Source organism: Asterias rubens, chromosome 1 (genome assembly GCF_902459465.1).
Source record: "Asterias rubens chromosome 1, eAstRub1.3, whole genome shotgun sequence".
NCBI classification, from domain to species: domain Eukaryota; kingdom Metazoa; phylum Echinodermata; class Asteroidea; order Forcipulatida; family Asteriidae; genus Asterias; species Asterias rubens.
The window spans coordinates 8339463-8395099 of record NC_047062.1 but is presented as its reverse complement, the minus strand read 5'-3'; the positions used below and the strand labels follow the sequence as shown (position 1 = coordinate 8395099).

Sequence of the window (55637 nt, the reverse complement as noted above, 5' to 3'; positions counted from 1 at the left end):
GGTCTTTAACAATATATTACCAATAGTGTACAGTGTCTTTAAAATGTAATCTTCGTTTTCGTTATAATAATTAATAATAACCAGCTTGAAAGAGAAAACACATTCACTCTCTTCCTTGTTCCACTTTAAATCAAGTTAAACGAGTTTCCATATGAATGAGTTACGAAATGTATTTGTTAAAAATAATGCTGCAGTCGTGAGAAATAAAATTTTGCAAAATCTACAAGAACGGAGGGGGGGGGGGGGGACACATAATCCTATCTTTAAAATGGATGTTAAACTTGCATCGGGGATAAAACATTCATTTTGGTTTTACCCATTATTTTTATATGTGTTATTCAATACTTTCAATATACTCTAAACATGGTAAACACCAGGAAAGCTTTAATGTTATCCTGGAAAAAAAATCATCTAAAAATGTTAATTCATAACTATTAAAAACGCACAAAATATTGGGAAAGGGGCAAATTTAATACCCGGTAAATATCGACGGTGTCAGATGCAATTGTGTCCGCCATGCAATATTGTCCGCTCCGGACACTTTCGCATATGCAATCGTGTCCGGGGTTATGCAAAAACCGTCCGGCGGACAGGATTACTGTACACATTGTATGTGCGCGCTAAGCGAGCGTGCATGCACTGAATCTACATATAATGCAGCATGAATATTCACGTATTTTATTATTGCAGCAAATACCCAACGGCCGAACATTTCCCATGTACATCATGACATGCACTTAGCTTGTCAAATATGGCGAAAGTGTTCCGTCGCCCAAGGGCGTTTAATTTACTGCAAGGACGGTTTTGCACGGGGCGGACACAATTGCATATGCAATTGTGTCCGGGCGGACACAATTGCATTATGCAGCAGTGACACGATTGCATATGAAAAACCGTCCGGCGGGCATTATTGCATATATGCAATAATGTCCTCCGGATAGTATTGCTTAAAGGACATAACTACTACGGCGTACTATTGACACTTCTATTCCTAAGTTAAGGAGACTCAAACAAGAATTTACAAACAATTTCCCGGATGGTTAAAAAATCCATCGCCAACGCTTTCTAAAAACTGTATTGACACCTGTGACGTAATCATATAGTTAATCTTGTTTGCGCCATTTTGGACTTTCGGATTTTAGGCACGTGCAGACGTGTGTCCACAAAGTGTTGCATTTTTTACTCCCAAAATGGAGGACCATGCAAACAGGGCCCAATTTCAAGGCTCTGCTTACCGCCGAATTCTGCGCTTACGATCACGATTCACCGCTTACTTGCAAGTGCCGAATTTCGCCGCCACCCGTGAAATAGGCTTGCCGTAAGCAAAGAATTCCCTGCTTCTGTAAGCGCCAATTCTGTGCTTACGGCAAGCAGAGCCATTAAATTGGGCCCAGTACACTGCAAACAATTGTGGTAAAAACACCATGTTGTTATATAAAACATGTAGGCCTAGGCCTAAACACAATAATTGACATCAGGGTGTTAAAAACAGTTGTTTTTGCTGAAGTTAGTGCTATTTCAACACCATCATGGTGTAATTTTTTTTTTTTTTTGCATCATCATAATGTCGGTGTCTTTTATAATACCCCAGTTTTTCCAGTGTAACAGGCTCCCTATGACAGTGCCAGCGGTCAGTTATTTCCCTCGGTCATCTCAATCAGTTTTGCATCTCTATTCTCTAACTCAGTAGCTCTACCACCAAACACGCACAATTTTATCGTTATTATCACCGCAATTGTGGTAACCATCTCTCTCCCATCTCATCCACAGACACACCAGTTAGAGTACTTGAGTCTTTCTTCAAGGCTTTCGTGACTTTAAGGCAGCTAGCTGCGGAGCCGCGACGCGACTGGAACTGGAGACCACACGCACGAGTGACGAAGCAACAAGGGCCTTTTCCATGCAGAGCATCTCATGGGAGTGTTTTCTGCTTTGACTCTTAATTTTGATGGAGTTATTGGAAAGAACAACCACGGCCATGCTCCGCTAAAAGACCACTGCTGACCAATTGTTTTAAAATGTCACTAAATTCGGTTTGACACAGAGGCCGTTAAAATAAACTTGACAAAATTATTAAAACACAGTTTCAATATTATAATATTGCCATAGGGTCTAGGTCTATTAAATATACACGAGTCAGTCTTCATATAAACTCTAAGACACTGGACACTATTGGTAATTGTCAAAGACAAGTCTTCTCAATTGGTGTATCTCGACATATACATAACATAACAAACCTTTGAAAATTTGAGCTCAACTGGTCATCGATGTTGCGAGATAATAAAGCAAGAAAAAAACACCCTGGTCACACGAAGTTGTGTGCTTTCAGATGCTTGATTTCAAGACCTCAAATTCTAAACTTGAGGTCTCGAAATCAAATTCGTGGAAAATTACTTCTTTCTCGAAAACTACGTCACTTTAGAGGGAGCCGTTTCTCACAATGTTTTCTACTATCAACCTCTCCCCATTGCTCATTACCAAGTAAGGTTTTATGATTATAATTATTTTGAGTAATTACCAATAGTGTCCACTGCCTTTAAGACTCCCGACCCATTTCAAGAAATGACGGTCAAAATGACCCATCCAGAAATCAAACAGCCCCTGTACAACTTGTAACTGTTGTGTATGTCTAAAGGGAAAAAAAGAAGAAAAAAACTATTGCAATGTCCTGATCAAAATTCGATTTTGTTTAAATAGTTTCATCAGAACTGTACAAACAGATACCGTATCTCAGTCAGTGTTGGAGTGAATTCATTAGTTTAAACCCACGGTTCCTGGAGCGTGCTTTACCAGGCCATGGACTGTTTGTTTAGAAGCGCATCATTAAAGTTCGTTTGGTAAACAGTGCAGTTAAACTTGGCCCCGTATAAATTAATTAATATGCAATTTTGAAATAAATATTTCAACAAAACATTATCGTCATGTGAATATTACACACGAATCTACTTGGTACACAATGATCACAGCGTAAAAACCAACACTTTTCTTAAATACACCGTGGACACTATTGGTATTTACTCAAACTATCGTAGCATAGAAACTTAGTTGTTAACGATCAATGGAGAGCTGTTGATAGTATAAAATATTGTGAGAAACGGCTCCCACTGAGGTAAATGTAGTTTTCGAGTAACTTTCTTTGAATTTGATTTCGAGACCTTAGAATTATAGATTTTGAGGTCACGAAATCAAGCATTAGCCTTGCTCAAGGCAGTCGAATTATTCACTCCGAAAAAAGACCGCCGCTGTATAAAAACCCACCCGTATTCACTGTGCGTAACATCGCACGACACGATGCCCCCTTACACTATCCGCGTGCGGAGGCCGTCAGGCCGACAGCCTTGTAGGGTCTGTGTTGAAGCCACTGACCTCATTACTATAATGCCCGCGAAAGACGAGACATGTTTACATCACACACCACCACCACGGCCTGACGCATGATATGGTCCAAAGGTCGTGATAAGGGAAGTGCGTGATTGGACGTCAAAATGAATAATTCATTTGCCTCACATCCTGTGTTGTCTGATAGGTCTGACGAAAGATATACATATTCATGGCTGCATACTAGCATATCCGAGAGCCCTCCCATTTTTTTCCACTTGTGGAAATTTTTCAATACAACACATTAAACCCGGAAGTTACAGACCCGACAAGGCTGTCGGCCTGACGGCCTCCGCATGCGGTTAGTGGTACGAGTGCGGATGACTTGTGTGCACATAAAACAGTAGTCGTACGATGTGACAGTGTGTATACGGGTGGGTCATGCGGTGTGATCGCACGCACCACGCACAGGGTATACGGGTGGGTTTACAGCAGCGTATTTTCGGAGCGAATAATGCGACTGCCTTGAGCAAGGCTAATCAAGCATCTGAAAGCACACAACTTCGTGTGACAAGGGTGTTCTTTCTTCCATTATTTTCTCGCAACCTTCGACGACCAATGACTTCAACTTTTCATAGGTCTGTTATTTTGTGTATATGTTGAAATCCAATTAAGAAGACTGGTCTTTGACAATTACCAAAGGTGTCCAGTGTCTTTTAATTCTAAAGCGAATCTATTGGTCCTAACGGTCGTTTTGATTGGTTTAACTATAGTTAACGTTAACGTTCAAAGAAATGGCCTATCAATAGGTGTAGTGGGTGTTCTAGCTTCTTTGACTTGAAACCGCACCCCTTCTGTGTCATCAGCTCTCTTAGAATGACCACCCTTTCCCGCTTTCCGCCTCTCTATTACAACAACGTACAGCCGGTACACCTGCAGCAGGAAAAGGATGCCATTTTTGGCGGTAAAGAAGATCATCGTCTGCCCGAAATTGTTGACTGTGAACATGATGTATAGCCTCATGGTGAGGTAGGGCCCGTCCTGCATGATAACGCTGATCATTAGAGCCCACATTTCCGTCTCACAACACGCTGCAATGCTCGTGATCGGGTTGTAACTATTCGCTGAGCTGACCACTCGGGTTTTTTTCTGCTTCGTGGCCGTCAACCCGAGGGTGAATTGGAGCAAACTCCACGCCCAGATACCCATAATGATGTACACTAGAAGCTGGTTACACGCAGTTTCTTCTAGCTTGACCGTCTCGGTGACGAACTCCAACATGTCTGCCGCCATGCCGGTCAGTGCCAGAAGAAGTTGAGACAGTTGATCTCGAGAGAGGGCTCCCTTTGGTCCCAGCCAGCGTCCTCCGATAAGAACGAGCATCATCGTCTGTTGGAAGATGAGGCTATAATGGCGGGCTTCGTCGTATGTCTTCTGTAATAGATACAGCAAACCGAACAAAATATTTAACATTCTGCTAATTTCCCCTGTCGCCTTACTTTGCTGAGGCATTTTTGGCTGACGCCATGCCAATAAGACTAACATTGTTACGCATTCGTGTAAACACATTCTGAGATGGCGCGACCTTCTGATAGCTGCCGTCTGGTGTTGAGGCTTGGGACTACTCTATTCAACATTTTCAATGAGAACTTACCAAGAAAACACTGACACAGTTTCACTGAACTGCAGTAATTCAGCTCATGATGCCTAGACTATTGAAGACCTTCGATCTTCTGTTGCAGTATTTATGTGGGTCCAATTTTATTAGGCTGCTTATGCAGAAAATATAGCTTAATTTGTTTCCTGCTCACTTTCAACAAAAGTTAGCAGGGTGACCGGTTACAGAAAGATGATAAAATGGCATTATTTATCGGTCAGTAATCTTTTGAAAGTAAAATTAAAAACATGTTGACCGTTAATACCTGGGTTAGTACTCCATTCGACGTTTCGTCATTGGTGACGTTTTGCTGGCTCGCACATCTGTCATTAAAGTCAACGTAACAGGTTTTGCTGTCGGACATGTCGAGCCTGTACTGGCGATAGTCCAGGGCGTAGTATTCCAACAGGACGATGGGCGGAACGATCCACAGGAGGTATAGGAACACGCTCGGCAAAAACCTGCAAACCAAAATAAGTACACGACATGAGTTTAGACATGTGTTTACGATCGAGGAGATGCCATTACCATTTTACACTTTATAGGGACAAGATCATTAAAAATGTGAAGCTGTTTATTTGGTTGGCAATGAGAAGTGCAGTCGGTCTCCAAGCCGCCCCCCCCCCCCCTAAAAAAAAAAAAAAAAAAGATAGAGGGAGAAAGACCCAACAAAATAAAACTAATGGGGAGGCAACCCACTTTCACCTCTTGGTCAGGTTTAGAAAAGCTTTTTTTTCTCTAAAATCCACATCTTTTGAAATGCACTGAAAGGCAGTGGACACTATTGGTATTTACTCAAACAAATTATTAGCATAAAACATTACTTGGTAACGAGTAATGGGGAGAGGTTGATAGTATAAAACATTGTGAGAAACGGCTTTCTCTGAAGTGGCGTAGTTTTCTAGGAAGAAGTAATTTTCCACGAATTTTATTTCGAGACCTCAAGTTTAGAATTTGAAGTCTCGAAATCAAGCATCAGAAAGCACACAACTTCGTGTGACAAGGGTGTTTTTTTCTTCTTTCATAGTTATCTCGCAACTTCGACGACCGATTGAGCTGAAATTTTGACAGGTTTGTTATTTTATGCATATATGTTGAGATACACCAAGTGAGAAGACTGATTTTTGACAATTACCAATAGTGTCCACTGTCTTTAATATTTTCAGAATGCGAATCTAACATTTTCTCAAAACCTTACATTCAAGACTTTGAGTCTTTCACAAAGTGTAATTTTGTTAATTTGTATACAAAACAATTGACACTTTGAATCAAAGTACGTCAGCCCGACCACAATCGTTGCATCTCTTCGTGGTGTTTGTAAAATTAAAAATTAACCTTCAGTCATCCTTTAAAGACGATTAGCCTACAAAATTACTTCACGCAGTCCGATGAAGAATCGACCAATAATCATCTCAACGCTTCATCGTTAAATCCCATCAAGCCAACCAATCATTAATTTAATTTCCATTTCAAGTGAAGAATCACTCGAGATTGATTGTAAATAATAATCTCCAGACATAAAACCATAAGAAGTGAAGATGTGTGACTCAAGACTAAGACGGCCCTGACTATAGTGGTTCGTTAATTAATGTTTAATTCCGAGCATTAGATAGTCAACCATTTTAACGACTTTTTGTCTCACTAATTCGAGGGCCTCGTCACACAAGGCAACTTTTACAGGCATCTTGGACTCTGGAGTCATTCAACCGAAATGCTGGACCACTTAAAGGGTCTGGGTACTTTTTCTAACACAAAACACAACGTCCACAGATTTACATTAAACTTACACAGTTTTAAGATAAGGACAATACAAAGCTTCCTCCCTTAAAATATTAGTTGCTGAGGTGCTGTAGTTTTTAAGAAATAAGTAAAACAATGTCATGAAAATACGTTTTTAAAAGCTTAAATAGTTTTTGTCTCCTGATCAGTGAGACGAAAATTATTTTCAAGACATTGTTTTACTCATTTCTTAAAACTACAGCTCCTCAGCAACTAATATTTCCAAGGAAGCTTTATACTATAATTATCTTCAAACTGTGTGAGTTTAGTGTAAATCTGTAGACATTGTGTTTTTCGTTCTACAAAGAGTAAATAGAGTTATATTTGGAACGATGTCATATAATACGATATTCGTTGTGAATTGACTCTCCTTTTATGAGTTGCCTGGAACTGGTCGCATGTAAATTGCTTCGTGATGACATGGCCCGAATGGTGCGTGTTTTTTTTTTTTTTTTCATTTGCAAAAATATTTCAAATATCTCATATCTTATCTTTATTCAGCAGGGTCATAAAAATTAAATTGGTTTTGTAAAAGTTGCATGATTAGAGGCAAGTTTTGACAAAATACCTGAACATTCACGTCTAAAGTTTCAGCTGGATACAGTCAGTATTTTGCTCAGAAAACAGCAAAAAATGGCATCCTTTATAATGCGAATTAAGTATCTTCCTCAACGATTTACACAGGTTTTTTTTGACAGGAGAGCAAAACCACAACGACGTAGGAGAACACTGATCATAATATTATTATTTTAGTGAGAAATTATACTTCTTTCTCAAAAACTACATTACTTAACATGGGGATTAGTTCTCGCAATGTTTCATACTATCAGCAGCTCTCCGTATACTAAGGTAGGTTTTTATTTGAGTAAATACTCATTAGCGTCCAGTGCCAATAGCAGTCTTTAGTCATTAACCGTCACACACCAACAACAATTAACGAAACAATATGTACATGTGACGGGCAGAAAAACGTGTGTAAACGTATTTTTTATGCTTCTTTGTTGACTCAATATATAGTCATTTATTCACACTTCAAAACCCCGGTTCAAGCGCCCCCAGCGGTGGCTTTATTTTCAAATTTATCAATTCGGATCATTCTATACTTTGATGTCGGGAGAATAACAACTGTCAACTTCTTGTTCTTCTCCGACAGGTAATGATCTTTTTTCTTTATTTATTTCACATTTCCCCTTTATCATAAATTGCATTTACCTTCATACAATCCCTTGCATTTATACTTGTTTTATACATTTTGCTTAGATTTATAGCCACTTTTTAATGTTGTTTTGGCAAGATTCCGAATTGAGATTCGGCAATCAGGAGTTCCGCCCTTTTTCAGAACTTAGTTTCATTAACCTTTCTTTATTTATTATACATGACTTTGAGTTATTAGAAAGAGATAGTTGAGCTCTTGATGAGTAATATTTCTTTAGGTATATTTTGCACAGTTTGCAAGGTTTATTTAATTGAATATTTGGGCGTTTCCAAGATGGCGGACGCCATAAAGGTTTTGGCGGGAACCTGCCAGAGGAAATACTGTTTTATATTATTTCTTTCTTTAATGTTGCCATCCAACTACAATCGTTATTTGATGGCCTTAGTTAGTAATCGCTTAGACATTAATGTACATTTTCTAGCGATGTGTATTTTTCTAATTGCTTAATTCCGGGGCTGAGAGAAACCCGCCCCGTTTGTGGATTTATTAGTTGCCTTATTATTTGAATAACTCGTAGGCATAAGCACTGTATATATTAAGTTACGTTGATTTTATTGCAATGTTATTGTTTCTCATAAGTATTATTGATTCTATACTTTGATGTCGGGATAATAACAACTGTCAACTTCTTGTTCTTCTCCGACAGACTGTGTGAATAAAGCCCTGAGGCCAGAGAACTAAGATATGTTTCCACATTAAAATCTTTCATTTAAACCGGCCACATACATATATCTTTCAGTGTAAAAGCGACACAGAATTCCCAGGATGGAAGGTTGATTAAACAGTGAGGACAGTGCGAGTATCTTTGGTGATGCTTTCTTGTGGTCGGTAAAGGCAAAATTTAAGACATTGACGGTCTCCGCATTGATCATTATAAGATGTTGACATTCTACTTGAAAGATTTCGGATCTTTCACCGAATGTATCTTACATTGAGTCAGACAAGCAGAAATATTTCCGTCTGAAAAACTGTGAGGGTTGAGGAAATATAGCTATACGAAGACCCTCAAATTTGGTGACATAATTTTTAACATTTCTGGCTCTCTCTGGAGTTGGGTCAAAGATTTGTTAGTTGATCGTCAACAAAGACTCATGAATGAGTTATGTATGAACTCCCCGTGGTCTGATTAGCTCTGGTGTTCCTCAATATATAGTGTTCCTCAAGGTAGTGTCACTGGGCCGCTGTCATTTAATGTTTTCACCAACGATGTCATTCACAAAGTTCAGAAAGGGGATAATATTTTTTCCAGCGAATCTCAGGGATGCTCTTTGACGAACTTGAGTTTTTCACTGTGATGATCATCTTAATCTATAACCTATTTTGTCAATAACAGGTCATGTATGAGAGTCTATTATCGAATCAAATATCAGTCATGCGCAAGAAAATCAGATTTCAAAGTACATCCGTGGAGACTCTGGATAACGGTTTTTTAAGAAGAAGGAATTAGTTGGGGAAGAGTATTACACGGTATAGCTTAATTACCATGGACTAATTATTACCCCCGTGGGTGAATTACGCACAAGTGTGAACTCCTTGTACTTTCAATGGAATTTCTTTTGACCAGAAATTGTTGTACAGACACTATTCTTTCTCTATTCTATCCTTAAAGACGAGTATGCTCTGTATCCCAACATATGCATATGAAATAACAGATCTGTGAAAGTTTTGAACAAGAATTACGGAATCTCTAAAGTGAAATCGTGATGAAACATTTGTGCTTGCCAATACATAATTTGAGTCTTTATTTCGTGCTCATAAAGTTATTTCGTGTAGGCGACCAGATTATTTCGAGCAAAAGAAATAATATATTATTTCGTGCGCTCGAGATCAAAGCGTGTGCCCAAAATATTTTTTTGTCGTTTACTATAAGCACAAAATAGTTAATTACTAGTTCGAGTGCACTAAGACGAAATAAAGAACTCCTATTCTTTTTTGATACATGTGATTTTTTATTATTATCACATCTCCATTTAGGAACAGAGAAGTGAATGTGTATATAATGAAATTCATATAATATCTCGTATTACATAACGCCGCCCCATTTCTAATCATGCATTTAATGACACATGACGTAATAGACCGGTGTTAATGTGCTTATAGTTCTCATCGTCGTTCCCAAAACAATCGTGCCGATCGGTTGCCACACGGGGACGGGTTTCCAAAAACGCTTTTCGAGCGTTGGGTGTCGCGGCTCTGTTTGTGTTTGTTGTGAATAATGTTCATGTGTGAGTCATAAAAAATGTAGGCCTAAATTGAAAGCATTTCGTTCCTTTGTGCCTAATCTGGCTTTTCTAGTTCACTCGGCTTCGCTTCATGCAATGATAGTTCTGATTTTTACCTCTGGTAGTGATTATTTCTGCGACAATGCACTCATCACGCGCATTCTACATAGACCCCCTTGCATTTGCGCAATGCGTGAAGAGCTATCATTGGCTGAGAGTCATGCATAGCGCCGTGTGCACTTTCCCAATTGTTTGTCATAAAAAATGGCGGTCAATGACGTCATGTGATATCCATCTATACTTGTTATAATTATACACTTTTTAATAAAAAAAGCATTTGGCAATTGAGATGTTTTCTAAAATGCTAAATTCACATTTCATGATAGAATCCCGGTCGTGACACTACTTGTGTCCTTGAGCAAGATACTTTACTATTATTGCTTCTCTTCACCCAGGGGTATAAATGGGTACCTGCGATGGTAGAGGTTGATATTGTGTATGAAAAAGCCACAAGCGCCTTACAGACAGCTCAGGGCTGTATACTCCCAAGGGAGTTGAGAAACATTACAGGGATGTTATTGGCCCCATGACCAGGGCACTAATGTAAGGAGCATTGATACGGTTATTGTGAAATGCGCTATATAAGAATTTGTTATTATTGCTATTGTTATTAACTTTGTTTAGTGTATTTTTATGTGCCCTATTCTCGGTGCTTTCCAATTCAAAATACAACGGACACCCCATTCGCGCCTTATGGTGACGAAGGGACAGGTTGAAAGGGCAACCTCTGCATTGATCTTTCTCGGTGGTGGTTATGTCATTCTGTTAATAATGAGTGCTGTTTACATAGTAGGGGTCGAATCCCTTCAAAGGCCCAGAAAGCATTGGATTTAGGCTTACATCGCTTGTCACATTGGTGTTAGGATAAAACACCAAATTAATTGTTCTTTGTCCAGTCTCATTACGTCATTTAATTTTTGTTAAATTAGTGTTTGTTGAGAATATCGCTGGACACGGTTTTATAAATATTAAATGGTATACCATTTCCCTAGAACTTGTTTCCCTCTTCGAAATGTCAACATTTTTGACGACATACCTTCACAGCGTGTTTGGCTCCATGGCTCCTTTACAGTCTTGATGATAATTCATGGCTTATTAATTCTAACTCAATAATATCTAAACGTTTTAAAATCCCCCTTAAGCTTTCATCGGGCGTCTCCTCTCTCACAGGGCACGGAGACGCAGCTGCACCCGATGTTTCCTCCCAGTTGACGGGGACTATTCTCTCTCATACCCCGCTGCGTGTAAGTTTGGCTGAGTATTCCCGTTACAATTAACAGAGCATGGGAAACCACTTTTATAGCATGGTGATGACAAAATGGAAAATAACATTGTAGAGGGAGAGTTGCGTGAACTTAACCTAGAAATTCAAAATGGCCGCCAATTAGAAATCAAAACTAACACAGGATAAACCTAGACGTGGTGGAAAGAGGGGAGGGGGTAAGGAATTTAACACACACTGTAAACACCTGCCTTCTTCGGGGACCTCGTTTGTCCTTCTTTCATGTTTAATTCTTGAGCAACAGCCCCTATTGGTTTTGTCCACGCTCTCCAACCGGGGAACTATTGTCCTCTTTTCTCATAGGTCACATGCACGTTTGCTAATCCAGGAAATAGAAGAGATCTCTTTGTTTTCCCAATGTTTTGGCAGTTTTTTAAGGAGACGTTCCCATTTGGTACACGAAAGTGAAGCAAGGACGTCCTCACTCTGTATGGGACACAATCCTTTTTGTGAAAGTCCTCGATTTGAATAACACCACCGCCAAAATAGACGATCACCAAGTGTGCATCATTTGGTAATTTTGTCAAAGACCATGGATTCTCACTTGGAGATTTCCTTCCTCTATGGTGTATCAAACATATTTAAAAAAAAACACAAATCTGTGAAAATTTTGACTCAATTGGTTATTGAGGTTGCAAGAGAACGATGAAAAGAAAAAACACTTTTGTTGCATTAAATTGTGTGCTTTCAGATGCATAAAAAGGCTTCCTGCCTGAAAGTTTTTGAGTGAGCAATTACCTCTTTCAGAGTAGAGGGAGCCGTTTCTCACAATGTTTTATAATTATCAACAGCTCCATTGCTCGTTGCCAAGTAAATTGTTATGCTATAATTTTGGAGTAATTACCAGTGTGCATCATTTAAAACATAAGGCATGCAGCTCGCGTGGGGTTGAAACTCACATCTAACAGATGGTTGATTTCGATTAAGCATAAACCCGAACTCATAAAATCCGAATTAAGGTAGCTTAGGTCTATAAATCGAAAAAATATAAATTAATAACAAACCTAGACTATTAAGAAATAAAAGTGTCAACCGCAGCAACACCAAGTTTTTATGGTGATGGATATTGCACATCGGTACTTGGAAATAATATGGACTGAACGGTTACACACAAGTTCCGACACACCATGTTTCGACGCCCCTATGTTTCGACGCCCCTATGTTCCAACACCCATTAGTGTGTTTTCCTAAAGCCCTATGCATGTAGGGTCTTTCGGCACATGTGTCGGAATATAGAGCAGTTGCCGACTGAAACAACTGTAAGTGCTCATTTCTGAAGCTCATTAAATCGTTTATGATTAATAAGTCAGTGTTCCACATGGCTTGTATATAGGCATATAGCGTTATCACAATCTTAATTGCCTTGCAAAGCAAAAGGCTAAACATTACCATGTTCAAACATAAAAGTGTAACCCCAATCGTAATTGCCCAACAAAGCAAGGTTGTTTCAAGACACACTCCAATCGTCCTCCAACCACATAAACTATTTGTATTGTAAGTGTGAAACTTTTCAGAAACTTGGTCGACGACATGCACCCCTCAGACCCACAAAAGGATCAGACTCATGCACAGTGTTTTTGAAACAGTGATTATGCAACTTCCAGAAATGTTATAAAACGGGCCGGTTTCCTTTACGATGAGGGCCCAGGAGAATTTAGCAACAGAGTTGATTCCTCCATGATTGATGCTGTTCAACTCATTGTTGTGTTAATTCAGTGCTTATGATGACGCCATCGCGTTTTATAAACATGTTTGCCAAAAGTAATGCTGGTACCATCATACACTTATATAAGTTGCAATGTAATAGATGGGATAAACACTAATTGTAGGTTATTTTAACCAGCTGTTCTGAGCTATTAGTATTTAGCCATTACAAATTTTGTTGAGCGCAACTAATAATAAATGGTCCTTTTTTGAAACTACGCCTGTGCTTCAGCCCATAGGCTATGTCCACCTCTGCCTCTGTTTTAAGATCCGTATTAATGACTTTGATTGTTTAAATCCTTATATACAAATGTAGATGCAAACAATAAAACTTAACATCTGAAAATTTGGTCGCGTTTTTTTTAGACATCGCCGAAATTCCGGATAGAATCACATAGGACGAATGTTTGGGCATAAAAAAGCAGGTACCTTTTTACATATCCGCATTACTTCAAAGTGAAATGTTTCTCAAAATGCTTTGTACATAGCCTATCAAATTTTTTTGCCATTACTTTAAAGAGTGATAACTAAACGTATACCTTCACTTTAATGTCAAAGATTACTTCAAGATTGTTGTCTGAAAGCAAGATTAGTATGCGAAATGAGAGGTTTCGAGAGAACAAAACGCCAATTGTTTCGCATGGTATCCGATGACTGGTATATGCATAATCATACAAAAATGGAATGCGACACATGTAAACAGTTGATCACTTTTATGAGACATCGAAGATTGCGGCCAGATGTTAATGCACATATATAGGAATGCTGTCAAGTTTAAGACCGCCTGGACACAATTCAAATCTAATTTGAATGGTAAAAGGGGAAATTTATACCAAAAAAAAATATTTTGGAACAGGAGAGAGGTGCACAAAGGCAGAATCCCATTGACAATAACAAGTTTTAGACAAAATAATTGTGGAAAGGTTAAACAAAAAAGCAGATCATTACTTTTGCTGTCGTCGAATCAACATTATAGAAACAGGCCAGGTGCTATGACAAAATGAAATCGAGATGATACAGCAAAGGCAATTTTGTTCATGGTAATGAAATCACAACTTATTTGGTTGATGGGATTCGCTAGACCTTAAATCAAAATAAGAAACAACACATACATCTACACGATTTTCAGCCGAAGTGCTTATTACAAAACATAGTGACACTTGCTCTTTGGAGGAACGGTGAGAGAAGGATGACTTCATTTGCTAAATTTATACAGAAAACAACCCCACCCCCCCAAAAAAAAAGATACATCCCATCGATTAAAAAAAAGAAAGAAACATGATTACAATCTGTGAAGAGTTTGATGACTTGAAACAGCTTGATTTTGATGCTCAGTGTCAATACTCAGTGAGTTTAACAGTCGTCTAATTAGTTCTCCCTTTTTGTCTGTCGGATCGTTATCAAAATAATTTGCACCTGCCTATAGAGGTTTCATGGAAACAAACGAGTTCAAAAGCGCAAAATGCTTTGGGAACGGTGTTGCGTTTCAAGGTGATTTATGGGCCTGCTTCGGCTACAAAGTATCATACTTTCTCCCCCTCCAGTGACAGAAAAAATAATTAATTGAAGAAAATGCGAACCCATCGGGAATGAGATGCTGATTGATACCACCCCTATTTGTTATTGTAGATACCACATAACTTAAATTTACCGTCAACATATTAATGCATACTCGAATAATCACAAATCCATTACAAATTTCTCACATTTTTAATTCAAACTGACTCATTATACGAGGCCATTCTTAAAAACTAATATTCCATCGCCAAAGACATAAACACGAACAACGTGGATATAACTTCTCGCCAAAAATATTGATCCCTCAAGCACTATACACTGGACACCTTCGGTAATTGTCAAAGACCAGTTCTTCTCAACAAACTTACAAAATAACAAACCTGAACATTTGAACTCAATTGGTCGTCAAAGTTATGAGACCGGGAAGTCAAATTCTGAGGTCTCGAAATCAAATTTGAATATTTCATTAGAAAAATTACTTCTTTCTCGAATACTACGTTATACTTCAGAGGGAGCCATTTCTTACACTGTTTTACTACCAACAGCTCCCTATTGCTGTACCAAGTAAGTTTTTATGCGAAAAATGATGACCATTAGTGACCATACATCCCAGCTTTCTGCAGAAGACGAGCAGAGTTCGAAATTCGAGACATAAATCGGCTATTTCCACAGCAAACACTCCACCAAAAGAGAATTATTACTTGATTGTCCCGCAAGTTTACCTTCATTTATTGATTAATTCTTATCCTTCAAACCATGCAAAGCTTCAAACATCACTTACAAACATTACATTTCCGAATAGTTTTATATAAGCAAGTACGGAGCACTAGAGAAATGTAAACAAACCACTCGACGATGGTTTAAAACTCAAATCGAAATGTTTCCAATGACGATTTGTACCTTGTTGTTGCCTTTAGTTAAAACTCTTTGATTCAGTTTGACATTAAAATATATATAATATTAACATATCAATAATGTGAAGAATAGTTTCTTACCATTTCCATTCAGCGTGTTTGTTGACTTTCAATGTCACAAATGTCTCCAATAAGGATACCAGAATTAAGCATTCGGCAAACCAGAACCATTTCACCTCAGTGAGCGTCGCTAAAACAATAACAGCTAACGTCCCGTGGGCACCAAAGAGCAGCCGAACAAAGATCGCTTTCGATTTAGATATGATAGTCATCTTTTCTTAATGACAGGTCCCTATTCAGCACAGAGATTATCAACTCTTTTGTTTTTGGACGTAGGGCCTATGTACTCGCTATATGTGTTGTTGGTGTAACTGAGGTTACCAGCTATAGCCGCGTAAAAACAAGTGAATGATACGAGTCCTGCCAGTTGTGACTGTTATAACGCGGGTTTGGTTTGAGTCGACCACGTGGTGAAGACAAACACGTAGTATCAAACCTGATGGTCATTTTATTATCATAATAAATACTCGACATTAATTCGTTTTTTTTTTTTATGGTTGTTTTATTCTGAACTGGCAGGCCCTATATCTTATAGTTTTCTGTTAAAGGTTTTTTAATATTTTTTGTCTCTATAATAAGTTGTTTCCCAAAATATCCGTTCTCCCTTATATAGGTCCTACATGTTCGTTTTGTATGGTGTTGCCTTTTAAGTAGTTTCGCCAGAGGTCCTTTGATGCTTCTTGTGCAAATAAAATTGAGATCACATCCATTGATTCGTTCTTTATTTATAGACAAACAGCATCAGTAAAAATGTTTAATATAGATAGCTGTTAATGCCTTATGGAATCCATTTTTGTGTAAGAGGACATTTCGTGACTGCTTAGTGCCACTATCGCCTTTTCCTTGACTCAATTCGTGAGCTAACCGTGGACATTATTTTGTCACACAAAGCAGCCAAAAAGGGAAGGGTACCAAACTAGGAAGGGTCGTTGGAGTTAAGTTGGGACAGGCTCTATATAATTAGCAGTGTATTGTCAATTGTAATTAACGACCCATTACGTTATACCAAATTGTTTTACTGCAAATGTAATGAAGAATGACAATGTTCGACTAATTAGAATTAATAATGCACTTTCTTTTAAAAGTATATTTGATGATTATTGTATTAGTACTATAAACTAGCTGCATTAATAAGGTACATTAGCCCATACATAGCAAATTCGTGCTTAATTACCCAGCTTAATTGTATACATAGAGCAATGGCATTGGACTAGCCTGATGATGATTATGATTTTTCCTCCCAAATTTTACACTGGCATTTTTAAAACCGTCTTTGCACGTCTTCGTTGTCTATTATTAGATGATGTCAATGTTCACTAAGACACAAGGTTGAAAGAGGGCGCCACATTGGTCACGTGAGACGAGTTTAATTTGATTGAATTAAAGCTAATGTTTACATGTCAGACTCTTAAACAAAATTAAAAATTGTTATATTACTCGAAACATAGATCAAGGAGTTGTTCTATGCCCGAAACAAAATACAGACTCACTGTATTCACTGTATTGAATCATTGGATTTCACAAAGAGTTGGGACTAGTCTTATCTCGAGTTAGGACGAGTTAGGCGTCCTAACTCAGGACTAGCTGTACGTTGTTGATATTTCTTGGGACTAGTCCTAACTCTTTGAGAAATCGACCCTTAAAAAGCGTCCTGAATTTATGACTGAATTTATCCCATCATAACCATAAAATAACAAGCCTGTCAAAATTTGGGCTCAATTGGTCATCGAAGTTGCGAGAAAACGATGAAAGAAAAAACACCCTTGTTCGACGAATTTGTGTGCTTTCAGATAACAATAAAAGACTTCTAGCCAAAAGCCTTTTATTATTTAAGTGAGAACTTACCTCTTTCTCAACAACTACGTTACTTCAGAGGGAGTCGTTTTTATATTATCAACAGCTCTCCAATGCTCGTTACCAAGTAAGGTTTTAAGTTAATATTTGAGTTATTACCAAAGGTGTACCTTCCCTTTAAGGCAACAAAACTTGGTATGAATTTCTCTCATAAGTATTCAAAGTAACTGATTTTTGGCCAAAGCATGAAGTGCACTGAGAAGAATCACTCTTATCAACACAAAGTGCCAAGCCTTCAGCCCTTCGCGCACCTCCATGATGTTGCCTGGCCACATCCAAAGTGCCAACCCACCCTAGCCCAGCTTTCTCTGCCTAAAACTGCAAACTAAGAACTGAACAATTGAAATGTAGAGATGATTCTGAAAAAAATCTACTATTAAAAAGTTGGAAGTCCGATAAGTACAAAAACTGTTTGAAAAGATATTACTCTCAAGACATTATTTGAATACAACTTTACAAAGTTTATTTTGTGATGTTACAATTTTTTAATTTTTTATTTATAAATCCACAAAAATGATCAAGAAGTACTAAACACAGTAGCGATAGAGCAAAAAGTGTAAAAATATCAACATACAGGCACATTTACACAAAAGCAAGATTAAGATAAAGTCTTTGACACATAACAATTTAAATGTATTGACAAAAACCAATAGACAAAAGCAAGACTAAAGGAAAGTCGTCACTGGACGAAAAATGTCAATGTATTGACAAGAAATAATTTATTAAGGGCAGGAGTGAATGGACGTATATAACTATATACTAAGAAAAGATCCTTGGAAGGAATTAATTAGAAGTTGACATTGTTGTACAATGGGAGACTTTCTGGGACGATAGAGGGCAGCAGACTTACCGGGTAAATCCATTGTTCTCAGAATTATGCGCATGTTCAGAACTACGTCAACAATGGAAATTTACCCGGTATGTCTGCTGCCGCCTAGCGTTAGAAAGTCTCCTATTGGCAAGTAAAAGTTTATTCATCTTCTAAAAGTTCCATTATTATAAAAAATAAAGCCTGTGGATTGTTTTGTTTACAGGACTTGGAAAAATGCTGAGCATACATTGCTTCATGTCAGGGCAAAACATAGTATATTGCAAAATTAACATCTTTGCTCGCCCAAAGAAAAAAATATAAGAAAGCTTTAGTGTTTATATTTGTGTTTTATTAAAAATATAAATTCTTCATCATCCAAAAACTTTGACTGATAATTTAAAGCCTCCTACTTTCAGATATAATTTAAATATATGCATGATGTCACAAGGTCAAATAGTGACCTCACTCAGGTCAAAGAAGACCAATCATTGGCCGAGCTGAGCTTTGTGTGCTTGTTTACCTGTGCATGGGGGGGGGGGGGCTATGTGGAGTTGTATATATATAGAGGAACATATTTCCGGAGCTATACAATAAAAAACTACTTTAATGACCATACCTATGAGGGGCCGTTTATGACTAAATGAGCAAACCCATATATATAAGAGCAAAAGTATATAAATAAGAGCAAACCCATATATATAAGAGCAAAACCATATATATAGGAGCAAAACTATATATAAAGGAGCAAAACCATATATATATATAGGAGCAAACCCATATATATAGGAGCAAAACTATATATAAAGGAGCAAAACCATATATATAGGAGTAACCCATATATATAAGAGCAAACCCATATATAGGAGCAAACCCATATATAGGAACAAACCTGTATAAATACGAGCAAAAGCATATATAAGAGCAAACCAATATATTTAAGAGCAAAATAATAAATATGTATAGATCAAAACAAATATATAGAAGACCACCGATCAACGGCAAATATATATAAAGGACCAAAAACCTCAAATATAAATGACAGACACAAATATATTTAACAGCGCCCTCTATATTGGACGTAGTTTCATATATATAAGACATGTGCACCCATATATGGTGCATCCAAGGTTGTTATGATGATGACAACGTCAGGTGAATGGGGTCAATAATAAGTCACAATACATCATAAAATACTTACAATTTTTAGCGGCCTGTTAGGCATAACAAAAATTGTTATGTTGGCATAATCTGACCTACCATAAAAATACGGGCGACCCTGGGTATTTTAATTTTTTCAAGGGAAGAAATTTAATGATTAAAATCTATTAAATGTCATCAAGAATTTAAAAATATACTATGTTGTGTGTAGCCTTTTTTTCTTTTGTTAACGTGTTTAATACTGACTTATACAATTAAAAACATGTAATTTTCGTTGCTGGGAGGGAAGGATAAACACCAAAAAAAACCAAAAAACTACCTACCCTATTTTTAGGGGGCCCGTTATGCCAACATAAAATATTTTGTTTGTATGCCTTATCTCAAACATCTGGCTCTTCCATTCAAATCCGGTATGGCAGGTATGAGTTAACAGTTGGACCAGAGCTGGAGGAGTCTAATGGAGATGTACATGTACAGTAGGACTAGAGCTGGACGACTAGAGATAGAACCAAAAGGTCAGCTATTTTGAAAGTGACTTTTTGTCACTATTGGCTTTCCCCAACAGGGTTCTTGTCTTTTATTTTGCTTCCAGCATTTTTGTGTAGCACCCCCACTGGAGGTTGTTTCCTATAGTTCATGTATCTGCCTGCGGCCAGGCCAGGTTTCTAAGCACTTTGCTAAGTGTTTTTACATATTTGTATTCTTCTTTAAAGATGCTATGTCAGATTTTTGGCTGATTTGACCCAAATATTTTGATGGTATTATGATGGGGGTCGAGAAAGTTACACGCTTTCATTTGAGCAATTGCTCGAAAAAGTCCACCAATTATTAATAGCAGTGAAATAAAGTGCTCAAAATGAGTTTTTGTCCGGATCCCGACAATATATCACGTGACCAATTCTTATGTGTTTTATAAGAAACGTTTTAAATTTTTGTCATGGTTCCTGACCATTAAAAGTAAAAGTTAAACTTTTTTTCGTTAGAGCGGGTGATACTCTTTGAAATACCATTCACTCAAAAAAATCTATTTTTTAATATTTGGGGCAAAAAATCTGACATAGCATCTTTAAACTATTGTATTGCTTGTTCTTGTAGATCTTTTGATTTGCAATTGCTTAGTTTGATTTTTCATGTTGGCTGGCAACTGAAATGAGGAATATAGTTGAAATGTAATTTCACAATAACCTGTTAATGACAACTGTAAATTGTCATGTGTGACTCAGTGTATAGGCTAGCTTCTCTTAAGCACGTTGCACAAATTTCAAGGGAAGAGGATGGCTTGTGGCTAAGAAGAGACCCTTGCTAAGCTCCAAAGTGGCCTGTCAAAAAGTACAATTAGCAGGATTTAAAACTTTGCATGGTGGAAGTATAATTAGGCAAAGGTTTGCATGCAGTAGCAAAATTCTCTCTCAAGTAGTGTTGGTTCTGAAAAGAACCGGTCATTGACAATTCAATGTTTCGATCAGTATGCTCGGACCGTCTTCTGTACTCTGTTGCTAGAAACTCAAGGGCAGTACTTAAGCAGCATCTAGCAATATAGTCCAGCACTCTCCTGAAGTCGATCAGAGCATACTTATCGAAATTTTAGTAGTCAATCACCAGATCTTTTCAGATCCAACACTACTCAAATTAATAGTTTCACACACAGTGCTACCGCAAACCTCACCTAAAAAGTGCAATTCAAATTCACTTAATGCAAGATCAGTATTATACTTGTGAACAGCTCCTTTGCACAAGTTAACAATAACATGTAGCTTTGTAACTGATGCCCCCATGTCAAAATCGTCTACTTCTCAGAATAGTTAAACAGTATCCAAAGCAAAGACACCTGAAACATTAGTCATGTTGATATGATATCAATGTATGTCATGTGATGTCTTAAAGACACTGGAGACCCTTGATAATTGTCAAAGATTAGTCTAGGTGTGAAAATTTGAACTCAATTGGTCGTCAAAGTTGCGAGATAATACTGGAAGAAAAACCACCCTTATCACACAAAGTTGTGCACTTTCAAATGCTTGGTTTCGGGACCTCAAAATCCAATTCTTAGGTCTCGAAATCATGGATGTGTACAGCGCCTTGGGGTCCAGTCATGGATGAAAGCCGTTTATTATTATTATAGGTTTTCTCAGTCAAATTCCGTAACTGAGGAGTCAATTTCATTTTCATGCGTTCAAGTTGTTACTGCGGTTCAAATTCAGAATTTGGCCAGTCATTTTCGTTTTGAGTCGAGTAAAATTCCTTTAGCACTATGTTCAATTCGTCATTCTTTTTTGTGACACACATGCCTCAAGAAGCGTCTGCGAATTTGAATGCTGCTTTGATGAATTGTTAAATTTAATGATTATTTTGTTCAATCGAATGACGCAACATTACATTTGACTAATCATAAAACAAAATCGAATGACCTTTTTCAGTTGCATTCGACTTCGTGCGAAATAGAATAGCTTGGCGGTTAAATTGGCTGCTCATTTGCCGAAATTGACAGAGAAAACCTATATCATAATTAAATTCATGGAAAATTACTTCTTTCCCGAAAACTACGTTACTTCAGATGTTTTATATTGTCAACAGCTCTCCATCGCTTGTTACCAAGTAAGTTTTTATGCTAATAATTATTTTAAGTAACTACCCATAGTGTCCACATTGCCTTTAAAGGCAGTTGGCACAGGTTTGTTATTTTGTGCATATGTTGAGATGCACCAAGTGAGAAGACTGCTCTATGACAAATTACCGGAGGAGTCCAGTGTCTTAGCTTTATGAAACTGAGCCGCGCTGGTAATATCAAAGTTTGTCTTGGGAAGGTATTGCACTTACCGGAGTTTCCTTAGTCACTTCAATCTTGAATTCTGCAAGGAGTCGTACTAAGGCAATCTTGACTTCCATTAAAGCAAACCGAGTGCCGAGACACGCTCGAGGACCAACACCAAACGAGAGAAAGGCATCCATATTGGTAGAGCCCTGGGACTCTGGAGAAAATCTAGGAGAAAAAGAATGTGCGTTTGGTAAAGACAAATGTCCTGCAAGCAAGTACTTTTAACGACAAAGAACGATATAATCCATTGGCAAAGCTGCCTGACTACCTGGGGGATCACAAGACCAATCAACACATCATCTCTGTAATTGATATGCCAAGCCCTTTTTAGTAACCTTCTTGGGCAATTTTTCTTATTAATTTAGCCGTAATGACCTTGAATGTTTGGACATCGGGGGTCTAAAAACAACAGACATCTTGGGGGACCCCAAGACAAACTCCCCACATCAAATTTGGAATTGATATGCCCAGTCCTTATCGAGTTGTCACTTGGACTTCTATTTTGTTTCAGCTTTAATGACCATCACATTTGTTGTAGGGGGTCCCAAAACAATAGGCTTCTGTGGGATTCCAAGACCAATCAACAAACCAAGTTTTTAATTAGTATGCAAAGTCCTTCTTGAGTTATCTCGACCTAAATAATTGCTCCATGATTGCACACACTGAAAATTAACAGAATTCTTTACTTTATTTGAGATAATTCAATCCCGAGTGGTACTCCATGTTTTAATCACCGCACTTTAAGTTATACTCAAACCCAAGATTGTAAAATGTCCACGAGACATCATAGCTTACCTATCAGGGTTAAAGGTCAAAGGGTCAGGCCAGAGGTCGGGATCCCGTTGGATGGCCCACAATGGTGCAATGATTCTTGTGCCTTGCTTAATGTGTAGACCTTGTACATTAGTGTCTCTGTTACATATTCTGACCAACCTAACAAGACAAAGTAGTAACTTGCCGAGTTGAATTCAAATTTGAAAGGGAGTTATGATAATTGAGTCACAGATTCCTCAATGTGCCTAACAATAAAAAGATTCAACAATGCAAACAAAAGTAGATACAAATGATATGATAGTTTGAGTCATCAGTCACAAGAAATAATTACCCAAAGTTTGGACCAGTCAATATCTATTATGGGATGTGGGGGTGAATTTCACAAAGAGTTAAGACTAGTCTTATCTCGAGTTAGAGCCAGTTACTCGTCCCAACTTAGGACTAGCCACACGTTTTGTATATCTCCTAGGACTAGTCCTAAGTTAATACTAGTCCTAACTCTTTGTGAAATCGACCCGTGGTGGAATTGAAAAGGACAAGTGTTTTCATGACTCAATGTATTGATCAGTATGCTTTGATGGTCTTCCAGAAAAAGCTTGACTCTGTCCACAGATATCCGGTGTCACAGGGAACTCTGTCCCCCGGAGGTTCCGTCCCCCATTGGGAAATTAACATGGGCTGGATTCACAGATAACAGAATCTTTAGCCACAGCTTTCTCCAGACGATCACCTTGGAATTATGATCTAAAGGTTGAGTTATTACACCACTGGTACTTTTCAGATTCACCGCAAGTCAAAGAGAAATTTCATGTGCATTGGTCGCGACTGGTCCCCTCCTCTAGACCAAAATGTGTTTCTTACCAAAAAAGCATTTGCTTATTTATTACCAAGTAATAAGCCACAATGGAAACTCACTGGGTAAGCACTTGCTTATTTATTAACATGGTTTACATGTACCTGGTAACTGGTGGATACAACCGCAATGACTCATTTATGACCATGCCCAAATAAGGCATCTTGTTGGCTAGGTCAAGGGTCACACGTGTAGCCTTCGCTTCGTGAAGGACCTCTTGTATTTCTGCACACACCTTGTCTTGGATGTCAGGATGAATGGCTAGCAGGTAGGTGGTGAAGACTAGGCATGCCAATGTAGTCTCGTATCCAGCCAACAGGAACATCACACACTTTAGATTGTACACAGAAGAGGAGATGACAGGGGAATAAGAACGGGTACAGAGCCCATCCATTGAGGCTACACTGTAGAGCTTTGCGATTATTTTGTTGGATCAAAGCTGAGAAGAACCAGTGGCAGTTTAAAATGATTACAGATGTATGCCGAGCTACAAATTGTGTGAACCGTTTTGTAGCATCTTACTAGGTGCAGTCAAAAATGGCAGAAAAAACACCAGTGCAAACCCCTTCTCATAATGGTTACATTTGGGATAATTATTTATTCCAATGGACCCCTTGCATAACCCTACAGGGATGCTGATCAAAGAAGAGCTATCGTAAAATGATTTGCCTCATTTGGCTACGTGAGGGCACTTTTTGGCCTCAGTGAAGGCTCTTTTTGAGAGTGTGGCGTCATTATGCAAAAGGTGTATCGGCCTAAAGTCAAGTGGTAGTGACCCCCTCCACCCTAGCCCCCTCCCCAGGAGGTTCATCGTTCAAGTAACTCCCAAAGCATGACCTTTCAAACCATCAATGGGACAGTTCCAGCTAGAGTGATACTATTCCATTTAGCAAAGTTTAGGTAGTGACCACCATGGGTTTGATTGCTACAATGCAGGTTTCATCACTCCAGACCTTCTCATTGAGGACCATTCCCACACTCATGGGAATATAAAGGGACATAAAGGCTCCAAATTCCAATTGGCCAAGTTCAGGGGTAGCTACCTTAGCGAGTGTTACTACCACTGAATATTTCAGAGCTCAATTTTATGGCCGCTTTGCTTACCAAAGAATCAGCAGAGAATCGGCGCTTATGGAAGCAGGGAATTCCATGCTTTCATCAAGCGTATTTCAAGAGTATAAGCAGGGAATTTTTGCTTGTGCATGTGCGTACTCCACGTTACTAGGCATTCTTAGCTAACACAACTCGTGCAGAAATTCAGTGCTTGCACAGTAAGCAGAAAATGGTGATCGTCAGTGCAGAATTCGGGGGTAAACAGAGGCATGAAATTGGGCCCAGTACTCAAGTACCTTGTTCCCGATTAAGGACCATTCACACCCCAAATGGGATATAAAGGTTCCATGTAGTGCATATTAAATAATGTACCTGAGAAACCACATCATCCATGGCAAGCTTGGTCTTTTTAGATCCAGGCCCGGGAGACAATGACCTTTCACCTGTAGAGACATCATCATCTTCAAGTTCATGGGCATTTATCAGCAACTGCATAAAGTCCACAATATGTCCCTGGAACCAGTGCACAATTTAAAGCATACAGTTTGAACTTTACAATGAATCACTCGAATGCAAAGCAAAGGATCCAATCTAACCTCAAATCTTTGGTCAAAAGCAACTCACTATTTTGTAAAATCTTGCAGTGGAAATCAATGATCAATATGTAAATCAAAACGATGATGAATACACAAAAAAACAATAACAAGACATTAGGTGTGAACAAATACAAAGCTGTTCCTTGTTTGACGTAAATTAAACGCACCAAAGCTTTACAGTAAGCCAGACCTATGCTATGCTCTTATTTGGACTTAAAGTGTGCCTAAAAACCTTAACCTGATCATAAGTTTGATACTGACTCAATACTTATTTCAAATCTTAGCCTCAATTTGACTTTTACCTTCATTCTAACTGAACCATGTGCCATAGACCCTTTGCATATAACGTCACACTCTCAAAAGGAGGCAGATCATTGGACAATGCTATTCTCTGTGCGTAAATATGTGCGCGTTACCTCAGTACCTGTATCGTTTTGCAATATGCAAGGGGGAGCTATTGACTTCTTACACAATGCAGAATGCCCCTCTGAACAATGCGTGTAATTTTGGGTGTCAACTCTCCTGCACGTTTGTATTCGATTTTAACGCCCAAAATGACACTCAGGATAGGCACATGTGAGTACGTTGCGCGTATTGCAAGGGGTCTATAGGAACCTATTTCGTACCCTTATCCTTTCTGGTTCACAAGACTTTGTTTAAAGATGTACCGATTGTAAAAATCCAGCATGTCGTTCATGAGCTAAGATTTTTTCAAACATTCAACTTTTGAAATTATTATTTTTACAAAAGATGAAATTAAGTTAAACAATTACAAAAAAATAGTAAGAAAGTTACCTGAAACATAAGCTTGTAATTTTAATGGCAGAGTGCCCGAACACCTACAAAACAACAACACAAGTTGCTTGCGCATTTTTAAAACCAGACACGGTTTACTTCCAAAATTAGCCCTACCTGCACTTTCCCTTCCTCTCGTTTTTTCAGGAGTGCTTCTGACATCTGATACAAGAAGTTTTCGCTGGCTTGGGGCACCAAATTGAGATCAAAATAAAGCTTGACAAACCTCGGTATGAAAGCTGAAAGACAAAAATCAGCCAAGAACAAGAGGGTGAAAGATCACAATTTAGATAAATCAATTCTCTTGTCATCCAAGCATCCGAATATGGAATTGGAATTTACTTAGTTCAGCTTTATATTTTATTTAATTTCTTCGTCTTTGTTCCGTTATAGCTCTAACCATGAGTTGCCTTCTAGAATGCGTATTGGGGTTTTCGTTAAAACAAAACCAAAATAAACCACAAATAAACAAATAACCAACAAGCCAAAATTACACACAAGAGATTGTATTATGATTTCATTTGTTATGCATAGTTAGGTAAGCTAGTTTTTAAAGGCAAAAATATAAGATATATATATTATATATCTTATATTTATTGACCAAACCAACAGCGGACGAGCCGCCAATTACAGGAAAGGATAAAAAACAATTAGAAATAATCTGATATGTACAAAGTTAACAATTAAAATAGAATCATCTTAGGAAAAAAAGTTAAAAGCATACATTGAAGAATAAATAAAATAAAATAGGGAACAGAAACAGACCACCATGAACGACTGTGAAAATATATTTAAAAATATATTTTAAAAGCAAAAGCCTACATTAAATTATAAAATAGAATAAACAATAAACGACAAAGATGGCATCACCAAAATAAATACTTACTTCCAAATGTTTCGAAGAGCAGCCACTTTTTGGACTTCATTCTAGAGAAGAATTCTGTGGCGTTTTTTATGAACTCATCGATAGTTACTCCTTCATCAGGTTGTGCATTCAGCTGTAGTCCAAAACCAGCCGAGGCAATGCATCCAATGGTGTACGTACCAAATAACCTAACAATGAAAGACACATACAGACTATGAAGTACAATAATATACTAATATAATTGTGGCTTCTTATATAGCGTGCATATCTGTCACACAGTCAATGCTTAAGGCACTTTAAACATCGGCTACAGAACGCTCAGAAATATATTGTTGTTACATTTTTGTAATAGATGCAGTCCACGGGAAACAGAAAAAAAATATAACGAGTCTCATACCTCACGTTAAAACATGGTAAAAATGTTTTTTTCCCGAAACACTCCAAGCCAAAAGTCTGAAAAACGCGAGGTCAAACAAACCCGCACGACAAAGGAATCATGATGTCACTGGCGACTATTTGATGTGGAAAATAGCGCCATCAGTTTGCCAAAGCTGGAGAACTGTGTTCAAACCCAATCAGGGGAAAATCGCCACTGGGTCATTATAATAGATAAGCTGTTTTAGACTCTCGGCTGAAAAAGCCGCACAGAGAGGTGCATTTTTGACTTGAATTATTTATTACCAAATGCAAATTTTAAGCGAAATATGGTAATAAATTGGTATCTACGATGTCTGTTTGGCCAAAAAAGGGTAATAGTTAAAATATTGAAATTAACCTGTAGCCGCTGTTTAACATACCGTATTCTCCGGCAAGGTAAGTGAGACTGCGTTTGAACTATGAGACCTGTTCCTTTTACATAGCATGTAGTGGTTTACAAGGTGCTGTGGCGCAATATGCTGCCAATCAAACCAGGAACACCAAGTAAACCCCTCCTCTTTACAATAAGTGCACTGGGTCCTTTTTCATATGTTACACAACACACTGGATCAACGGCTGTACCTCCCATCTGAGGGACCAAGCACCATGGTTAAGTGTCTTGCTTAACGACACAGGTGTCACGACTGGCAGTCAAACCCACACTCTGAACCCACACTCTGTAGAACAGGAACACCAGAGTTTGAGTTTGATGCTCTTGACCGCTTGGCCGTGACATGCCACAAATATGACACGTAATCAAAATAATCATGCCAACACTCCCAGTTACGCTTTATCAACATCTCCCTAGTAAAATTCCTGGATCCCCAGAAAGAAATTTCTAATGCATTTTCCATTTTTTTTAAATTATTAGTTAGTCAGTAAGTTGCTACAATATGTTCTCCCCTATAGACCTTTTCGCAAATACCGGGGCGCGCGCGTAAAGCTTGGAATAAGGTGCATTGTGGTCTTGCTGGTATCCAAATTTGATCCATATCTATCCCACAATGCATCTCAGTCAACAGTCTGCGCTTGCGCATTGGTATTTGCGATAAGGTCTATGTAGAACCTTGACTGACACAGCTACCCCCACTTAATTTTACTTAGCAAACTACAACTTTATTTGCTGGTTGAATTTCATGGTTTATTTTATTGAAGGTATACGTTTGGTTATCACTCTTAAAATAATTGGCAATAAAAACTATTGGTTCGAAGCCTACAGCAGCTTCTGATGGTATATAGCATTTTGGGCAACACTTCACTTCGAAGTAATGTGGTCACGTAAAAACATAAACTTTTATGCCCCAAAATTGGAATTTCAGAAACTTTTTTTTTTAGACTGTTTTTTTCCTATTATTGCATGGGATTATTCTTCATGCATGCAAACACTCGCTCCAGATTGTTGAAGATATCTCAAAAACGCAACTTAACAAAATGAAATTTTACATATAGTAGTGTTTTTGTATACATCTACATTAATAAGGGATCAATGTGCGGTGAAGAGGTTTTCAACTCGTGGTTTAATCCCAACGAGGCCTGGTTCTTGATAATTTTATCGAGACGAAGTCGAGGTAAATTATCAAGAAACCACTAGTTGAAAACCGATTCAACACGCTTTGATTCCAATCATAAATACCTTTTCGGTCAAAAAACATCATCACTTTTGGTCAAAAAGTTACATAAATGCAAAAATTATAATTGTTCAATGATTTCTTTCAACTGAACACCCCTCCAGCTATGAAATGGTAAGGCCCTCCGCTGCCCTCAGGTAAACAATTCCTTATAAGGGAATCCTGTGGGCGTCGCGCGTATCGCGTGATTTGGCACAACTGTCCCAGCCGTTGCTCTCGACCAATAGGAATGAAGAAACTGTCTTATAAGAACAGGTGCAAGCTCGCGTGTCACGCCCATGTTACAACACTTTTTACTTGTTATAAACAAAGGTTTATACACACCCACGTGATGCGCTCTCCACCAATAGGAGTAGCGAAACTGTCTGAGGTATTTATGAATTAAGTATTAAGACAATCAAACTGTTCAAAACAATCAAAGATAGACATTGCCTTTGACCTTACTGTCTGATTTCCACAGGCTGATTTTCCTTAACGTTCTGCTTCACCATCTTTAATAGGAGTTCCTCTGCACACTCATTTAGTATCGCACCCATCTGTAGAAGAGAAAAAAAATTAGGGGCCATTAAGAACAAACATCCAGCCATCATACCCAATCAAAATTCCTTTTCAATTATGTGTCTCTTTGATGATTGCCCATACTACTTCATCAAGTTTAACTTTGTTTTATGCAAGTGGCGTGTCGCGGCTGAGCGGTTAAGAGCACCGGATTCAAGCTCTGGTGTTTGTTATGCAACCTGGCGTGTCGCAACTGAGCGGTTAAGAGCACCGGATAAAGCTCTGGTGTTTGATCAACAAAGTGTGGGTTCGAATCCCGGTCGTGACACTTGCTATGTAACAAATTGGGGAGTAGTGCTTTCTGCTCTACCGGCCAGGCTTCGGATTGATGACACCCAAGCCTACATCCGTACGGACTGTAAAAGGGGTAACCCTGTTTCAGCCCTAGGAGTAGGCGGCAACGGCCTCTGGGAAAAAAAAATAATTGTAGCCCACACCTTGAACTGGTCCTTCAGGCCTTGTGTGTCTGGCAACTTGAATAATTTTTTTTTTTTTTCAAACCCATTTGGTTCCCATGTGTCAGAAGGGATTCTCTGGAGTTATCAATGTACATCATATAAATATATCCCAGAGAACGCCGAGCTCGGCCGCCCTCTCTGTGGACGCAGCGTATCGATACCATGCGATACAGTTGTATGCCAAAATGATCATTGCATGACACGCGTGTACCTTTTTACTGGTGACTGTATTTGTATGTGAGCAATAAGGCCAAAGGAATTTCCCTTACAGGGACAATAAAGTTTGATTGTATTGTATTATTGTATTGTGTTTGGTAAAATGGCATCGCACATAGACCATTTCTACATGCCTTCATTGGTCATTGTTCATGGCGTCAAATGAATGACCAAAAAAATGGTCTCACGAAATCACACGCACTCAGCATTCTCCTGGTTCTATTACAATGGTGTACATGCACACTACTATCATCACTCAGGTTCTAACAAAAAAACTGTGGGCAAGGTACCAGACAGGATTGTTTAGTACACTAGAAAGTCTGGTGCCTCTTGTTCAAATGTGATAAAATAGTCTTGGTGTGGTTCAAAAGACGTTGAAAAGGTACACATATTTATATACACAGATTGCTGCTAAAAATCGAAGAAACATAGAGAGTATAAAACACTGATATTATGTAAAAACAGCACATTAAACGGAGGAAAAACATTGGGTTGACTGCCAAAGGGCACGCACTATCTGTGAGACATTTTTATGTTTGTGTGTACACACTTCAAACACGGTACTGTCCTTATTAAAGAGGTGTTTCACTGAAAGAGTACATGTAACTGTTTGGAGGTGCATGTAAACTATTCAAGCTATGCACCAGTGTATGTTATTTTGCTTTCCTTGGAGGCCTGTATGTAGCTTGAGATTCACCTTTCTGATTTTGGAGGATGTGAAGGCAGGTGAGATAACACTTCGCATGTTCTTCCATTTTTCGTCTCTCAGTGTGATCAGCATACTGTGTAGTCGTTTACTCTGAGAGATACCTCCAATCTGTGTGCAAAAACAATGGATGGATTTCATCATCAATGACAAAATATATGACCTGGGTTCGATTTCACCAAGATAGTCCTAGTCATTCTTGCCTTCAGACAGTGTGTAAACCTCAGGTTGTCACAATGGTTCAACGAAGTTTGCAGGCTACACGGGAGGCCTTTGGAGAAGCATTCCCAGACTGAGAACCACTAGTAAAGAAAACAATCTGGGCCAATGTGAGAAAGTATGAAGCACACGGAACCAGCCTCAACTGCAACAAAAGAAGTTTAGGAAGGCCAAGGACAGCGAGATCTCAGGAAAACATTGCTGCCGTACAAGAGCAACTGATTGACCACCCACGAGAGACAAGTGCAAGACGGAACTTTTAACCCCATCACTTGTCTGTACCTTTATTTCCATCCATTCCACATCCACATTCGTCATGAACGTCTGCCTGCTGATCTTGCAAGAAGACAGATAGTGAGTGGCTTCTTGAGCGATGTGAGAGAGATCCCAGCAAACTTTTTTTTTTAGACACCCTGCAGAGCAAATAACTGACTAGACATTGAACATTTTGATAAACTTACCGGCCGATTGTGGAAGTTCTTGAAATCCGGGCCAAGTATCTGTCTTAGGATCTTCAGATCTGATATGAGGAGGGTAGGTCCAAACGCACTGATAAACCTTCAAACAGAGTAATCAGGGAAACAATAAACCTTTAAACAGAGTAAACAGGAAAACAATTGACAGTTAGGCCTTGTTCAAATTTGCAGAATATTATGGGTAGGGCTACATAACCACATCATTATGCACTCAAGTATTAAAGACACTGGACAATATTGGTAACTGTATCTCAACATTATAATAATAATAATAATAACAAGTTCTTATATTATAGCGCATTTCACAATAACCAAATCAATGCGCTTTACATTAGTGCCCTGGTCATAGGGCCAATAACATCCCTTTAAAGTTTCTCCGCTCCCTTAGGAGTATACAGCCCTGAGCTGCCTGTAAGGCACTTGTGGCTTTTTCATACAAAATATCAACCTCTACCCTCGCAGGTACCCATTAAAACCGCTGGATGAAGAGAAGCAATTATAGTGAAGTATCTTGCTCAAGGACACAAGTGTCATGACCGGGATTCGGACTAACACTCCGGTGACTGCACCAGAACTTGAATTTGATGCTCTTAACCACATTATACATAAAATAGCAAACCTCCATTGGTCGTCGAAGTTGTGAGATAATAATGAAAGAAAGAACACCCTTGTCACCTGAAGTTCTGTGCTTTCAGGTGCTTGATTTCCAGGCCTCAAAATCTAATTCTGAGGCCTCAAAATCAAATTCGTAGAAAATTACTTGTTTCTTTAAACTACATTACTTCAGAGGGAGCCGTTTCTCACAATGTTTTATACTAACTATCAATCTCTCCCCATTACTCTTTACTAAGCAAGATTTTATGCTAATGATTATTTTGAGTAACTACCAATAGGGTCCGACCTTAGCAACACCCTTAGCAACAGCCGCAGTCATAACTGAAGCCAGAGTCTGAGACAGCGTTAAGATAATATCTCTTTAATTTGGTACCTAAAAAAAAATGTTAACAAAATGTTGAAATTATTTAAAAGAAAACACTCGACTTGTTAACAAATAAAAATTGCTTCTAAAGAAGTGGTCATCATCACATCTTGGCCTCATTCATGATTCTTCTTATGACAAACGGTCACCTTTCTTCACCTTCCAGGGTTAACGCTGAATTACAAGACTAGCTAAGCAAAGAAAGAATGCTTAGCATAAAAGAAGTACATGCACCTGTGCCGGGAAAAGTCCCAGACAACCTGTGAAGTACATGCTTGACTTTTAGCTTAAAAGCTTTGATTTTTCAGCGAACTTCTTTGCGAACAATAAACAGAGTCATTTGGGCCAAGGTTCCCCATTACCAAGACCAAGACCAAGACACAAGGCTGGCCAAGACCAAATGCCACCTTACCCCACAACTTTACCATACTTCCGTATCCACTTTTCATCGCAGCGGTAGCTTGCCTAAAAGAAGAAAAAAACAAAAACATGGATTACTATGTTTCATCTAAGATGTGTTACAAGAACATGAAAAGAATACCTCAGAGAAATTATACCACTCTGATTGGTCGAAGACTGGTCACGTGGGGGGTGTATTAACATGTGATATAAAGATCGGCTCATCCACTAGCGGATAAATGGCCCCTATACTAAACAAGGATATTATTATATAATAATATCAACAAGGATATTGGTAGGGACAATGTGCTTATTGTGCTCCGAGGCTTCAAATCAACTGTTTTCTTTGTGAAATAGTTTTTGTGTTTCTTGACAAGTGCACGCATATACCATTTTAAGGTAGCTGGTACACGCATGAAACCAACATTATTCAAAGCATAAAGCTGAGCACCTACCAAAGTATTTGTACTTTATGGTGCTAGTCAATGTTGACGCTCATCAGGCCTATATATGCTTTGTTTTTGAAAGGACAAGGCCCCAATGCATTTTCTCCTTGATAAAGAGCACCCTATGATGAGGAAGACTGGATCATTCGTTGCCTCCGTGAACTATCAGGCCTGGTTCATGATCTAGTATAAAACCAACATTTAAGTTAATGTGGGTGCAATGGATTGGGGTTCAATTAAATTATGACACTATTTTTCAATACGGGATATTAAAGGGGAATAATTATGATTATAACACCCCTTACCAATATTCTGCCTTTTCATTGGTTTAGAGCGCGTCACATGATAAGTCTTAACTTTACTAGACGACGGCCGTGTGATAGTGCATCGGTTTGCTGTGTGATAGTGCATCGGTTTGCTGAAGACTATCACACGGCGTGCAGTACCCAAACGTCTGTGCGTGTACGAGGATGATAAATTAATAGTCTGTAACCATTTCGGACTACACGACACTACATGCAGAGCACAGTAAAAGTTTTCGCAATCTGTATTCGCGTCGTCCGTGGATTGTATCATTCAGGTATGTAAAAAATAGTACAGTATTTAGAAATGTTTGGGGTGTTGTAAAACAAGTATTGACTGCTTTTACTCGTGCAATGGTTAAAACTATTACTCCCTTGGTGATCCCTGGAGCGTTCTATTTACCCTCGGCTTCGCCACTGATATAGAACGCTCCGGGGATCACCACGGGAGTCATAGTTTCGCCTTGGGAAAATAGAACACTCCGGGGATCACTGAGGGAGTCATAGTTTTAACCATAGCACTTGAAGCAGTCAATATTTGTATACTAGTTTGGTGTGAATAACAGAAGTTGGTCAAATCTAGCAGCCGTTTGGAGACCGCTCATGAGCATTTTAAGACAAGCCAATTGTTGCTGCGACGGTATCTTAGAAAATATTGAAGCCACTGTCCTACCTCTCGTGATCTTTTGATGGTTGTGACTAATGGCATGGACAGTGGTCCAGGAATTCCATTTCTAATGAAGAAAGTGTAAGTCCACACCAAGTACCTGCAATAGTTAGAGAAAAAAATGGTACTCAGTGTACAAAAAACAACAACATTTTGTGTGTTTTGTTGCCTAAACAAGCAACAAATTCAAGTGTGATTCGATTATCTATTATTTGATTCCTTCACTTAAAGACAGTGGACAATATTGGTAATTGTCAAAGACCAGTCTTCTCATTTGGTATATCTCAACATGTGCATAAAATAACAAACCTGTGAAAATTTGAGCTCAATCGGTCGTCGAAGTTGCGAGATAATAATGAAAGAACAAACACCCTTGTCACACGAAGTTGTGTGCATTTAGATGGTTGATTTCGAGACCTCAAATTCTAAATATGAGGTCTCAAAATCAAATTCGTGGAAAATTACTTCTTTCTCAAAAACTATGGCCTTTCAGAGAGAGCCGTTTCTCACATAGTTTTATACCATCAATCTCTCCCCATTACTCGTCACCAAGTAAGGTTTTATGCTAATAATTATTTTGAGTAATTACCATTAGTATCCACTGCCTTTAAAAAAAAAAATAGTACAAATTCAACTTACGAATGTCCAAACTTAGGCCTATTCCCGGCCGAAATTCACCGGGAAACCTGTAATACAAGTTGTGTTTTTGTTATTGTTCAACAGAGTAATATTGAGCGAAAATAACTTGTGCGAAAATAACTTGTGCGAAAATAACTTGTCCGAACATAGGGGTGTCGGAATATAGGTTCAGTTGTCCGAACATAGGGGTGTCGGAATATAGGGGTTTCGGAATACAGGGGTGTCGGAATACAGTGGTGTCGGAACATAGGGATGTCGGAATATGGGCGGAGTTGTCTGAACATTGGGGTGTCGGAACATAGGGGTGTCGGAATATAGGTGTGTAACCATAGTAGCATTCATTATCAACTTTCCAAATGGTGCCACCACTTTTTCACTCATTCTTACAAAAAGCCAAAAGGGATATCTCAATGAAGTTAAATTAGATACAATAATTTCATATCGAATGAAAAAGTGGTGGTGCCATACGGAAACTTTTCCCCCTGCTTTGCTAAAAATCCAGCTGCCATCACACAACGAGTTTTCTGAAATTTTATCATGATTGTTAATTGATTTATTGATTGTTATAATATATATTAAATTAACTTAAATTTCCTATCTTTTTGTATTGTACATTGTTTTATACTTTTTTTATTTATTAATAGGCCTACAAAAAACATACATATTTTATTACTCGTTTTTACTTGTTTTACAACCAGTTGTGGGGAGGAAGATCTATGGACCACAGTAATTATTTTGCTTTTGTTTCTCCTAAAAGTCCTAGCCCATCATCTGGATGTATTTTTGTATTGTCATGTATTCTTGAAATGACTGAATGCTAGCTGCTATGCTATACTATACTTACGTACTATGAGTTTTATTCAATTATTGCACCAACATTGAACTTTGATTTGAAATCAAATATTCGCGCAGAAACCTGTCCGAGCAAAATAATAATTTTATAATTAGTCATCGTCATACTTACCCAATGATGACCGCCGTCCCGGCTGTGACAAAATGTAGCCACGTAATAACGGATTCTGAACTTAAATTGGACTCCATCGTCCCGTGTATATATGGACCTAGATGGCTACTGCCAAAACCACGTGCGTGCGAATAAACTATGTGCAGATAATTATAAAGACAGCAAAAAAAGTAACGCAGCTGTTGAAAAAGCACCTATAATTTTAAAATTGTTACTCGTCTTCTAAAAATGAAAATACCAGGAGGCGGACAATTTAACTCCGGTGATGTTGACACCTTGTTGTCGCGGTATGTGCTTACAGTGGTACCCGGTTTAGTCTTGGTTCCAAGACCATTGGTGTTGCGCGGTCACACACTGAGGGAAACTGAGCGCCCGTTAGCGTTCGGTCATACAAAGTGTTGCAATATGCATAAAGTTGTTTATTGACCTTTGACCTTTCGTGTGTTGCATTAAACGTTCCCGGATGTTAGCTTAAATCAGTGACTCGTGTCTATAATCTTGTGCACCTAAAATCATTGTTTACTAACTAAAGTATGAAGCATAGCCTATTGAAACATGGTGGCAGCGGTGGGATTACTCATTTTGGTGATGGCTTCAACCTTTTTTGCATCAATTTTTAGACCTTCACTGGTGACAACGTGTCCTAGGAAGGTGATGCTTTGAGATTTGATCTCAGATTTTTCTCCATTGAGTTTGATGCCTTTTTCTCTGCATCTCTGGAGGAGTTGTTTTAGCCTTGCATTGTGGCTCTGTTCTGCCTCATCGGTTGTATCGCCAACACCAAAAACAATGATGTCATCGGCAACGCATTCAATGCCGTCAAGGTCAGCAATCGCTTGGTGGAGGCGTTTCTGAAATATTTCAGAGCTGACTTTCAGACCAAATGGGAGTCTTTTCCATCTGTATCTGCCAAACGGTGTCATCATGGTAGTGAGCAGACTACTTTGGTCATCAAGCACACAATGTAGATATCCAGATCGGAGGTCCAGTTTAGAGAAAATTTTAGCTCTGGAAAGTTCTGGTAAGATGTCTTCCATAACGGGCAATTCGTACAACTCTCTTTGTAGTACTTTGTTCAGTGGACGGGGATCGATACAGTATCGTAGATCATTTGAGGTTTTCTTTGCTGTCACTGCCATGCGACTACACCATTCAGTAGGTTCATCAACTGGTGCAAGAATGTCATCTTTAACCAGTTGTGCTAGTCCTGTCTTGACTTTGTGTTTTAGTGACACTGGTACTTTCTTAGGTGAGCATTGCACTGGTCTTGCGTCTTCTGCAATGTGGAGGTGGACTAATCCTGGTAGAGAGCCTGGAAGTTTGCCTTTGAATACATCATCATATTCTGCAAGAATGCCTTCAGTGGATGTGACGTTTACTGAGTGCAGTAGTCTGAAGTTGTCATAGTTGACCGTGATCAGTGACATGCGTTCAGCAGCATTGCGGCTAAGGAGGGGAGTGAAGGAGTTTGGTTCAATCACCACAAATTCAACCCTGTATTTCTTCTTATTTTGGGGGTTGCGCAAGATGACTTTTGTCTTGCCAACAGCTTTTAGCGTGGACTGGTTGTACATCTTAAGTGTGAGGTTGTGTGGTTGAATTGTGGATTCAGTCACATATTTCCTTGGCAAAACATTGACGGTAGCTCCTGAGTCTATTTGAAACTTCATTGATTTGCCATCAAGCATCATTTCAGCAAAGAGAGCACCTTTGGTGTTTTCTACAGCATTGACAGCAATCTCTACACAGTTGATGGATTCAGTGCCACTAGAGTCTAATGATTCATTAGAGCCATACACATGGGCGTCATCTAGTGCGTGAACTTTGCGTGTCTCTTTGTTGAACTTGCAGCATTGCTTGAAGTGGTTGTCTCGTTTGCATAAGCTACAGGTTTTTCCCCATGCAGGACAGAGTTCTTTTTTTCTCAGATGTTTGCGAGCACAGAATTTGCATGTGATGGTGGGGAGTTTCCCTGTGTGTTTAGCTGTTGTATCCTTAGTTTTCCAGTCACTAACTTTGTGGACAGCCTCAGTTTCGGTTTCACCAAAGGATTTCAGCTGAAATGTGGTTGCTTCAGCTGACCTGCAGATATCAAGAGCCATCTTTAGAGTGAGTTTGCGTTTCTGTAGCAGCAGTTTACGTGTGTGTGAGTCACGGATCCCGAGAACAATTCGGTCACGAAGTAGGCTGTCTTGTAAACAATCACAAAAGTTGCATGTTTTGGCAAGTTCACGGAGAGCTGATAGATAAGCCTCTATAGATTCTGATGCTTCTTGGTCTCTCTTATTGAACATATATCGCTCATATGTTTCATTTACTTCACCAATGATGTAATGATCAAGTTTCTGCGTGATAAGGGTGATATCATCTTTATCATCATCTTCAGAGAAGGTCAGGCTATTAAAGATCTTTACCCCAGCAGGGCCCATAGAGTGAAGGAATACTGCCTTTTGATATGCCTTGTCATGTTTGCTCAGTTCAGTTATAATGCAGTAGTTGGAGTACATCTGTTTAAACATTTTCCACTCTTCGATTGCATTTTCTTTGAGCTTTAGTTGAGGTGGGGGAGACACATGGGTGAGGGGTTTAGCACAAGCCATTTTTTATATATATATTTTTTTTATGCCAAAACAGCAACGTAGATACGAGCACTAGTCAGGTGCGTAGGTGTCAGTGAGCGGTACAGATGTAGTTCACAATGTTCATGAAGTGAGTCCTCTCACGAGTCGAGAGTGTGTTATTTTTAGCATGATGAGTGAAAGTACTGAGTAGGTATGCATTTATCATCAGTTCAGTGAGATTCAGATTGCATATTTCTTGTACGTTTTCCTACTATTTTAAGTACAATCACTTTCCCGTCACTTTTGTTTGTTTCGGTGACTATCAACATTGCTAAACATCAACACGGTTTAAGAGTTTAAACTACAACTTACGGGCGACGTACACATCCACAGACGAGTGTAGTGTAGTGCAGAACGGTGGTTCACGGACGCATGTAGATAGATGGGCTCACGGACTGATCGGTTGTCCTTTTTTGCTTTTCTCCTGGACGGGTTCTCTTCAGTTTTTCATTATAGAAAAACGTAACTTAGAGTTCTATGATGAATACTTCACCGCTGCCACCATGTTTCAGGTGCGGCTATCCTACAAGAAGGAAAACCAATTGCTTATGCAAGTAGGGCATTGACCCCAACTGAACAGAGATATGCCCAAATTGAGAAAGAGGCTCTTGCAATCGTGTTCGCACTTGAACGATTCCACCAGTACACCTTTGGTCAAAAAATTCTAGTTGAAAGTGACCATAAACCGCTCGAGACAATTGTCAAGAAACCACTTCATCGTGCCCCAAGACGTCTCCAAGGCATGCTGATGAGAATGTTGAACTACGACATAGAAATTCTCTGGAAGAAAGGCACGGAAATGCATCTTGCAGATATGCTGTCCAGATCCTACCTACCGTACACTGATGGATCAGATGACTTTGCTCAGGTCAACCTGGTTGATAGCCTTAGCATGGGACCAGACAGACTACGACAAATAAAAGAAGAAACGGACAAAGATGAATCACTGCAACTACTGAAAGTGGTGATCCAACAAGGGTGGCCCGATGAGAAAGACTTCCTTCCATCCCAAACACTACCTTACTTCAACGTTCGTGACGAACTCTCCCTTTCGGATGGTCTTGTGTTCCGAGGGGAGCGCATCGTAATACCAAGCTCACTCAGGAAAGAAATGATCAAGACAGTTCACAACTCTCATCTTGGTGTTGAAAGTTCCCTCAGGAGAGCTCGTGAATGTCTATTCTGGCCAGGCATGTCTGCTGAGATAAAGCAGTTTGTATCAAAGTGTGATGCGTGCAGATCATATGAGACAAAAAACCAGAAGGAAACACTCATGCCTCATGATCTACCAAACCGCCCCTGGGAGAAAATTGGAGCCGATCTTCTAGAGTATGATGGTAAGGACTACCTAATCACTGTTGACTATTTGTCCAACTTCTGGGAAATAGACAGACTCCACAACCTGACCTCAAAAACTGTCATAAAAAAGTTGAAATCTCACTTTGCAAGATATGGCATACCAAACTCGGTAATCAGCGACAATGGTGGTCAGTTCACGTCCGATGAGTTCAAGAAATTTTCCAAAGTTTGGGATTTTGAACATTTCACTATCTCCCCCAAACATAGCCAATCTAATGGTAAAGTGGAGTCTGCAGTGAAGGCTGCAAAAAGACTACTGAAGAAGTGCAAGAAAGCCAACTCTGACCCATACATGGCACTTCTTGAACTGAGAAATACTCCAACTCAAGGAATCAGCAGCAGTCCCGCACAAAGACTGCATAGCCGAAGAACCAGAACCCTTCTACCCACATCTAACAGCCTGTTAGTACCAAGAGGAAGAGACATCATGGAAAGTGAGCGAGCCAAAATGAAACATCTACAGAGAAAACAGTCGGACAACTACAACAAACATGCAAAAGACTTGCCATCGCTGGCAGAAGGAGATGTTGTACGACTGAAACCATTCCGCTCTGGAGAAAAACAGTGGCCACGGGCTGTTGTAAGCAAGAGACTGGACGAGAGATCCTACGAAATCGAAACCCAACAAGGACAGACCTTGAGACGCAATCGTGTTGACCTGAAGAAAACGCGTGAAGAACCACCAGTAATGCATGGTCACACAAACATGAGACACTTGCATGCCCCGACCCCCACTGACCAATGCATTACAAAGCAAACCATCCTACCACCACAGAGTCACCCAGACCCACAAGTATCTGATGGATCTGGAACACCGAAACAACCCACACGGAAACAACCCACTCGCATCCCTCAAATGGAACACCCCCCAGGAATGCATCAAACAATTGACCCAAACCCTCAACAAGAGACAATTGAACTGAAAGACTTGCCAAAGACCAGATCTGGTAGAATGATCAAAGAACCTAGCAGACTAAAGGACTTTGTTAAATACTGAGAACTGAGTTCAAATCAAAACAAGATGCTGTTCACAAATTGACAACAGTTGCTTGAGTTTATATATCTAAAAAAAAAATTTTTTTTGTTCAAACCAAAAAAGGCGTTTTAAGCAGATGTATGCCTTCCACAGTTAAGAGGGTATTTTGGTTTATCAAAAAAAAAAATAAAAAAAAGTTAGGAGAAATCCCTCATTTTGTTTGACTAGAGAAAACAAATTGTTTCTCTATTTTTTTTTTTTTTCCATCTGTTTTTTTTTTCTTCTTTGGAGAAAACATGATTTAATGCATGTCTAAAATAACTTGTTTTTCCCAGTGTTCAAGTTGGAGTTAAATTGTTGTGGCTTTCAAAAATGCTCCTTCCTCAAAAAGAGGAGGATGTTGCAATATGCATAAAGTTGTTTATTGACCTTTGACCTTTCGTGTGTTGCATTAAACGTTCCCGGATGTTAGCTTAAATCAGTGACTCGTGTCTATAATCTTGTGCACCTAAAATCATTGTTTACTAACTAAAGTATGAAGCATAGCCTATTGAAACACAAAGCGTGTACAGTTTTTGCCGTGCATAGATATGATCGGACCATTGGTTGTGTGTGACCGCGCAACACCAATGGTCTTGGAACCAAGACTATACCCGGGTGCGTTCGTTTAGCTTCCCTGGTTCGATTCCGGTGTGTGGCGGTTTTTTTTTCTCCAGGACGAACGTGGGTAATTATCTGCCAACCAGTAACCGACTTGTTTATAAGTGCGATAATATTGTTTTTGTACCATTAATCTGCTGGCGGCTGCCACTTAATTATCTAGCGGTCTGGACTACACGTTCTTTACAAAGGTCTGTTTTTAACCATTGCCTTGATTTGGGAAAACCACAAAACCACACCAAACAGTCGGGGAATGGTTTAGGACCAGAGACCACCGATAAATTATGTTTTCGGCTTTTCAAACCCCTCCAGCCCCCCTGTCACCGGATTTGGTTTCGAATTTCCCGCTCCAGAGTTATTTCCGCCTTCCGAAAATCTCTTCCTCGCACCTTCCCTCAGTTCCAAACCCCACCCCAACCAACACCTGTATCGCCTTGCCCCCCTCCCTAACTAAGAACTTGATATATTAACGCCTCGTATCATAGGCCTACGTGCTTTTAATGTTTCCAATACATGTCTAATAGGGAATAGTTGTATAATACTTAACCTATAGCTTTGAACGTATTGAGATTTAACTTTTCCCCTTTACACCCGCCAGATAATTATGTGGCGACCGCTAGATAAATGGTACAACAAATAATTATTATCGCACTCATGAAAAGTATTTCACTTCTTATCTCCTGGCACTACCCGGCTTCCGTAGATTTCCGCAACAGAAACATAGTCAATGACAGAGCATGAACAGACATCGCTCCAAAACTACACAACTGCTTGCCGTAGTTGAAACTGAAACTGAGAGACGATGGCATTCTCTCTGGAACCTGTACATGCCAACCCAGACTTGGTGGAAGACACCATAAGCCTTTTGAAAGAGGAATGGCCGAATTGTTTAGCGGAGAGGTAAGACATCAAATGACACATCATGATGTGTAGCTTATGATACGAGGTACTATAAGCCTGTTTGAGGTATAGCGGACGTGATAGAAGTGTATACTGTTTGGTTTGGATACGCACACCATGGAGGAAGCGCACACTTACCCAAACATGGGTGTTGTAGCATTGTGTCCGCCATATCTCAACTTAGTGATCCCTCAAGGTTATGTATATTGATACTATTATTATGTTTCTGTTGTAAAGGTAGATAAGAGTCTAATATCAGCCAACCACAGGAAACGAAGTGACCTTCTGTGTCAGTCAAGTTGTCGCATGTATGATTTTAATTTATCATCCAACCCCCTAAATTGGCTTGATACTGTATATACATGCACAAATTGTTTCTAATTAATAAACAACAACAACAATGCCCATTTACATAGCGCCCATCCATGAAACATGCTCCGGATGGGCGCTGAGCGATTAAAAAGAAAACACATTAAATTCCACACAGGATTTGCCATTCCATTCGACAATCCCTTTACCAACAAAGCACAAGTTAAAAACTTTGATAAGTGAGCTCTATTTCCCCTGTAATGTTTCAAAAACCTCTCCGCTAAGTATTCATCTTTTCTGTATTTGTGTTCCCATTCAGAGTAACATTGAAGTTGGTCTTTTAGTGAACCTAAATCGCACTTGTCAAATTACATAACACTTATAGTATCATCGTGGTTTTGTTCTCAAAATATACAACCAGTCTTCACCAGTTTGTCAACCAAGCCGTCGGCTTTACTTTGTGAATTGCATATAGAAATACTGGGACCTTCAAAGTTTTAACACAAAACAAGTTAGTACAACACAATACAATGGAGAGGTGCCACTTGGTTGGTTCATGGAGGTAGAAATCTACATTCATCGTACATGGTCTCCATGTTAAATCTTTTAGTCTGACGTGACGGACTAAAGGTCTTTTCTCAGTGGACGGATGGACTCCAGGTCTTTTGTTTACATTGGTAGATGATGTACATAGATAGATAGATAGATAGATATAAACGTTTATTCAATGTTGCAAATAGTGTATAATACAGAGTAATATGGACAAAATAAAAGTAAATATAAAATATATTAAAAGATGAAACAATAAACAAAAGGCAACATCTAGGTCCGGGGAGAAGCACAGCTTTTGTTCCCCAGCCTATGAACAGACAAACCAAAAAAACAGACAGACATTCAAAATACAGGACAAAACTAACAGGACAAAATTGACAGGTGTAAGACAGAAAATAAAGCCGTTACAATTTCTACATACAAAAATAACATCAGATTCTTAGTATTCATTAAGAAAACAAGTTTTAAGTTTTTTGGTAAAAGTCGAGAGAGTACGCAATGATTTAAAAGAGTCGTCCAGACTATTCCAAAATAAAGTGCCACGCTGGACAACACCATTTTTAGACAACGAGGTTCTATACGATAGTTAACATACAGATTTTTCCTAGCAGCGCTACGGGTATAATAGGAGTGGATGTTTGAGGTAAGTGTAAAACTGGAGTTGAAACAAGCAGGTAAAAGATTATTCATATATTTATACATAAACTTTCCTAAGTTAAGATGATAAAGGTCAACGAATTTTAACAGTTTTAAATTACAAAAGAGAGGCCCAGAGTGCTCACAATAGTCCGCTTTTGGAAATAACCCGAACTGCACGTTTCTGAAGAGTGAGAAGTTTATTACATTTAGGAGTTGGACTTCCCCATGTCAAAATTGCGTAATAAAGATAAGGTAAAATACAAGAGTTGTACAAGGTCAGTAATATGCTACAGGGAAGGAAATTTTTAAGCCCATTCATTATACCTATATTTCTAGATATTTTAACTGCTATAGTGCCAATATGCTTCTTCCAAGTCAAATTTTCATCAATATGAATTCCCAGAAATTTAGTACCCTTAACCGCTCAAGATTGATCATGTACAGCATCATCCAAACAGAACGTTGCGTGTTTGATGAGACAGTTTGGCCGTGTTAGTTATCCCATAATTAATGTTATAGATACAAACTGTTTAACGATAGCTAATGTGCTTTAATAATAATAATAACAATAATGAAAATTTATGCCGAGTTGTTGCCTCGTATTTGGTTTTGAAATACAATGGAAACAACGCGATCTGCTCGTTCTTCAAACTTGCAATAAATTAATGTTAGACTGAACATACAAACGGTTTGTCTTGAGAAGTACCTATTTAAACATGCTCTTGTTTGTTTTGAATACAAGAATTTCAGGTGATAAGGCATTTTTTCCCAAGAGAATTCCACTTTAACTTCAAAACAATTTAAGAAAATCAGTGGCGGCATTTTAAAAGGTTGTCAATTAATTGCCCGGGCTACATTTAGGTCGGGCTACATTTTAATGTACAATTTAGCTACGTGCAATGTTTGTGGAATTTATGGCTACAACTTGGTCGCGGCTACATTTAGGTACAAACTTTGGGATACCATGGTTGGGGCTATTACAAGTTTGGGGCTTCATTTAGGTTGAGGCTGCATAAGTTCGGGAGGTTCCGTTTCAAAGTTAGGTCAAGGCTACACTCGGTCGGGCTACGGTACAAATTTGCTTCTTAGACGGCTGCAGATGGGTAGACTTTTGGGCTATTTCAGTAATTAGAGGTACACGTTCGAGGCTACACTAAGGTCGGAGGCAATGGTACAATTTCGGTGCAACAAAACAGGACGGGGCTATATTACCTTAAGAGCAAGTTTGAGGCTATAGGTCGGGCTACATCTAGGGGTAGGGCTTCATTATACAGACCGCACATCCCCTAGATTACGAGACTGACGTGCCGAAATTGATATTATTGTCTTTTCATGTGGACAGGTTGCATTTGCTAGAAACTCCGCAATGTACAGGTCTACCATGTTCGTTAATAATGGTGGAGACGCGAGGGGGCGCTACAACGACAAAGGAAGTTGTCGGTCACTTGAGAGTGTGTGAGGTCGTCGGAGACGAAAACCGAGTTTATGTTGAATCAGGTATAACTAACATCATCAAAATATCAGAATTCGTTATAAGAACAAACATTTTTGAAGGCAGTGGACACTATTGGTAATTACTCAAAATAATTATCAGCATAAAACCTCACTTGGTAACGAGGAATGGGGAGATGTTGATATTATAAAACATTGTGAGAAACGGCTTCCTCTAATGTGACGTAGTTTTCGAGTTATTTTCCACGACTTTGATTTCGAGACTTCAGATTTAGAATTTGAGGTCTCAAAATCAATCATTCGAAAGCACATAACTTCGTGTGACAAGGTTTTTTTCTTCATAGTTATCTCGCAGCTCCGACGACCAATCGAGCTCAATTTTTCACAGGTTTGTTATTTTATGCATATGTTGAGATACACCAAGTGAGAAGACTGGTCTTTGACAATTACCAATAGTGTCCAGTGTCTTGTAAGAGAATGTTCAAAACAAGACGTTCATTCAACAAAACATTTTGTACAATACATAAAAGCAAACATCATCCAATCATAAACCATAAAAAGTAAAAGAAATGTTTTTTTGTTTTGTTTTTAATAACTAACCAGTTTATAACTAATCATTTTTGTGAATGCATTTAGTTGTGATCAAGAAAAGCAGAAGGAATAGCGGACTAGGTAAAAAAATGCACCAATTGTTGGAAGACTACGCCAGGAGATGTCTAAAAGTGCGGTACATCCAGCTTGCATGTCAGCATCAGGAGACGGCAGACTTTTACAAGCACCTTAAATACTCACCTCGGGCGACACTTGCACCCGTCATTGCTGCAAATGTAACTGCAATTTGCTCTTTTTAGGCCCTATACTCAACTGCTATTTAATAAATGTGTTTTCAGTATTATCTTTTCAATGTTGAGGTCCAGAGTAATATTTTGTACAAATAATGTTTTAGGATGTTTGCCAGTGATATGGCCGACATGAACTGAAAATTTAGTTGGAACTCATAAGGTGTTAAATTTGTTTTATATATTCAGGACAGTGTTGAGGTTTCATATTACATGGTATAAGCTTTTTTTCGTTTTTTCCCCCGATCCTCAGGCAAATAAATATGGAAAGTTACTCCCGATCTCTCAAAACTCATTTGAAAACTAATTATTGTTTTGTTTTAAAGGGAAGGTATACACGTTTGGTAATTACTCAAAACAAATATTAACTTAAAAACTGACTTGGTAACGAGCATTGGAGAGCTGTTGATAATATAAAACATTGTGAGAAACGGCTCCCTCTGAAGTAACGTAGTTTTCAAGAAAGAGGTATTTTCTCACTAAAATAATAAAGTCTTTTATTCTTATCTGAATGCACACAAGTTCGTCCAACAAGGGTGTTTTTTCCCATCATTTCTCGCAACTTCGATGACCGATTGAGCCCAAATTTTCACAGACTTGTTATTTTATGGTTTATGATGGGATACACCAAGTGAGAAGACTGGTCTTGGACAATTACTAGTGTACCCTCCCTTTAAGTGGTATCTTTGGAACGCATGGGATACTTGTTTTATCTGCATCTCCCCTGTGTATTTAGTGTCTTTTATAGACCGACGTGGTGCAATTCAATGGCTACAGTGTAAGTAAGTTTTTATATTTTAACATGAAGGTTTTGTGTTGGTTTTCCGACAGATTTGTCGTACATACCCTGGAATCAGATACAAAGGCTTGGTTGTTCCTCAAGAGTGGGAACACTTTTATGAGAGCGAGAAAGGGCTTGAACCGACACCATCCAATATTCAACGCTTTGTGATGGACTTGGATAAATCGTGCACATCAGAGTAACATATCATTGCTATTCTACATAGGCCTACATATCGATTCCATCCTATACATGCATGATCATGACGTCATTTGAGCAGGGCGCCCTCGGCTATAAAGGTAAAAAGAAGGTCTGCCTGCGAGCCTGAATATCTGACGTCGAACTTCGAGATGGTTCTGGCGATGCAGTTAAATGCGATGTACCGTGTAAACATGTAAAGCCAACACATGCCATTATCCTTGTTGGTAATGACAGGGGACCAGTCTAATGTGCCACGCGTATTTGAATGCAGTTTTATCAAAGATGACGGCTTGACGACAGCTTGATGATGTTAATGCACCAGTTAGGAGTTACCTAATTTAACGGAATTTAACTCGTCATAAGTCGATCCTAAGATAAATCCTAAGTTAGAAAAAGTTTGGCGAAATCGTTGGCCGGGCCATGGATCTATATTAAGATCAATGAACAGGCAGAGCCATTCTAAAACATTTCGGTCATAATGAAATGAAATGAGGCTTTTAAATTTTAAATTAAGTCTATAGGTACAGCAGCCACAATGTGCAAAATAAGCCTATAACTAGGGCTATTATTGACATCCACAGCCGTATCTTTAACTGCTTTATTGAATAAAGTGACAAGGAAAATTTACTTCTTACTGAATGCAGTTTACAGCAGTGGCGCTTGACTTCAACAATCTTTTATTTATATACTGCAGTATGAATTAAGTTACCATTTTATCCGAGACTGAGACTCTGGAGACGAGGAAAGAGGAGACGAGGAGAGAGCAGCGAGAAAAATGGCTTTCCCGGGCGACGATCGGACTTTAGACCGCGTAGTATAGGACTACTGTAGATTCATGATGACATGGTTTGTATACGATGTTTGATCGAAACACGGTATTGGAACATTGTAACTATAGCAACAATAATTTAATCTAAGCATAAGCATAATCATTGAAAGCGGCTAAAAAATGAGGAGGCGGGTTAGGACAAGTGATCTTACTTATTCTGTGAAAAATTAGGGCTCAATATTGATCATTAAGTTGAAACAAGAAAAAAACACCATATTTGTTGCATTACTTTGTCAGATGCACAATTTAGCGTATAGCGTCATTCTTTTTCGTGACACACACGCCTCAAGAAGCGTCTGCGAATTTGAGTGCTGCTTAGATGAATTGTTGCCTATCTCCTTCATTCTTATTTAAATTTTATGTTGGTTTAATAACGTTTTGTTTATTTCCCTTTAATGTATGTAACTTGATGTTTTTTACCTTGTAAATTCAATTGTAATTTAGCTTTTGGCTACAAATATTTGAATAAAATACCTTGAATTGAATTGAATTGAATATAAATTGAATGATTATTTTGTTAAAGGCAGTGGACACTATTGGTAATTACTCAAACTAATTATTATCATCAAAGTAACCTTTCTTGGTGATGAGTAATGGGGAGAGGTTGATGGTATAAAACACTGTGAGAAACGGCTCCCTCTGAAGTAACGTAGTTTTCGAGAAAGAAGTAATTTTCCACGAATTTGATTTCGAGACCTCAAATTTAGATGAGGTCTCGAAATCAACTTGCATCTGAAATCACACAAAATCGTGTGACAAGGTTGTCTTTTCTTTATTATCTCGCAACTTCGACGACCAATAATTGAGCTCAAATTTTCACAGGTTTGTTATTTTATGTATATGTTGAGAAACACCAAGTGAGAAGACTGGTCTTTGACAATTACCAATAGTGTCCACTGTCTTTAAATCGAATGACGCAACATTGCATTTGACTAACCATGAAACGAAATCGAATGACCCTTTTCAGAAGCATTCGATTTCGCGCGATAGAATATTCTGGTGGTTAAATTGGCTGCTCATTTGCCGAAATTGACCGAGAAAACCTTTAATTAATAACCCTATCTACACTCGTCTGTGAGTGACAGCCAATCTGACATTCTATCCCCGTCTTGAATAGAGTCTAGCCGAGGTGGCTCCTTCATGCATCGTTCAGGCTAAGTACCGTTCATTAATTTTCAAACAGTAAGATCATTACGTCAATTTTGTCTGGTTTCTTTTATGTGCGCTGCAACTATACATCTATAAATAGACCTAGCCTACACTGATGTTGTCGTTCCTCACGCAATTAATTATGAGTATATAGGCCTATGATGACAGATGGTATTCCGCCCATTGTGATTCAAACCCAGCCTGGACCAGAATTTATGGTTTTTAATTATCCAGTGATGAATGATAACAATATGAAGAGGCATTAATACATACATTAAAACAAGTATGCATTCTGGTTCGCCAAAGACTGGTCACGTGGGAATTAACAACCAGTGAATGAGAGTCAGGAGCGAATAAATTATATAATGATCTTATTGATGCATTGATGGGATAATTGAACAGTTCCTTCCTAGGATCAGCACTCAATGAGTATTTTGTGTGCATTTTAATGTTTGCTTTACTTTGGCAATAGTAACTTTTGGTGCGCTCTTCGTGGATACCCGGAATGCGCAAATAATATCAAATTTCAGGTAGCTGCGGTGCAACGGTAAAAGAAACCCATAATGCAAAGTAAACAGACCAACACAAACAACCCAAGTATGTCCACGTTGCCATGTCCTGTGCGTTTTTGGTTCAGGGCTACAAAAAAACGTTCGTTATAATTATAAAATGAGTTGTGGTTGGGAAAAATGTTTTGGAAGTCTTCTTTTTTGTGAAGTCAAACAAATTTGGTTTTACAAATTGGCGGACCTTGCTATTGACGAAGTAAAAGGAAAACCACACAATTTTGAGAGATATTTGTGTGTGTGAGGGAGTCATCATTATATTAAATATAAAGCTCCAAATTGCCCAAATCCAAGGCAATTTGTTTCTTTAAGACATGGATCTTATGTAAATTACGTCACTGTGTATAAGGGCTCATGAAAAGAATCCGGTAAAATCGGACCCGGGGTATTTTAGAGTTTAGACAAAATTTATACGAACCTATAATATAGGTTCGTTAGTTTTATGGTCCATTATTAAAATAACGGAGGAAAAATATGCGTACAATTCTTAAAATGATATTATTCCCCTACCCCCCCCCCCCCCAAAAAAAAAGAAGAGTTACAAACAAATACAAATACATAAACGTCATGTTGCATTAATTTTCCACATCAGTCGAACGTCAATTACTTGGTTTGGCACCGAATGAACGAATGTACCTCAAAATAATATATGTTTAAAAAAATAGCCTGTAATGTATCCCAAAAGTACCTTTAATTCTACTCAGATGGGCTTTGGTTATATATTGATGACCACAGACAATTTCCCCGGGTAATTCGTTATTACCAGCGAAATTGAATTTTGTGTTGTCGTATAGTTTAGAGTTTCGACATAATTTTTGTGTGCTGAATGTATACCGACTACCATGGACAACGGAATGGCGTATTCCGAATGGGTTTTGTGGGTTAAGGCACATCTAATTCTCTACAGTGTATAAAACAAAATAACATGTTGGATTCCAATATGGATGGTTTAAAACAAATGATTTTCAAGAATAAGTTTGTGCTATATTTAGAATCTTATTTTCGGGAACTGGTCTTTCAATTAGCCTTTTTGAGGTATAGCGGCGAACACCATATAGTAGGACTCACAGACATGGCTTACCAAAAACCAAGCAATGCACAGTTATACTAGTGTCCAACACACCTCAAAATGGCTCATTGAGAACGTATTTGGAAGAAGAAAACAAAAACATCAATAGTAAAAAAATAAATAAAAAAAAAAAACCGTGAGCGGAAATTGAATGTCAGTTTCAGTGTCAATTTTGCAAATCCATCTATAATGAAAAAAAAAAAAAATAAGACATAGTAATAATCATAAAAGTGGAGAGAAAACAGAAGAAGAATAAAAAGCCGAAAATTATATCCGGTCGGGGTCCAACCATTAAGAAACTCTATCTTTGCACCTTACGTTACTAACTCAAATTGAAAATAATATGGTGGTGCAAATAATAATAATATTATTAATACTATAAAAAGAGTTTATCCTCGGGCCTAAATTTTTGCATTAGATGATTGAATGACATTTCTTCGGACATTCCCACGGACATTCCCCTCTATACTAGAAACGTCATTGTGGCGTAATTGTAAACCAAGCCTTGGGCATTTTCACTACAGAGAAAATTACATTCTTTCAATAATGTTGTGTTGATAATTACTATAGAGAATGATGGTCAGAAGATTCAACAATTTGCGTCGCTGGCATGGCAGTTTTTAAAATGGAGGTATTATTATTATTATTATTTTATTAAAAATCAAACATAGCAGCCAAAAGGCTGAATTTTGTTTAGGTTTACAATATAAAAAGGTATGCCTTACTCATATTGGTTTGGGAGAAATTTTTTAAACAAAAAAACACACCATACCATACATAAATAAATATTGTGTGGTTTCAGTGTATAAATAAAGTGTTAATTTTGACTATAATTTCTTTGAACAAAAACGTTTAATGGCTTGTAGCGGAAACCATCATTTTAAATGGTCTCTTTTGTTTTCGGTACAAAATGACAAACATACATTTGAACGTTAATTCACCTCGTGCTGCAAGGTTTGTGCGTGTCTGAATTGCGTTTGAAGGTTTGCGTTTGAAGGTTTTTGTTTTTGTTTACCTCGTTTTAATGTAGATGTTATCCACGTTGTTCAGATATTCTGTTTTTGACATGGAATATTTATGTGCGCAGTACATGTATGAGTGCAAATAGTTGTCTGCCCCATCTCTTAGACCTAACCCCACCCCTTTTAGATAAAGTGGAATGGTCCAGCTTAGGATGTCAATGAATATGACTTCTCAGGTCATTGCACTTTGTAGAAATGGCTTAATTGGTCATAAGAGGATTTATTAATTTGTATACTCCAACCCCCTGGAGGGTTAAAAAGCAGTTTTCAATTAACGTTCTGATGCTTATGCCTCAATAGTTTGAGAATATCTTGATAGGTTGCTATTACTTTTGCTGTTCTTCTTTTATAAGTTTACATAAGCCTATTAACAACATTTACCAATGAACCCACATTTTTAAATAGGAAAGAAATAAATTAAACAGAGAAGAGAAATAAGCAAAAATAACAATACAAACAAAAAATAAACAAAGTGGGTATAGCAATATTGAATATTGAACATTGAACTTTCACGAATACAACATTAATGTACGGTACAGATTACAGTCAGGATTATTAGAATAAAAATATCCGTTAAAAAACATAAAAAGCTTCCTTTTCATGCTATGAGCTCAGGTTTATATTTACAACATGCATACAAAACACTGTGTGTATAGTTCAAGTTACATTTACGGTGATGACTTTATCATTCCACGAAACTGACTCCAGAGGAAAAAACAAATCACAAAACGTGTGTACGGTTTGTTTGCATTTACCCACACGCAAGAGATAAATTACAATTAGGTAATTCGGTTCAAATTAGGTGTTGCGACAATGGTGTAGATGTAATTGATGATGTTGGCATACGACCATAATTAAAGGCACTGGACACTATTGGTAATAACCCCCCAAAATTGTCACGAGCAATAGAGAGCTGTCGGTATAGTATAACACATTGTGAGAAACGGCTCCCTCATAAGTAACGTAGTTTTTGAGAAAGAGGCAACTTCTCACTCAAATGAAATACTTCAGGCATTTAGCCTGTTTAGGCGTTTGAAAGCACAATACAAATCTTCGCAACGGGGTTGTTTTTCTTTCATTATTCTCTTGCAACTTCCATGACAAATTTAGTAAAGAAAAAATCACAGATTTGTTTTTGTATACACCAAGTGAGAATACTGGTCTTTGACAATTACCAAAGGTGTCCATGCCTTTAAGTTTGAAGTATTATCTCAAGTCACGATCTGTGGTTCGGGGAAATAGCTGGGAGGTGTGTATTAGACTCCAGTCGTAACTGATTGGAGGGGAAAGCTAGATTTTCGTCTTGTATGGGGTTTGAAATTGCCCGTTCTCGGCGAGCAATATCTCCCGTGTGCAATTTAAGATCATCTAATTTCTCATCTTCACAGCATATGACATCCCATTGCTCTGAATTCTGGCTACCGGATGATGAGTCGATCCTATGGTACAAGTGACTCGTGCTGTTCGATTTAACCTTAGGGCTAAACGGAGCACAGGGATGCATCTCAGGGGAGTTAAAATCACGTAGTAGTAATAAATCTTCCATAGAGGACGATGTCCGCACGAGGATGCTATCACAGCTTTTGGTCGGCCGGTGTTTGAGCTTGCCCAGGGCGTATGCCGCCGCCGAGTGCGGCCGTCTGGGTTGCGAGGGTGGCTTAGGGCGCTTGGTGAACGCACCTCCCTGCGGTGCGCTGACGATTGGTTTACCATGCCGCGGGTTCTCAACTGCGAAGTAGTGGCCATTTTTCGAAGCGATGAGTTTTTCTTTTGTGACCAGTTCTGGGAAACTGGAGGTGTTGTGCTGAACTCTAGAACGCAGCTCCTTAAATTTGCTCGGTAGCTCTTCCATGCTCAGAGGGTGTTTGCCCTTCTTTTCCTTCTGCGTTTGGACTTGCTCTGGGAATGTTGGATTCCCACTTGCGTCCGATAACTCCAACAAGGAAGATACTGAGTTAAGACTTGGAGTAAACTGACGACTACGTCCCGCGTGGTTTCTACACATGTTTTCCTCCATTCTCAATTGAGATGCATTCGCAGCTGATGTTTTCCCAATACATGGGCGTGGTCGGTGTGTTATTTGAAGGAGGGCCTGAATCTCTTGGGCGGTGCAGCCGGCCTCTCGCGCCCAATCCGCGGCGGTCATATTCCTGACGATATCCCGGGGGCTGACCGAGGCTTTCCCCTCGTGAATCAGAAGCCGTGCACATTCGAGGTAGCCGTTCTTTGATGCCTCCATGAGGGGCGTCATCCCGTCCGCGTTCACCTTGTCAACCTCCAGCCCGAGCCTGCGATAACTCCGCGCTATTATCTCGATCCCAGTGGTGTTGTTCACCATAGCACAATACATCAGCGGCGTATTGCCGATGTTGTCCTCCAAGTTAGGGTCCACATTATTCTTGACAAGTTTCCTTACCACGGCATTGCAGTGCAGCTCACACGAATAGCTGAGAACGCTGCGTCCAACGTTGTCTAATAAATTTACGCTCGCGTTGTAGCCAATCAACATATCCACAGCTCTATTGCGGACACTTTCCTCAGTGATTCGCACAGCACAAATAAGAGGAGTTTTACCGTGAGCATTTTTTGAATCGACCAGTAGCTGTCCTTCCACGGCATCTAGGATGAATTTAGCAAGGTGAATCTTTCCCTTAGCAACCGCATCATGGATGGCCACGGCACCAGATATCTGCCCCAAGCTTCCCCTCCTCCTCATACGGTCTCGTATTGAAGGTATACGGCGGAATAACGTGTCTTTAGCCGACATACTGTCCGCTGCAAATCACACCTACCGTTATAAGCGAGCATCCATCAGTTGATCTAATGCTCTGCCGTCAATTTCGCTCCTGCGACCCGCTCTCATGCATTTAAGGATAAATTATGCGACGGACGTCGTACAAGGCTCTCTCTCCCTCTCTCTCTGTTGCTGACCCCGCTGTCGCATCTAGTGTCCCTTCAATCACGTAAGCCCAACAAATGCTCCAATCGCCCCCAGTGCAATGTCTGCATATCACGTTCATCATGCTGCATGTGTATAATAAATTATGTAAAAGGCAATCCTACAAAATCAGAGATGGGGGAAACAGCATAACCGTTCACCGTGCAGATGATAATGATGATGATGCTGCTATGCGTGTAGATACGGCAATACCGTTTCCGACTAAAAACACACGTACATGTACACACACCACATCCAAGCTAATCTGTCTATTACAATCCCACTTAACCAATCACAATCGCGAGTATATTAAGTAACGTTCATTATGTGACGGTTGATGACGATCAATCTATAAAGCAGGTTAAAGGTGTGAGATAAAAAAAACACCTGAAAAGAC

The 55637-nt window shown here is 38.8% G+C and overlaps 6 protein-coding genes across 6 annotated transcripts; 2 read left to right on the top strand and 4 right to left on the bottom strand.

Moving 5' to 3' along the window:
- Positions 1-4060: 4060 nt before the first annotated feature.
- Positions 4061-15942, bottom strand: LOC117296125 (transmembrane protein 26-like). Its single transcript, XM_033779002.1, has 3 exons — positions 15752-15942; positions 5241-5436; positions 4061-4752 (listed from the first exon to the last, which is right to left on the bottom strand). The coding sequence occupies exons 1-3, from the start codon at positions 15940-15942 to the stop codon at positions 4105-4107; spliced, it is 1035 nt and encodes a 344-aa protein (XP_033634893.1). The 3' UTR covers positions 4061-4104.
- Positions 15943-20549: 4607 nt separating this feature from the next.
- On the bottom strand, positions 20550-36481 carry LOC117299914 (cytochrome P450 3A13-like). The gene is made up of 13 exons (XM_033783512.1): positions 36379-36481; positions 34782-34875; positions 33374-33426; positions 31968-32064; positions 31279-31398; positions 29794-29885; positions 27326-27492; positions 26557-26678; positions 25421-25561; positions 24100-24326; positions 23164-23301; positions 22371-22533; positions 20550-20872 (listed from the first exon to the last, which is right to left on the bottom strand). The coding sequence occupies exons 1-13, from the start codon at positions 36453-36455 to the stop codon at positions 20795-20797; spliced, it is 1569 nt and encodes a 522-aa protein (XP_033639403.1). The 5' UTR covers positions 36456-36481; the 3' UTR covers positions 20550-20794.
- A 442-nt stretch (positions 36482-36923) lies between these two features.
- LOC117296085 (uncharacterized protein K02A2.6-like) lies at positions 36924-38978 on the bottom strand. The gene has a single exon (XM_033778961.1). The coding sequence runs from the start codon at positions 38976-38978 to the stop codon at positions 36924-36926; it is 2055 nt and encodes a 684-aa protein (XP_033634852.1).
- Positions 38979-39129: 151 nt separating this feature from the next.
- Positions 39130-41355, top strand: LOC117296076 (uncharacterized protein K02A2.6-like). Its single transcript, XM_033778950.1, has 2 exons — positions 39130-39139; positions 39512-41355. The coding sequence occupies exons 1-2, from the start codon at positions 39130-39132 to the stop codon at positions 41353-41355; spliced, it is 1854 nt and encodes a 617-aa protein (XP_033634841.1).
- A 1323-nt stretch (positions 41356-42678) lies between these two features.
- LOC117299048 (N-alpha-acetyltransferase 80-like) lies at positions 42679-48981 on the top strand. The gene is made up of 4 exons (XM_033782453.1): positions 42679-42894; positions 45737-45891; positions 46483-46673; positions 47517-48981. Exons 1-4 carry the CDS (start codon positions 42797-42799, stop codon positions 47667-47669), a joined length of 597 nt encoding a protein of 198 aa, XP_033638344.1. The 5' UTR covers positions 42679-42796; the 3' UTR covers positions 47670-48981.
- Positions 48982-53227: 4246 nt separating this feature from the next.
- Positions 53228-55390, bottom strand: LOC117301435 (POTE ankyrin domain family member G-like). Its single transcript, XM_033785428.1, has one exon. It carries the CDS (start codon positions 55067-55069, stop codon positions 53519-53521), a length of 1551 nt encoding a protein of 516 aa, XP_033641319.1. The 5' UTR covers positions 55070-55390; the 3' UTR covers positions 53228-53518.
- Between the last annotated feature and the right edge of the window lie 247 nt (positions 55391-55637).

What these genes read in the sequence shown, in the direction of transcription:
- LOC117299914 (XM_033783512.1), bottom strand. Translation starts at nt 36,455, where the DNA reads ATGGAGTCCAATTTAAGTTCAGAATCCGTTATTACGTGGCTACATTTT. An exon ending in AGAACTTCCACAATCGGCCG is followed by an intron (nt 31,399 to 31,967) that starts GTAAGTTTATCA and finishes TTTTGCACACAG; the next exon opens with ATTGGAGGTATCTCTCAGAG. An exon ending in TTGACCTTTAACCCTGATAG is followed by an intron (nt 22,534 to 23,163) that starts GTAAGCTATGAT and finishes TTTTTCTCCTAG; the next exon opens with ATTTTCTCCAGAGTCCCAGG.
- LOC117296085 (XM_033778961.1), bottom strand. Translation starts at nt 38,978, where the DNA reads ATGGCTTGTGCTAAACCCCTCACCCATGTGTCTCCCCCACCTCAACTA.
- LOC117301435 (XM_033785428.1), bottom strand. Translation starts at nt 55,069, where the DNA reads ATGTCGGCTAAAGACACGTTATTCCGCCGTATACCTTCAATACGAGAC.
- LOC117299048 (XM_033782453.1), top strand. Translation starts at nt 42,797, where the DNA reads ATGGCATTCTCTCTGGAACCTGTACATGCCAACCCAGACTTGGTGGAA. An exon ending in CCGAATTGTTTAGCGGAGAG is followed by an intron (nt 42,895 to 45,736) that starts GTAAGACATCAA and finishes TCATGTGGACAG; the next exon opens with GTTGCATTTGCTAGAAACTC. An exon ending in CACCCGTCATTGCTGCAAAT is followed by an intron (nt 46,674 to 47,516) that starts GTAACTGCAATT and finishes GTTTTCCGACAG; the next exon opens with ATTTGTCGTACATACCCTGG.
- LOC117296125 (XM_033779002.1), bottom strand. Translation starts at nt 15,942, where the DNA reads ATGACTATCATATCTAAATCGAAAGCGATCTTTGTTCGGCTGCTCTTT. An exon ending in AAACACGCTGAATGGAAATG is followed by an intron (nt 5,437 to 15,751) that starts GTAAGAAACTAT and finishes TTTGGTTTGCAG; the next exon opens with GTTTTTGCCGAGCGTGTTCC. An exon ending in CGAATGGAGTACTAACCCAG is followed by an intron (nt 4,753 to 5,240) that starts GTATTAACGGTC and finishes TATCTATTACAG; the next exon opens with AAGACATACGACGAAGCCCG.